The sequence below is a fragment of the Lygodium microphyllum genome, chromosome 2 (assembly GCF_053477565.2).
Source record: "Lygodium microphyllum isolate KBCC chromosome 2, Lygodium_microphyllum_v1.1.10, whole genome shotgun sequence".
Classification (NCBI taxonomy): domain Eukaryota; kingdom Viridiplantae; phylum Streptophyta; class Polypodiopsida; order Schizaeales; family Lygodiaceae; genus Lygodium; species Lygodium microphyllum.
In genome coordinates this window covers 154,165,819-154,237,907 of record NC_141136.1, presented here as the reverse complement: position 1 = coordinate 154,237,907, position 72,089 = coordinate 154,165,819, and the positions used below count along the sequence as shown (strand labels likewise).

The 72,089-nt window shown below is 41.0% G+C and overlaps 1 protein-coding gene across 1 annotated transcript; it reads left to right on the top strand.

The window, feature by feature from the left end:
• The first annotated feature begins 16,350 nt into the window (after window positions 1–16,350).
• LOC148040493 (uncharacterized) lies at window positions 16,351–67,847 on the top strand. Its single transcript, XM_087699831.1, has 6 exons — window positions 16,351–16,811; window positions 39,929–40,021; window positions 40,140–40,367; window positions 66,260–66,362; window positions 66,996–67,225; window positions 67,363–67,847. The coding sequence occupies exons 1-6, from the start codon at window positions 16,462–16,464 to the stop codon at window positions 67,586–67,588; spliced, it is 1,230 nt and encodes a 409-aa protein (XP_087555957.1). The 5' UTR covers window positions 16,351–16,461; the 3' UTR covers window positions 67,589–67,847.
• The last annotated feature ends 4,242 nt before the right edge of the window (window positions 67,848–72,089 follow it).

Genomic DNA, 72,089 nt, shown 5'->3' with positions numbered 1-72,089 from the left:
GGTTCAAGCACTTGAGATTGGTTGCATGGGTGAAGCTTTCATTCTCTTAGGTTTATGCAGTTAGGTCTACATCTAGAATGGTCACTCTTTATCCAATCACTATCAATGTGATCCAACTTTGGCATGCTTTTCAATGTGACTAGTCCACTATGGTTCGTCTCTTCACTTGACTACATGTAAAGATAAATTCAAGATCTTGGCATGCAGCCCTCACACTAGTATGTAAACATAAGAAAAATTTAGTTAAGGGGTCAATCCTTGAAACGGGCAACTAGAGATTGCTAGGCTTAGTGCAAAGCTCCCATTGTTATAGTGATTATGAGGTTGTGAGTTTGAGTAAATTGTCATAGGGCATCAACTCCATGTGGAATTGACTTTAAATGGGATGCGTTGACAAGCTCTCAAGCTACACTCTTGCTTCAAGTCCATTTCTTGACGAGGGTGTTTGAAATGTTGTCCCCATGTCGAGGACGATTTCCCTTAACAAAGTGTGAGTCATGCCCTATGGATTGCAGCACGAGAACCAAGAAATCATAGAATCGTATAGTCAAGGTGTTGACTTCTACTACTGATAAGCTCAAATTGCACTAAGTTGAAAGTACTAGATCCTTGGGATTCACTTTGCCTAGTTGTCATGAGTTTTCATTGTATCTCCTCACCAAGTCATAGTCTAGTCTATGTCCCTTTGCTCATCCTCTTACAATTTCACAATTCTCTATCCCCTAATGAATTGATACTTAAGTAAGTTCAAAAGCATCAACATATAGAGTGCTAAATCATATTTGGTGGAGGCCTTAAGGCTTTGGCAAGGCCTAAGATGTGGGGGCCGAATATAAACGTGATTTTTCAATGACCTTTGAGGCCTTTCTCTTATGCCTTGACCCTAGTGGGCCAACTCGAATGCTAATAAGTCTTGTAAGCCCCTTAGCAAAGGCCTTGGCCTCAATGGGCCAAGTCATTATTTGAAGGACTTTTAGCATTTGGCTAAGGCCTACAGACCAATGTTTCTTATGAAGGTTTTAGGCCTTAGGATTCTTAAGACTTTGATGGTCAATTATGAATTAAGGCCTTTGGGCCATTCCAATTTGAGGTCCTTGGGGTCCTAGGCATTTTGCCTTTGCCCAAACAAGTGAAATGTTCAATTTAATGCCCTTTGGCCTTAATCTATGGGCCTTGACCCAAACGAGCCAATGTCTCAACTAAAATCATTTGAGCTTAGGCTACGAGCCTTCAACTATTTCAATTAAATCAAGGCCTTAAGGCCTTGGCCCTCATGATTGGACAACCAAACGATTCTTTTTATATATATTTTTCTTTTCTCTTTCTTTTTTTAAAAGGCCTTTTGGGCCCAATGCCTAAGTGGTTGAGTGACTTGCTTTAGAAGGCTTATGACCTTCTAGTATGACATTGAGTAATAAGGCCTTTGGCCTTAGCTTAATGGGCTGAGCAAGTTACCAAAAGGCCCTTTGGGCTTGGCCTAATGGCCATCCAAGTTTTAATCAAGGCCTTATGGCCTTGGCTTAAATGACCTTCATTTAGATGTTTAAATCATAAGGCCATTAGCGTAGTTGATTGGCCTCTTAGCCTCATCCGAATGTAATTAAAGGCCTTTTGTCCTAGCATTTTAGCTTTGATTATTTTCGATTTGGTCTTTGGCCTTATGGTTGTTTGAATTAATCGAGGCCTTATCAGCCATCTGAGAAGTGCTCAAGGTCTTATCAGTTTATGGCCTTTCGACTATCCAAATTTAATTTAATGCCTTTTGGTCTTAGCCTTTGCCTTTATCCAAGTTAGCTTATTTGGCCTTTGCCCTTGCCTTCAGTCAACTTTAGGCAAGTGAATTACATTAGGCCTTATGGCCTTGGCTTTTGGCCATCTTGGTTGAGTGAATTTTATTTTAAAAAAAGCATTATGGCCTTTGCCTCATGACCTTTGGTGCACATTTTGAACACATGACATTTCACTTAGTTAATTGGCCTCTCGACCAATTCAAATGAAAGTGATGGCCTTATGCATAGCCTTTTGGACTGAATAATAAAAGAAAACATACTATTATTTCTCAAGGTTTTAAGCCTTAGTCTAAGGCTTTTATGTCTCTTGGTCCTTCAAGGTAATCAAAGCCTTCAGAGCCTAAGGCTTTTTAGCCTCTTAGTCAAGCAATGGGCTAAACATAATGTATGCTGATCCAAATACCCTTTGCCAAAAGCACAAAAGAAAAAGCAAAGAACTCCACAAACATGAGAAGTTGTAGACTACTATAAACCCCCTGTCCCTGACACAAGCAAGGTGGAGAAGTAAGAAGCAAGAAGAGAGCTTCACAAGATTGTGCATGACAAGAATGAGCTTATCCATTCAAGTTTTAGTTGGTCTTCCCTCTTTTTTCTTACAAGACTTTTCTAGTTTTATTGAGTCAGATTTTTAATGCTCATCATGCCTCACTCAAATAATACTACAATTTGCATGGGAGTGAGCCCAATTCTCTCTCAAAATAAACTACAACATAATTTCCTCTCAAAAGTGTGAGCATTGATAGGCACTCTTATGTTTGTTTTCTATTTTTTGAATTTTTTAAAATTTTCCCTAACATCTCTTGCTCACCTTGCTTTCATATTTGCTTTCATGGAAGGTGTTAATATTGTAGGACTTCATTGAGGGAGAAACATATATACCATGGTTATAGACACATAAAGTTGCCAATATATCTAACCAAACTGGTCCAAACTAGAATGATCTTGATAGATTGTGATAAACCACCAAGAAAATTCATATTACGCGGGGTGCCTTCCCCATTAGAAAGGAGAAAAAACTAGATGTAGTGAAATCACAATAATGAGAGCGCATTGATTGTATAGGCATGGCCATATAGGTCTTGTGAACCCTTTTATTGCTACCCACATGATCTCCTCTTTGGTAGTTGACAACTTCTTCATATTTACAACCATGGTGTCAAACATCTTTTGGTAGTTGACAACTTCTTCATATTTGCAACCATGGTGTCAAACATAGCTTAAGCATCAAATTTGCTACCATTTGCATGGTTAGCTTAGGAGGATAGTTCACTTTTCCCATTGAAAGGTTTCTAGATCTTAGGAAGTCTACCATCCATAAAATCATGTACCTGCCCCTAATGCTTCCCTTGCAAACATGCTTGGGTCATAATAGAGGGCTTCCTACCATTGTTGATTCAAAGTAGTAGGTGTGTTGAGGGATTGGCTAGTCAAGCCCTATTGGAACATGCGAGCTATTGTGTTTAGTAAGAACCTTCAAATTCCATCCCTAATACCTCAACTAAATGCAACGTGCCAAAAGAAAATTCTACTAACAAGAGCTACTTGATTGGGCACTTTAGTTGATTTGAACAAGCCAAGTCCTAAGTGGCAGCATGCGAGCAAAAGCAAGAACTATAATGGAAGAAGCAAGAGAGCAAGAGCAAGAGACACAAGACGTGGAAACTCCAACAATCATGATGTGTGACTGGCCTTCCCTTATTCAAAATGTCACTGAAAGAATAAAGAATGAAGTGATACTAATAATGGGTGGCCACCACTTGTAGTGTATAGGTGTGTGGGTATTGTCAATGTAATGAATACACAAGAGATTAGGGACATATGCCTTTACCCCCAACAACCTCCCATTTAAAGGCGAATGTGTCCCTAGTGGGGATAGAATAAGAAAAAAGCAACAAAGTACAAATTTACATAAAGTACAACAGGATGCGGAAAGACATCATCTCATCCAACACCCATTAGCTTCCTAAGGAAGGCAAAACACTCTGCTAAGAGACTTTTAGTGAGCAAATCTGTAGGATTTTGGTTAGTTGAGATATTGGACAAGCTCGATGGACTTGTTCTCAATGACCTCTCTAATAAAGTAGTGACACACCTCAATGTGCTTTGTCTTCACATGGAAGATTGGATTCTTGGCCAATTGAGTAGCACTCGTAGAATCTAAATGCAATGTAGAGACCACATCAGTAATAGGCCTAAATAGAAAGCCTCCTTACAAGCCTTTGTGGCTACAACATACTCTACCTTTGTAGTGGATAAAGCCGTGTATTTCTGCACCCTAAACATCCAAGAAACATCACCTCTAACAAAGGTGAAGACATAGCCAGAGGTGGACTTTCTACTATCTGCATGTCCTTCATAATCAAAGTCAGTGTACCCCACAACTCCTTTATCTTGGCCACTATAACAAGTATATATATCTATAGTGCCCTTAGGGTACCTCATGATATTCTTTATGGTATCCTAATGTTGTTTGCCAAGTATAGCCATATAGCGTGCCACAACTCCCATTGCAAATGCTATGTTCGAATGAGTAGCTATCATGGAATACATTGAACTACCCACTACAGATGCATGAGGGATATTGGCCACCTTGGCCTTTTGCTCATCAAATTGCAGATAGTTAGCCTGACTAACCTTCACATGAGAAGGTAAAGGACAGTCAATTGGGTTAATATCCTACATATGAAACCACTCAAGGATCTTCTAGATATAGTCCTTCTACAACAAGTAAAGGAGCCCCTTAGAGCAATTGCGCGTGATGCACATCCCAAGAAAATGTGAGTCATATCCCATGTCCTTTATCTCAAAGCTCTTCTTGAGATGACCCTTGAAAGCATTCAACTCATCATGAGCACTCCCAATAATCAACATATCATCCATATAGAGTACCAAAATCATAAGGCTATTATCATGAGCCTTCTTTATGTATAAACATAAATCCATATCATTGGAAGTATATCCCTGTGAATGCATGAAAACATCAAGCTTGTGGTACCATTCTATAGATGTGTGCTTAAGGCCATAAAGGCTCTTTCTTAACTTGCACACTAGGTGTTCCCTGCCTTTTTCCTCAAAACCCGTAGGCTGCTACATATAAATCTCATCATGCAAGTCTCCATGTAAGAAAGCTATCTTGATATCCATATGATAGTGATCCAAATCTAGCTGCACAACCAAAACCAATGCCAAGCATAGGATAATCATCTTGACTACAGGAGAGAAAACTTTATCGAAGTCAACACGATGCTTCTAGTTAAAACCCTTAACAACCAATTTGGCCTTATAAACTGGCTTGGGGTATCTAGGGCTACTTTTTAACTTGTATACCCACTTGCATAGCAAAGCACATTTTCCATTAGGCAAAGAAACCCAATTCAACATATGATTTTTCTACATTGAGTCATAAAGAGAGGTAAGTGAACGAATGAAGAATGAAGTGACAGTGATGGATGCCCGCCACCTACAATGTACAAGTGTGCAGGTGTATAGATACTATTAGTGTAACTAATATACAAGTGACTAGGCATAGGCACCTTTACAACCAAGAACCTCCCACTTAAAGGTGAATGTGGCCCTAGTGAGGAGGAAACAAGAAAAAACGGCAAAGTGCAAATGTATATAAGTACAACAGGATGAGGAAAGACGTCATCTCATCCAATGCCCATCAACTTCCTAAGAAAGGCAAAACACTCCACTGAGAGATTTTTAGTGAGCATATCTGTAGGATTTTACTTAGTTGAGATCTTAACAAGCTCAAAGGACTTGTCCTCGATGACCTCTCATATAAAGTGGTAACACACCTCAACGTGATGTGTTTTGCATGGAAGATCGAATTCTTGGCCAACTAAATAGCACTCATAGAATTTAAATGTAGCGTAAGGACCACATCAGTAATGCCAAGGTCTACCACTAAATGGACTAACCAGAGAGCCTCCTTACAAGCCTCAATGTATGCAACATACTTTGCCTCTTTAGTAGACAGGGTCATTCATTTTTGCACCGTGGACATCCAAGAAACAACACCTCTAGCAAAGATAAAGACATAGCTAGAGATGGACTTTCTACTGCTTGCATGTCTTGTATAATAAGAGTCAGTGTACCCCACGGCTCTTGTATCTTGGCCACCATAACATATGCATATACCTATTGTGCCCTTCAGGCATCTCATGATACCCTTGACGGCAGCCCAATGCTGTCTCCACAAGGTGTAGCCATATAGCATGCCACAACTCCCATTGGAAATGCTATGTTAGGACGAGTGGCTATCATGGCATATTTCAACCTACTATGGATGCATAAGAGATCTTGGCCATCTCAACATTCTGATCAGTAAATTGCATACAATCGACCTAATTAACCTTCATGTAAGAAGGTAAAAGACAACGAATAGGCTTAACATCTTGTAGATGAAACCACTCAAGGACCTTCTGGATGATGTACAAGTAGAGGAGCCCCTTAGAGTGATTGTGTGCAATGCGCATCCCAAGAATATGTGAGGCTTGTCCCATGTCCTTTGTCTCAAATCTCTTCTTGAGCTAACCTTTCAAGGCATCCAACTCATCATGAGCACTCCTAGCAATCAAGTATCATCTATATAGACAATCAAAATTATAAGGCCACCATCAAGAGTGTCTATCATATGAAAGCATGGATCCATATCACTGCAGGAATACCCCTATGAATGAATAAAGGTATCAAACTTGTGATATCATTCCCTAGGTGCCTGCTTAAGACCATAAAGACTCTTCCTCAATCTGCACACTAGATGTTCCCTTCCAAGGTTTGCAAAGGCCTTAAGCTGCTCCATGTAAATCCCATCATGCAAGTTTCCATGAAGAAAAGTTGTCTTGACATCCATCTAATAAAGATTTAAGCCAAGCTGAGCAACCAAAGCCAATACCAAGTATAGGGTAGTCATCTTCAAATCAAGAGATAAAACTTCATCAAATTCCACACCATGTTCTTGCTTGAAGCCTTAGCAATCAATCTGGCCTTGTATCCTAACTTGGGGTGTCCAAGGATAACTTTTAACTTGTACATCCACTTGCATAGCAAAGCATGCTGGCCACTAGGAAAAGGAACCAAATCCCATGTATGATTTTTCTATAGTGAGTCATACTCTAATTCCATAGCCCTCTCCCGAGAGTGACTATCACCTCTGCGTGCATGGCCTCATCATAAGTAAGAGGCTCACCAACATTTGTCACCATAACATGATCCACAGGCTGTGGGGCTTATACATCCTATGGAGCATCATGGTCCTGGGCCATGGAGCATCAGCCACTACAACTGTAGGCTATCTAGCTGGCTCTGTAGTAGTAGAAGGCTCCTCTTGAAATATCACCTTGTGTACCTCAACGACATGGTTAGGCTACTTATGCATTTTTCCCTTATGGAAAATAACATAATGGCTATAGATAACATTCTAAGTTTGCAAATCCCTTAGGTGATAGCCTATCTCACTTGCATCCCTATAACCGAGAAAGATGCATTTCTTAGACTTGGAATCCACCTTATTGCGCTTGTCATTGGGTATATGGCAAAATGCCTCACAACCAAAGATACACAAATGAGCATATAAGGGAGGTTTTCTAGACCATATCTTCTTTGCAACTTGATAGGTGAGAGTGGTACATAGGGATCAATTGATCAAGTGTACAACAATAGTAACAACCTCTGTCCAAAAATGTTTTGGTAAGCTTGGCTAGCTAAGTGTACTATGAACTCATTCGTGAATTGTCCTATTCATGCACTCAGCCATACCATTCTAGGATGGGGTAAACAAGACAGTCAACTGACTCTTAATACCCCTCTCGTCACAAAATTGCTCAAAGGCTTTAGAGACATACTCCTCAATAGAAGAAGTTGCAAGTATGAAATCATCTGAATCAGCCTGCACAACATTAATCTCTTCAATCCTAACACCCGACTTGATAGGGACAATACTGTGATTATCATTTTTATCATATACTTTACCCTTTGCCTTTTTCTTGCACTTGTCTTTGCACATTTTATGGCATTGCGGTCGAATATGTCGTACTTTCCCACAGTAATGACAAGTTAATGAGGACTAATGGCCACAGGACTTACTATGAGACTGTCCACGTGTTGAAAGCGAGACTATTGAGAGCCTCTCCCACAATGGGCATTACCACTCCTACCATTATTGTCTCTAATTATCAAAGCATGAGAGTTGTAGGAAGTATCGACATTCTTTTTGTTAACCTCTTTAGTCATCAAGAGAGTGCACCCTCTACATCTTGCAACTATACCCCATTATAGTAGGCATGTTGGCACACATAGTAATACAAAATGTATCCCATGATTCATGCAATGTAACTAAGAGGAGCAAGGAAAGTAGAGTGCCCTTGAATTCAATCCCCTATGATGACAAATGACTGATAATGGAATGAAACTCATTTAAGTGAACTGACATAGAAGTGCCCTCCTTCACGTGAAGGTCCATGAGTTGCTTTAGCCAAATACATCTGAGAAGTAGTGCTCTACTGGTTATAGACATTGCGAATCTTTTCCCATAAGTCCTATGTGGACTACCCATCAGAGACAACATTATAGAATAGCTGCTTAGAGAGGGACAATATGATGGTGGACTTACATAGCTTATCTAGTTCTACCCAATCATCAATAAATTCGAGCTTTATGTTTCAAATGTCTAACCTACATTTTTAGCATTAAAACTTACTAGATTCGGGCCTTCTAGTAGCTGTAGTTGGTGCTATCCATCTTGTTAATATTAAAGATAGCACTATCACTCAAGACACCAGTCATAATGAAGGAAAATAAGTGCACAAATTGTCAAAGCAGGCTATTGTAATTACTACAAAAAATAGCCCTAAAACCATTGTTAGATCAACTTGAAAATAGGGGATACTGACCAAATAATGAATTGTCCACAAACTCAATGCAAAGAACTATCAAATGGATGCGACTTCTCACATAAACAGTGCAGTAAACTGCACTTACATCATGCTGAAAATGAAGTATAATAGAAAGAAATCAATACCAAAGATAGGCAATCACTGATATAAGACAAATTGCAATTGGTAGGGAATATCTTTAACTAGCAATGAGTGAATATGTGACTAGAACCAAGAACTATTAAAGAATAAGTATGTCAAACTGAGATACATCCCATAAGCATAATCATCATGCATAGAGTGGATCTCACGAGTAATAGAAGAGACCACCAACTAAAGGCACAACAAAGTGAGCAATGTAATGGAAGCTCGATATGTAACCAACCAAGATGCATGCATCATTGGCAACATCGTGAGACAAAGATAGGTGCAAGCCCAAGAGGAATGCCAAGTCAGCCCATTAAGCATCAACCGCATACATAAAGCACGACCAGAGCATGTACATGTCACCAAGTCCCACAATCTCACTAGAAGACCCTCAAGCTCAACAACGTAACCGAATGCTTAATATAATATCCTAGTGTCAAGTAGTGGCTCCCACTAGAACAAAAGTCAGATGCTAGACAAGCATACAAAGCTCAAAACATCATGTGGAAGGCATCCATACATTCAAGATCCAAGTAGCATATATTCAAGAGCATCCAAGTCAAGATGATTGGCAAAGCATCCATAGTAGCATCCAAGGCAATGACTAATAAACAAATTTCATTGTCCAAAGCTCCAGAATAACTCAATGCAAGTCAACACAAAGCACAAATGTCCGTCATACATAGCCAATACATATAGCATCCATATCAAACATCTAATATCCAAGCGGATAGCCCGAGTATCATCCCAGGATAATAGGCATAGCCTGTCTATCTCAAGTGCATGCATGTCGTTTCAGTCCCAAATCTATATTGAATGCATAATAGGACCGAATTGCCTCATACAGGAATAGAGTAAACTACATCGAGTAGTGCTGAAAAGACCTAATACCTCATCAAGCAACTAGTAGAAAACTCAAAAATAATGACATAGAGATATAGAACTATACAACACTCATAATGCAAATCACATATAGAAATCAGAATATACATTGGAAATAAGACAGAAATAGAGATATGAATAATGGCACCCCCACTGTCACATGGAATTTCTAAGCAAGAAAATCCATCACACAGCTAGTCATGATCAATAATGATGATCCATATGTGAGAAAGATACACAATACCTCTTCAGGTCACGTTTTTCAATTGCTTACAACTACACTTTATGTGGAATACAACTTCACGAGGCATTTAAAGACTGCTTTACACATGAAATAGTAAAGACTAAGGCTTTAAACTATGCTAAGGGCAAACATAATGCGTCAGGCCAATGGCTAACACTTGACACTGACATAGCCATGAGATGAATCCTTATATGTCATATCATAGTGTCAAAATGCCTTATCCAAAATTGACATACCAAATAATAAAAACTGTGCCTTACTCATAGCCTTGCACCATGAAGTAAGCCACAAAGAGAAACGATTAGTAGAGCTTCTCTAGTAGGATACTTATAGCCCTCTATTGTAGTTGCATAATCCACTTAAGAGATAGTCAATATAAAATAAAGGCATATATGTCATAGTATGATAGAGAAACAAATTTGAGTGGGCTACCAAAACATCTCATGAGCTAGGTTGCTCAACACCATGAGACTCACAGGTAGACATCGCATGAGATTGTCCTGCACATTATGATCATGTGATGTGAAAGGTACAACTTTCATTCACTGAATTCTTTATGGAGTAAGTTCTCTTATTTTAACTTGTTGACTAATATTTTGCAAAACCTCACCAATATCAGATCTTACGGCATCAACTTCTAACAACTAGTTTTCAACATTGTTTTGAGGCCTCAAACCCTAAGACATTCTCCCTATAATGACAATCCACTGATCATACATAACCTTGACCAAAGTATTATTCATCATGGTAACAACAGTCTGCATAAAGAATGATCTACCAAGATCTACATTCAAATCTAGTAACATCTGAATCTATTTCTCAATATCTTAACTTTGTTGCATGGCATTAATGGTTACTTGCTCCAAATAGCTACTTTCTTGCATCAAGTCACCACTTTCCTATATGAGGTTAACTATCACTTGCAGTGGTAAACTTGTTGCCTGCAATAGTAAACCTACTGCATGCAACAATGAAGGTGTTGCATGCAGTGGTAGCCTTATTTTCTGTTGTGCTATAACCTTGTTTCTTGCTGTGGTAACCTTGTTTCTTGTAGCGGTGTTGCAGTCTGTTGTAGTAAGGTTGAAATTGCCTTCATCAAGATTGTAGTTTCTTGTAATATGAATGACATTTTTTTTGTACATTCAAGACAAATAAATACTACTACTAGCACTAAGATATCACCAACATAAGTACAATGAGATATTGCCAAAGTTTGAGAACTATTTATCTAATAAAATTGACAAATTACCATAATGTCCATAGAATTACGCACTACTAGTGCTTTAGCTACTGTAGTCGTGACTTGCATAAAATTGATTCCAAACTATGGTAGTGAGTCATGAAGGGAGGTGAGTCATAAGCTCTACAATATGACTTGGAGTGTCCAAGGGTACTTTTCAACTCGTACACCCACTTGCATAGCAAAGCACATTTTCCATTAGGCAAAGGAACCAAATTCCACGTATGATTTTTCTATAGTGAGTCATGAAAGTCACGAAATACTTCACGCCACCTAACTACTTGTAAGGCGTAGGTCCATAAATATCATAGTGAACAAGATTTAGAGGCTCACCCATGCACATAATACCAAATTTCTTATGCAAACTACAAGTCTACCTGCCATAAAGACAATGATGACAATAGTCAAGACACCTATAGTCAAGGGGTAGAAGATATTACAAATGAGTAAGCAATTTCATTTCCTTTAATGACATATGCCCAAGACAATGATGCCATAACAATACATGCGGTACTACAGCTACTATCAAAACATGGTTGGTAGAGCCAAATACAAGTAAGGGATAAAGAGTACTAGACTTGGCAACTCGTGCTAAAACAAGATTTCCATGGGTAAGCTTCCATGAGGAATCACTAGAAGATACAACATAACCTACATCATCCAATTGTCCAATAGAAAGTGTGCTTTTAGTCAAAGCTGGAACACAATGTATTGTGAGTAGTGATCAGGAATAAATCTCTCACACAACCTAAGACACAAAAGAAAAAGGAGCACTGGTATAGGTTATGGCTTGGTGATAACCTTTCAAACTTAAGAATAAACTAAAATACCCTGAATACCTGCCTCTATGTGATTCAAGACATAGAATTTGATTTGTACTATCCTAATTCCATCACAAAACAACCCAACTATCATGGAAACTCTACCTTGTAACCCTTTATTCTTACCATATTCCATTATGCCACAACCTCAATTAAAAAAACTGTCAACTATGCAACCTTTATGTGAATAGTAAAAAAGAAAGACAAGGATGATTATTTCCTCGACAAGTTACCACTAATAACATTGTACAAATTTCTTTATGTAAGTCTGATAATAATTCGCAACATAATAATCAATCCAACAAATTATTATAGAGTAGATTGAAAGATGCTTTTATGACACACAATCTTGCTATCATTTGTAGCTCGTCAACCAGCCACTTATGTCAAATATACCTCCACTATGATTATCTTGCTTGTTGTAGCTTTCCTATTACATTGAAACCTCGAACTTTCAAAGGTCACCAGGCTTCTCTTCTGCCAATGCTAAACTTCTCACAAACTTGTAGCTAGTCCAGGAATTATAGCTTTGGCCACGAACACAACTGCAACTGCAACTCATGAAGACTACTAAATCTCCCTTCAATTATGTCACATCTTGTAGGTCAAAACAATGAAAGCGACACCCCCCCCCCCCCCCCCCCCCCCCCCCCCCAAAATCTCATGTTCGCCACCCTTTCTATTTATTGACCACCCACTATTCGTCATTTTTTTCCCTGTCTATTCAATGCAAATTGCATTTTTAAAGCTTTTCTCTTAAAGCTATATTTAGCTTCAACTTTTTTGCTTTTCCTTCTTTGCTTACGTGAAAATCATGAATAATCTAAAATCACCTCTTCCTCTTGAATATGTTCACATGCCCAAATTTGAAATAAGGGTTGATCTTGTACGAAATTGGGACGAAACTCAATATTCTTGTGCTTATCAAAGCTAAAAAAACATGCATATACACGCTACTATGATTCTCCACCTACTCAATTCTTGAAACCAAATGTCTTACGTCCAGCTTGCAAGCTCGTGTGTGCTTGCTCCACTTCATCGCGAAATCATTTCCAACTTATTTGAGGTAGATCCAGTTTTTGAAAAAAATGCACGACGACAATATACATCATGCAAAAACTGCAACTGGATATCTCCAATACCAACAATATCCAATGCCAAGTCATTATCCAATTTAATAGATCCTATCCTGTTGCGATAGGAGTGGATCCACTCTCGATGAAAGGTGACATGAAATGAAGCCCCTGAATCAATTATCCAACATTGAGCATAGGTAGATGAGGCATTAATCAATTGTGAAACATCAAGAGAAAAAACTACAAGTATATAGTCATCATCAAAATCACTTTGCACGACATTAATCTGTTCAATCTTAACATTGGACTTGCTAGGAACAATGTTGCGATTAACATTCTTTTCTTGCACTTTATCCTTTCCCTTTTCTTTGCACTTGTCATCACAATTTTTATGGCATTATGGTCAAATATGACCTTGCTTTCTACAATAGTGATAAGTCAAGGTGGACTTATAGCTATAGGACTTACTACAAGATAGTCCACATGATTGAGAATAAGACTTCTAAGAGTCTCTCCATGGCAGTCATTACCACTTCTACCATTATTGCTTGTAATTGTCAAAGCAAGAGAGGTGCGAGAAGCATCTATAATCTTTTTGTTAATCTCTTCATTCAAGAGCAATCCCTTCCTTCATACAAGGGTTTATGAGTTGCTTCAACCAATAAATCTGAGAGGCAGGGCTCTACTTATCATAATCATTACAAATCTTATCCCATAACTACTAGGTGGTTTGCTCGTTAGAGACAACATTATAAAAGACCCGCTTAAAGGGTGACAAAATGATTGTAGATTTACATAACTCATCCAATTTAGTCCAATCCTCTGTATCAAAGCATTCAAGCTTTACCTCCTTGTGTTTCAATGGCTAGTTTGCAATTTTTGCACTAGAACCTACTAGATTTGCACCTTCCAATAGCTGTAGTTAGTGCCATCCAACTTCTCGATATTGAAGTTAGTACTATCATCTGATCCACCAACCATAATGTAAGAAATGAAAGCACAATCCAAGACAAAAAATTTGCTAGAAAGGATAGCAAAACAGTCCAAAAGCATAGCCAATATAGTATCTAATAAAGGAAAAACTACAAAGACTAGGGCTATCCACTAACTACCAAAGAATGATGGTCAAGTTAAGGTATGTGCCCTCATAAATGACGCATAAACTTGTAATTACAGCAAGTTGAAAACAATGATAGTAGTAAAACCCAAAGTCAAGTGTAAGCAACCAATGGATAGAATCCAATGTACAATTGCCATGCATATCCTACAAAAGAAGTGGGATGTGTACAAATGACTAGTAGTCTCATTGAGCGTACAACTGGTATCAAGAACTGACAAACTCAATGTGTTAGAGAGAGATACATCCAATAGGCATAACTATCATGTATATAGTAGGTCTCAAAGATAGCGAAAGAGAGTTGTCAGGTATACAATTGATTGAGCAAGTGTAAAGAAGCTCAATACATAGCCAAAGCAAGATGAATACATCATTGACAACAATTGAATAGAGATAGGTGCCGGCTCAAAGCATAAATTAAATCAACCCACTAGGCAACAATTGCATCCAAAGAGCATTTGGAGAGCATAGACATAACTCAATTGAGTCCCACAATCTCAATGAAGTAAGCTCAACTATATAAACCCAAAGCTCTGCTCAAATGCAAAGTATCCAAGTGACAATGATGGGTGCCAATTGCAACCAAAATATAGGAATGCAACCAAAATTGTAAAATATGCATTCAAGGTGCCCTAATCTATTGCCGTATACCAAATTACATCCTAGTAGGTTGACAAGTAGATTCCCACTTTACTCCATACAAGTATTGAAAACACTTCATTAAGATCTCAAAGATTAGAGAAGGCCATTCTCATCATCTCAAGGTTATTTAAAAGTATTGTTTTAGATATTGGAATTACTACCTCAATGACAATTAAGACAAGTAAAACTTGGATCTAGAAGTTGATGGACCTGTTTGAGCAAAATAGGCATGAACCCCTAAAAGTAATGTTTTAGATATTGGAATTACTACCTCAATGACAATTAAGTCAAGTAAAACTTGGATCTAGAAGTTGATGGACATGTTTGAGCAAAATAGACATGAACCCTTAAGATATTGGTAACATAGTCAAGAAGAGTTGTAGTTGCACTAGCTAGCTTGAATAATCCTTTATCCTCCAAACAAGAGAGTTAGAGTATTGCAAAAGCATTAATTTTTTGCATATAATGATGGCCTTGGACAAGTTGCCAACAAGAGTGAAAACCTACTCATTGAAGTCATTCAAGCTTACAAGTTGTAGCAACAAGACTTGAGTACCATGCCAAAAAATAAAAGCTTCATGAGCAAGCTTTTCTTTAGACTAATCATCAAACCCAAGCTCTTATGCATTTCAATCGTAGGTGTAATGCTCCATTCTAAGATATGTCACCTATAGCATTTATATATCTCTTTATTTGACTCAAGTGATTTTTTCTTGTAGCAGTCCTTACATCATGAGAGCAATACCCAAATTTGCTCAACACATAATATATTAGAGAGGATGTAAAGAGGCCAAATTCCAACCATGTGAGAGTGAATTTTATGGCATCGAGAAGGTACATGCTTCAAAAAAAAAAAACAATTGGTTGGTCGAGACACCTTGGATTGTGACATCTACAAGGGGTGTTGTTATTGACATTGTTTCACCAATATACCATTGGCCGTTTCAACTATGAATGCATATGCTCGAGCCTCCAACATGTGGTTATAATAGAGCAATCTTGCCAAAACTTTTTCCCCATGCTCTTAACATGAAGCAAAGCCCTCTAATTCCAAAAGGGATGGGAAAAAAATATGATATTAAAGACGATTGGTTGGTTGAGAAGCCTTGGATTGTGTCATCTACAAGGGGTGTCATTATTGATCTTGTTTCACCAATATGCCATTGGCCTAGTTTCACCTATCAATGCATATGCTTGAGCCTCCAACATGTGGTTGTAGAAGCAGAGCAATCCTGCCAAAACTTTGTCCCCATGTTCTTAACACGAAACAAAAGGCTTCTAAATCCAAAAGGGATGGGAAAAAATATGATATTAAAGGCGATTAAGAAAGCCACATAGCAATCTTGCCAAAACTTTTTCCCCATGCTCTTAACATGAAGCAAAGCCTTCTAAATCCAAAAGGGATGGGAAAAAATATGATATTATAGGTGATCAAGAAAGGCACCACAATACCGACTACTTGATGTCAATGTATTCGCTTGGGCTAGTGGGCTCATTAGGTTAGGGTTAGCTAACCACACCCACCTAGTCACTTGATGCCGCTAGCTTAGCTTAATTGCCCCTTTACTTACAAAGGGAACAAGATCTCCATTTCTTTTACTTGGATTTATTGGGCGAGTGAGTCATGGTTCACAAGACCTCCAAATCTCTCTCTTCGAACAATAAGCACAAGGTTTCCGATGAGGAGCTGAAAGATCTTCGCCGATGCTTCTGGAGTTTTTCCAAGCACCGGCGCTACCTCAGCCTGGTCCTCCTGATCATCGCGGGCCTTCTCTTCATCGCGATCCCCTCTCATTCTCCTTTGATTTCCGGTTCCCTATGGAGGACGACGGGGGCTTCGCATCCGAGCAGGAAGTACCTGTATTGGGGTTACAGGATCGACTGCCCTGGAAAGCATTGCGAGACCTGTGCAGGATTGGGCCATCAGGAATCCAGTTTGCGTTGTGCCCTGGAAGAAGCCATGGTTCTGCGCCGGTATTTTATTTATTTATTTGGTGTGGAGTGCTTGTTTCCCTCAAATAGGTTACAGTTGGATTATACTTGCATATAACGATGCTTTATCGGCTGCATTTCCCCAATAAAGCAAATATAACATGTTGGTGATATTCTGATTGATTAAGAACGTCGAGAACTAGGTAGCATGCTATTTTTTTTAGATTAGCCTCTATTGGGCTATAATTCAGGCCTCACAAACCATTGGAAACTTATTGGGCTATAATTCAGACCTCACAAACCATAGGAATCTTGTGTGATTTTAAGTCTGTCTAGAAAGCTTTGTTTATGGTGAGCTTATACCACTGAAGGCATGTACAAGCAAGGATTGGAAGTGAATTAAATGCTAAACGTAAAGATGTATGGAGGTGATAAACAAACACTGCGGAGAACTTTAAGAGCCTCACTACAATTATAAGGTCAGCTCTTGCACAAGATACAAAGTGTAGTGGCAATGAGGGTGCTCGAAGTTGATGCTTAACTGAAATTTGCATTATTTGATTTGTGCATGTACCTAGAGGCAGTCTTTGCATAAGATGCAAAGTGTAGTGGCAATGACAGTGCTCAAAGATGATACTTAGTTGAAATTTGCATGTATTTGATTTGTGCATAAACCTAGAGGCGAGTATTTGTATGAAGGCATAAACTAGATGGACCTAAGATAGAGCTCTTGCTAACTCATTGAGAGTCCTTATAAATCACAAGTAGGAGATCCCCTCTCAAATTTTGTGTATACTTGAACTTCAAAGGAGCAACCGTTGAAATTTGAAATGAAAAAAGGGTTGTTAGGCCACCAAAATCACGGCTAGCATCAATAAACACTCAATTGCTATCCATTATGCCTAATTTTTGTTAAGAGTATGACATCTCTTGAGTGAGCGGGCGGGTAGGGCAGACACAAGTGCGGGCAGCCACACATAGGGCGAATAGTAGGTAACTGGGTAGGTTCGGGCAGGTCAAAGTGGTAGGTAGTAGCCTCGTTGGCCTACCCCAAGCTGACTACATCTTTTTTGACCCCATTTCTAGCCTATTTGTAGGTGCCTAGTTTTGGTCAATTTGTCAATTTTGTGTGTACATAGATTTCAAGGTCTTAAGCTTTCACTTGCACACAACCTTTTGTACTCAGTTTTACCTTGTTTATTTAGCATTCCTAACATTCTACTGTTTTTGTCTTTCTTGCTCTCTCTATTTTTCTTTCCTCTCACATCTTTGATTAGGTGTGCCTATGCTTTTGCATTGCAAGAGTCTAACATGGTATCCGAACAAGTTTGGGGCTGATCAAGTGTGGATAGACTTGTGTTGAGCTAAAACTACATTACAAATTGATTAGCTCTTTAAAACAACCCAAAACATGTAAATTATCAAAAGTTTCATTAAACTGTGTGTGGTCTTAGAGGGTTTTTGTGTCCCATAAGCAAAACCCTAATTTGGGAGGATCCTTCTGCATCTATAAGTAGACAAGCTGCCCACCATTCAGCCTATCCTTGTCTTGCAAGTTTCAACCATTAGCCCTCATTCACTAGCTCTTACCATTAGCCCTCATTCACTAGCTCTTTAGCCTCCAATGATTGCTACTATGTGGTCTATAGTTGTTGCCTAGCCTTCCACTGCTACCAATGATCAGCTATTGCTATCATCTTCAAGCAGTTATATTGCTACGTTCTCGTTTTTAGCTTGTTGCTCTTCCATTTCTAGCATTGGCGTGATCAGCATTTCATCTATAGGAGGTCATTTTTGTGTTTTTGACACTTTTTTTCATCATGCTTTCCTTTAATTGGTGGTTGTTGTACTTAAGCTCCGTCTATGGTGGACGACACACATCGACACCTCCCTCAACCCACTCCCACGAGAGTCACCGGTGGTTTGACAACTCTGCCCTTGAGCATTCTGTATATTCTCTCATTTATTTATAGCATTGATTTATTCACTTCAGAGTTCTCTTTCTTCTTTGTTTGTGTCAGTGTTTTGCATTTAGGGTTTGAGTTTATTGTGTTATTGTCTGAGTTATTGAGCCGTATATTCCATGTTTTCTTTGTGCAAAACTTGGCCTATCTATTGAGCTAAAATAAGCATTACATGTTGAATTAGCCTCCTAAATAGCCCAAAAAATGCTTAATTAATGAAAACCCTAAAATGGTGTGTAGCTCGAGAGAGTTTTAAAACAGTGCGTAGCACAAGGTTTTGAAACTATAAATAGGTAGGTTGTCCTCCATTCAGTCCATTCTTGTTTTTGTAGGGTTTAGGTGATCTAGCTTCGTTGCCCACATCTCATTCGCAGAGGACATCTCAATCGAGATTGCTCGACATTGTCTACATCCATATGGTATCTATTTCCGGTCTCTATGTTGCAATCTATACTATTTTTGTTGCTTTTACTGCATCTGTTATATCATCTATAGTTGGTGACTTGCTAAGTTGTTGCATTTGTGATTTGCGATTGCTGTATAGATTGCCATGTTGTCATACCTGCCTGCCACATCATCATACCTACCACGTCATCATTAGCTTGTTGCGTTTGCAATTTTCTCTATCCTTTGATTGGGTAGGAGATCCTGACACCTTATGTCCTCATGGCAGCTACCTCTTTACCTGGGGCACAACACCTATCTCTTGGGCTAGTTGTAAGCAAGAGATAGTGGCGGCTTCCAGAGCCGAGGTTGAGTATTGGGTTCTTTTTGATGGTACCATGTAGGCTATCTACTTGAGGAGCTTAGTAGTGGCACTTCAGTTTCCATGCGATTCCCCCACCCTTGTCTATTGTGACAACCAAAGTTACACATAGCAACCAGAAACATCAGAAATGTTTAGAAATGGAAATTGTAACTTTCTTTCAAGAGGGGTTAAAATAAGAAACACGGTTTTTTTATATAGGGTTTTTTAAATAGTTTTAACTAGAGAAAGAGGTTTTAAGCCTTTATAAAACTCTCTTAAACAAATAAAAGTCCAATCGAGCTTGAGTGATAATACATGAGAGTCAATTGAGAATAATATATGTGAAGAAGAGTGTGGAGGCATTGCTAGGATTTGCACTGAGGAAACAGAGTGTACAACCACGGCAGAAGCACAACAAGGCAAACACAGACACAGAAGGCAAAACTGAAACCCTAAACACAAAACTCAAAACTCAAACACAAACAGAAGAAGGGATAGAAAGAACATAACTCTAAAGTAAATGAATGTTATAAATGAATGTAAGAGTATATAGTGCACCCAAGAGGAGAGCGATGTGTTAGAGAGTGACATCCATTGGAGATGGATCCCAAGTGCTGTGACCACCAGTTGGAGTGACAGAGTGAAAGAAACACCAAATATTGATCACGAGAGAGTGAGGAGACTGCAAAGGATGTTCCCTGATGATGTGAGCAAAGCAGCAAAACATAGCAGTAGAATGCTGCAATTAAATGCCATAGTAGAACGCTACAGTAAAACACGGTAGTAAAATGCGGCAGTAGAACGCCTAGTAGAATACGGCAATAAAATGCAGCAGTAGAATGCCGCACTAGAATTCTATAGTATAACGAGGTGATTGCAACAATCGCAAAGGTTGGATTGCCATGTGGTGGGAGACTATTGGCTAAGATCTGCACACAAGGGTGAGGAACGGGTATGGAAGAGATGGGACTGAATGGGGGCAGCCTGTCTATTTATAGGTGAGAATGGACCCTTCCAAATGAGGGTTTCATTGAACTCTCTTGAACCGCTTCCCATTTTAGGGTTTTCATTCAATTAAGCTTGTTTTGGGGCTGTTTAAGTGGCTAATCAGCATGTAATGCATTTCTTAGCTCAACAATATGTTACATATCCATGGTCCATTATTGACTTATGTCAAAGTTAGTCTTTGGATGAAGCTATACTATGTTTCAAACCTCAAACATTTTGATTCATACATATCACTCAAGGAAAATTGAAATAAATATGTAAACAACCCATGTATAGTATGGACTAAGTCAAGTTGCAACATCATAATTCTCATTCCAAAACACATTGACAAAATGTCAAAATCTAGAATGTGAGACTAAAGTCATATAATAATCTACTCTTAAGACAAGATTAGATACTAGATTGACAGAGTCCAATAACTAAACAAATTCCCGAAAAAGTAAGTTTCTCATTCAAAATCTTGAGCTCTTAGGAGTCATTACTCATCATCATCATCATTGTCATCATTATATTTAACATTGCTCTATAGTTTTTGTCAAAAGAACCATGTTTTTGTACTTCTCCCCTCCCCTCCCAAAAAAAAGAAAAAAAAAACGTTTTTTTACTGTAAAAAACGTTTCTTACTTTAAGAAACGTTTCGTAAGTTTCAAATTCGAAGAAATGTGTTTCTTTCCTGCTATACTAGAGTGCCATTGCCCTTTGGGCAATCCGATCATTACACCACGGATGCGGCGTGTGGGAGTTCACTTCCACTTCATTAGAGAGTAAGTTGAGCTAGATACCATTCATCTAGAGTTTGTGCCTTCATCAAACAATTTTGCAAACATATTGACCAAGATTAATAGGCTGATGCTGTATTTGATACCTAGAATCGCCTTGGGTACACCCTCTTCTACTTCTTTGGATTGACAGGGAGGGTGATTTCCTCTAGCTTTCCCTTTTAGTTTGAGAGGGGACGGCTTTCTTCTCTTGGCGGTGACAGGATGTTGTTTACAGTTTTTTTTTCGACATTATGTATATTGTACTTTGTATCTTTATCTGCATCATTAGGATGCCATGATCGTAAAAGGACGCTTGGGCAAGTGAACAATTCCCTTGCAAGGGCACTGTTCAAGTGGTACTGTTGTGTAGCAATTTACATGACCTTGATCACACTTGCATTGCATCTTTCATAACTCCAATGCATTGACATTTTGTTTTGTAAATATGCATCTGTGTGCATTTATCCCTTTTTGGTCTTTTGGAGTGGTGGAGTTTGAATCCACGATATTTATGGCATTGCACATGATAATCTCCAAGGTAGTCTCTCTTGCTTGCTGCCGACTTTTTTGCCCCTCTACATACTTACCATATTTGCTTCGCACACCCAGTAGTGGTAGGGATAGCTTGCTTAGTTTTTGAAAGTGTTAAGGTCTAACTAGTAGTCTCTTGTGCATTACTTAATTGACCACCACCTATACTTTTTAAAACAAGCACTAAAAAAAAAAGTTTATTGTGGTTCCATCTGCCTTTGTAGGACTTGGTAGGCCATTGGGCAGTGATGCCTTGGCCTCTTTGGGGCGACTACTTAGACTTCCTTGATAAGATAACCATCTCTTCTGTAGTCTTGGTAGGCCATTGGGCAGCCACTGTGTACCCTTTGTACGATGCCTTGATTGTTTTGGGGTGGGATACCTTGGGATAAAATCAACAACAAAATAAAAAACACACAAAAATTTGGGTGGATCTTCATTTCTAGCTCAGTTTTTGGACTTGAGAGGGGATGTTGAGCTAAAATAAGCATTTCATACTATCTTACATTATCCATAGTTGTTGACTTGTTGAATTGCTGGGATTGTAATCTTTGGCTGTTGTACAGACTGCTAGGTCTCATACCTGCGTCTTTATTGTCGTCAGCTTGCTAGGTTGTCATACGTGTGTTTTTATTGTCGTCAGCCAGTGACATCATACTTGCGTTTTTTTTTTGCCATCAGTCTGCCACGTTATCATTAGCCTGTTGTGTTTGCAATTTTCTCTCTTCTTTGCCTATTTGACATTGATCCAACATCACCCTTCCTGCGTTTATTGCTATTGGGTATCTTTGAGGCTATGTAGCTAGGTTTTGGGATTCGGCAGGAGTATGATATACTCTCCCGCTCATGATCATTACCTCGGTCCTTGAGACATGAGAGTTCGGGGACAATTTTCATTCCCTACACTGTTTGTTTGCTACATGAGCATTATATATTCAGTATTTATTCATTTATTCAAATCTTCATTGTGTTCATTGTCTCTGAGTTACCCTAACCCTAATTGTGTTCTGTTGAGTTTATGCTTTGCCATACACCTTCCTTTATGTTTCTATATTAGGCTATTTCTTCACAATATCTTCACAACATGAAGAGGAGGATCACAAAGGTTGCCTTTTCAACATATTGTAAGGAGGAGGCTTGTGCATCAATACAAGGCTAGAGTAAGCAGAGATGTGTGGGAAAGGAGACTTGTTTGTTGTTTATTTGTGTTGGAATTGCTGTCGAAGTGTGAAAAAGACCAGGTTTTGAGGCTTTTGAAGCAGATTTGAGTTTTTATCGCTTCTGATGATAATGTTTTTCCATAAACGGGTAAAGGAAGTCCCAACCAGCTGCCTTTCTGGGGCAAGAGAAGGGCTGTCCAACATGTATGAAGTTATTCCAAGGCAGAATAGGATGTCTTTTGAACTTGCCATGGAGTTTCAAGGCCTTATGGACCGCAAGGTTCCAATCCTACCAGCTCTCCCCTAGGATTAGAAATTTCATTGAGAAAACTGCAATGTTTGGTGAGTGATGATGGAGGCTATCTCGAAGTCCTATGATTTGGTGGAGCTTGTGACCGAAACCATTGACTGATCAATATAGTCAAGGAGGTTTCAATCCTTTCTTAAGCTGAGAAATTGCAGTTGGAAAAGGCTCAAAGATAGTGGTGTGAAGAAATGCTCTAAACGCAAAAAGCACAAAACCAATCGTATGACAAAGCACAGACTGATAAACTCAAAACACAGGTAGGGTTAGGGTTAGGGTAATGCAGAGACAATGAACACAATGAATAATAAAGTGAATGAATAATGAATATATAGTGCTTATGCAACAAACACACTATAGAGTGAATATTGAACCTCGAACTCTCGTATCTTTAGGATCAAGGCAGAGGTTATGAGCTGTAGAGTGTATCGTACTCTGAACGGTTCCTGAATTGCAACAAAGGCAGCCTTTGAGTGTCAAACACTAGCAAACGCGGCCAAGGAAGGTTGGATTTGATGCAGATGGCAGTGCATGAGAGAGAAAGAATAAAACCGCAGGTACTTGAGGAGAGAAAATCTGCACGATAGTTGTTAGGTGCAAATGCAAGAGAGGTGAGAGAATGTTAGGGCGGCAGGGGGTGAATCAGAAAGCTATGACTTTGTTTCTTATTTTGGATGATATTCCGTGAAGGAATGATATCCTCTACCTTGCTGAAAAGAGATGAAAATGGACGAAGAGGTCTATCCACGGCTTAGCAACTCTCTTGCATTCGGCTTACGTAAGCCTCTCTCTCTTTTCATGGACTAGGAGCTAGTCTCAGATAGGGATGTTTATTTTTCGAATGCAAATCTTATTATTTTGTTTCTAGTAAATGTTATAGTATCTACTTTTCTTGTAAAGTTTCAATTTTAATGAGTTGATGTCATTTTATTAACTTGAATAGGATTATTCATTTGGTGCAAGTGAGAGAAATTGGTTAGCCTATTCTCTTATACACACCAAGATCCAAAACAAACTTAGCACTAGGCAACTAGAATAACTTATCTATTGCCATTCTAACTTGAATATGCTTAGGGACATGCATCAGATCTTGGTGGCACAACAAGTAATTTTAAACTTGAGTCCATACTACATACTTATTCTAAAATTTAAATTCATGAATACAAATTCTAAAGTCATCTTATTATTTATAATCTCAATTTTAATTTTTCAAGTGAATGTAGATGAGTTCAAGTTAACAAGAGCTACTCTTAAAAGTGTGAATAGAGCAATAGAGAGCTCTACATGGGCTGGAGGAGATTGATTGTCAGGTGTCATGTACTCGTAAGGAAAGGTGGGTCACTCCTTGAGGCATTGTAGTTGGTAGCAACACATAGGTATCAACCAAAACCTATGTGAGATGTGGTTCTGGAAGCTCTTCTGCTTCGATTGCTCGTGTTTCAGAGGATGCTCCTATTCGAGAGCCTGAGTATGATGAGCATGGCAATCTCCTTAGTGATGGGGATTTTGTTCCACACATGTCAGACTTATCTAGTGATGACAATGAGTCTCATTTGAGTGACGGGTCTGAGGATTTATTTGAGCAGTATCCTTGACAGTCTCTATATCTAGATACTTTTCTAGTCTAGACATTTATATCTCTTGCTTTTTTGTACAGTCTTGCATATGATACTTGTTACTTGTGACTTGCCTAAGACTCTTTTTTGAGAGAGAGGGAGGAGATGCTGCTGGTCTGATTTGCAGCCATTGGAGGACCTTCTGAGGCAGCCAAGGGTAGGAGGAGACCAATCAACAGCAGGTGACAGCATCTACAGGTTGTTGAGACAGGGCAACAATAGCAAATGATTGATTTTCTGCAGTTCTTTGCATCTACAAGCTGTTGAGACAGGGCTGTAGTAGTAAATGATATTTTCTTCAGTTCTTCGCAAACAAGAAAGTCTGAATTTTCTCTCTCCTCAGCCTTCTCTCTCATCTCCCAACCTTTCTAGAGCCTCGCTCCAAAGATTGCAGCATTGAGATTACTAGAGGTTGAGAGATTTCAGATTTCTTTATCGTAACCCTAATTTGCAGCCAGAAATTAGGGTTTAGCAGCAGCCTCGGGAAACGTGCCAAAAATTGGAAGCTCCAAGACTTGGATTCAACAAGGCTAAAGCTGTTTTTAGCCTACTCAAGTGGAGGGACCAGCAAATAATTGAATTTGGGGCATTTTCCATCTCCATCAAAGTGGGTGAAGGCCAATTGATTACCCGAATCAAGGGGCAAATCAGATTAAAGACTTGCTGGTCATTTTGGATAGCAAGGGGAGTTGGAATACTGAAAGGGATTGGGAGAATCCTATTGTACATCAACTTCTTTTTCAATTAAGTTAAGTAAATACTGAAAGGCGCACAAGTTTTGGGGCCAACAGGGTGTCTAATGTCCAAGATTATATGGTAAAGTGTGCATTTCAGTTTTTTGAATTTGTTAATTGCTGTTAATAGTGCTTAATCAGGTTATTTACCACCCTAGCCGAGTAGGAAGGCTAGTTACAATGGTCCAAAAAGAAACAAGTTTCACCAGTAGACTACTGAGTGTGTAAGTATTCAACCCAATTTGAATCGTTGTAAGAAGCCAGTAATTTCAAGTCTCCCCCGTGGGGAAAAATAATGCATATGTTTGAGTACCTTGCAAATAGCAAAAGATTCTCTTAATAGCTTACCAATGTACTGTCCGTGGGTTGTGCATTAACGTGCTTACTTGAGATATTGCAAATTGTATGTCAGGGCGTGTGTTACAAAGATAAATATGACAGCCAATAACTTGGCTGTAGATTTCAACATTAGGCATCTCATTGCCATCATGAATGGACAGCTTCAACCATGGCTCCATTGTAGTGCTCTTAGGCTTATAATCTTGCATATTGAACCTATGCAAAAGCTTGTCCACATACAGTGATTGTGATATGATGATACCATGTTGATTCTGAGTGAATTGAATCCCCAAATAATAATGTAAGCTGCCCATATTTGACATAGCAAAAACTTGTTTCAAATCGATCTTAAAGTTTGTAAATTTATTTTCTCTAGGTTTGGTGAGTAGCGTGTAATCTATATAGAGAATGACAACCAACAACTCCTCCCCTTTCATTCTTAATGTAGAGAGTGGGAGCAGTTGGACTATTTTTGAATCCAATGCTCTGGCCAAATAAGCATAAATTTTTGAGTACCATGCATGAGGAGTCTGTTTTAAACCATAGAGCGACTTATGCAACTTGCAAACTAAGTGCTCCTTTCCTTTCACCACAAACCGTGGAGGCTGTGAAACTCATGAAGGTCACCATTTAGAAATGTTAAGTCTTTATGTCCAATTGATGCACTTTCCAACTATAATGTGTAGCCATAGCAATAACACTCCTCATTATACTCGTGTGGGATGTAGGAGCAAATGTCTCCTCATAATGTATGCCTTTCTTTTGAGCATAGCGTTTTGCGATCAAATGTGCCTTATACCTATCAATGGTGCTACGAGCTTTGCGCTCAAGGTTAAAAAACCATTTGATGTCAGTGTGCAAATGTGCAAATTTAACTTGTAGGGTCTAGAGTATTGCTTAATGTGCAGTGGGGAGGTTACATCTCCACTGTAATGATGGACAACTCAGTTATGTAGTAGATCTTGGATGTACTTTGTTTGCATCCATGGTATTGTATGTTGACAATGTTTCTGCCATTGGGATCACTATTTAGTGTATTAGTCATTGTCATTGGTATGCATATGGTAATGGTTTGCATCTAGGCTTTGAAACTATATATTTGTAAGGTTACTAACATGTGTGGAATACATGTAATTTACATTTGGATGTGATGTACATTTGCAAGGCACATATGGAATACATGGATGGTATGCAATGTACATTTGCAAGTGATGCAAAAGAAATACATTTGCATGAGTTACATGTGGTTTGTAGTTGATGTATATATGCTTTATATGACTATCATGTGGTGCATCATCGCTATGAGGTGGTGTTTATGTTCAGTTTATGTATTACAATGCATTAGTGTTAGGTTTTGGCGTATGGATGCATTAATTATGGTTTTGAGAACGGTTATGATTCATGTATGTGGATTATAATTGGTTTAAATGCTTGGAATTTTACATGTAGAGGGCATGAGCATGGGTAAGCAATATGTGCATACGTTGTTTGATTATGATGCCAATCTGTATTTCCAATAGCAACTACGGATGCTTTGATACATTGCAGTGCAATCGAGGACGATTTCAAAGATTTCAAGGGGGCAGTTTGTCACGAGGACGTGAAATTTTATTACTTTGCTTAGCATTTGATTAAAAGTTAATAAAATGTGTAAAAGTGAAATTGCACATGTGAGGTGCAAGTTAATTATTTCATAGTGTAGGACCCAAGACCTCAAATATTAGTTGACGCCAAAGGCAATATGATGCATGTCTTGACAAAGAAGGTCAATACAAGAAATGTTGCATTGCCTTAACTGTAGCATCAATCCCTTTATGCCCTACCTTAGGATGAGTATGACTCTTAGTGATCAGCTTAGGCCTTGACTGCTTTGTGACATGCAGTTGTCCATTTATTATTAGAAAACCATCTCTAAGCACAAGGTGCTCATGTATTAGTAGAAAACCATCTCTAAGCACAAGGTGCTCATGTCTCTTGCCATTGCAAAGATGATCATATACATTTGCAATGTTGGAATCAACAACATAGTGATCTTTCATGGGATCCAGCTTAGTGTGATATACTCTAGTTACCATGGAAATCTGAGGCTTATGTGACAAAGCATCAACCACCACATTCTTTATGTGCATCATATTGAACAATTAATGACTTTCTTAGGTCAAGCAACACAAGCATCGTGGAGAAATACCCTAACAGAAAAACTCAGACACAATCATGCAACAAAGCATAAATTTATAATAGAACATAGTTAGGGTTAGGGTAACTTAGAGAGAATGAATACATTGAATAAGAAAATGAATGGATCTCAATAGAAAACAATGCTCATGTAGCAAACACACTATGCAGTGAAGGAATATTGATATCTGAACTCTCGTGTCTAGAGGACTGAGCTAGAGAGTATGAGCTGGGGAGAGTGTCGTACTTTCACGGATCGTGAAACACAGCAAAGTAGCCTTCCCAAGTGTCTGGTAGTAGCAAATCTAGCCGAGGGCAGTTGGATGAGTGAGATAGATAGGTAGAGGAGAGAGAATGCGCAAATGCAGCTATGGATAGTATTTGGCAGCAGGGGCGACAGTTGCAGAAGGGTAAACGTAGCCTTCAGGTAGTCCAATAGTAGCAAGCGGCAGCTATATATTAAAAACGCAGCTTGGGGATGTTTGACAATAGTAGAGAGATGTTGGAGCAATAAATGTAGCCTCCAAATTGGCGTCAGGCAGTAAACGCAAAGTCTAAGCACTGGTGGACAGCTGGCAAGAGCATGAAGAGTAGAAATGATGGCACTTGCTAGGATCGAGACAGAGAACTATGCAGACTGAGTGTAGAAAGAAGAGTATGACACAATCAATATTTGGTATAATGATGGGTGTACCACTTTAGGTTTAGATAATATATAAAATACAAGAGTATAAGGGTGCATTCACACTTGAACACTGTAAAAGGCGTGGTGAGTAAGGCAACATGCCTGAAGGTAGAAAAAAGAATTAGCTAAGTCTATGTATGTACAAAGCTGAAATACACATATACTATCCAACCCCCATCATCTGGCGGCAATGAGCAAATTGCTCTGCTAGAAGACCCTTTGTGAGGTCTTCAGGGTTATCATCTGTATATACCTTGACAAGCTCGATGCTCTTGCTGTCAAGTACATCCGTGATAAAATGATACTTGACCTGTATGTGATTGGACTTTGCGTGAAAGACATGATTCCGTGCTAGCATGATAGCACTCTGACTGTCACAATGGAGGATAGGAACATCTGTAATACCAAGTTTTCTCACTAGATGTGGCAGGCATAAAGCTTGTTTGCATGCCTCAATGGCAGCCATATACTTTGCTTTGTCAAAAGATGATGTATTAGTGAGACACTAGGGTTTGCGGGGAGGAACACGGAGTGAACTCGGCAAACATGGAGAAGAGAAGGGAAGAGAGAAGAAACTCTGATGAATGGAATGATGAAGATCTGAATCATGAAGTGAATGTGATACAAGGGAACAAGGGTGTCATAGGACAAGGAAGATGATGAAGACAACTACGAACCACGAGCCACAATGTCCTCCTAAAGGGGTGTGAGGGTAGTGGAGAGGCTAGAGAGAAGAGGTGACAGACTGAATGAATCAGCTGTAAAGAATGAGTGAGAGAGTGGCCTGTAAATAGGGATAGTTAGTCTAGGATGGTGCCCCTTTTTGGGGCTGCAAACCCTAAACTCAAAATGCAAAAATGCAAAAATGCAAACTGCGGGTGAAGGGTTTATCAACAAACCCCTCTTAGGCCCAAAAAGGGGAATAAGAGAAGAGTGAGGTGGAGACTCGATGCTACATGCATGAAGAATGCTCATGCAGTAGGTGCCACTTGGATAGTGTCCCTCGTGGGGAAATTGTTCACTTGCCCAAGTGCCCTAGTACAAAGATGATGAAAACATACAATGCATAGGAGGAATGTCGGACTTTATGTGGTGTTGAGAACCATAAGGATATGCCTGTACTTGATCTCGGGAGGTGGCTCCATGCTGACCAAGTGACCAAGGCAAGAAGAGAAGAGGAGGAAGAAGATGTAGAGGATCCCTAAGATCCAAGATTTCCACTAGAAAGGGAACTTGCAATAAAGAACAGTAGACAAGTGAATTGGAGAACCCGAAACTCAACCTCGAGAGAGAAGCCACTAGCTCCGTGCATCCATGCTGGAAGGAATATGAAGGCCTCGTCACCAAGTCGCGGCTGAACCTCTGAGGTCCCGATCTAGGTGGTACATGAAGATCCTGTGAAGGGGATGCAATGGCAGTGGAGAAGGAGAAGAGGAAGATGCGGGAGAGAAGAGCACACACAATGTAGGTGTTGTCCAATTGAACTGACAGCCTTATTGCACTATCATATTATATATGAATAAAGAATGAGCGGTCATAGTATACACGGGTAGGCCCAGAGGCCTTTTACCCCAACAACCTCCCACTAAAAGGCCAATGTGGCTAGGGAGTGAAAACAAAGAAAAGAAAAGAAAAAAGACAAGGTGAGGAATCATAACATCTCACCCAACGCCCAATCGGAAAGCGAGCTGTGCAAGAAGTGTCGGGAACCTCTGCAGAAGAAGAGTCAAGCATCCCCGAGTCCATGACATCCAGGATCCCGCAGCTCCATACAACGGAGCAATCCAAGAATGCTTCTCATGAAGCAAGCACAACTCTTCAGTGCACGGCTGTAAAGTATCAGAGTCGCGCATAGCATGAGTGTGGCGCATATAAGACAGCGGAGAGCAGTCAAACTCTCCAGAGTCAATCACTGAAAGAGGGCCAACATCCCGGACACTCGTCCAATGGGGTCTCAAGACTACATGTGGCCTCAGCGAAGCGGAAGACTGTCATATGGCTGGTTGTCTAGCCTGCAAAACTACAAGAAAACGGCTCTCATGAGCCTGCAAGGGGTCTAGCAACTGACCACCAACATCCTGACCTTGACTGCTATGCATAGCTATGTGTAACCGGCCTGTTCACTGGAAAGGGCGGTAGTGTACAACCAAAATACATAAATGCTTTCACCCAATTTACAGTCGTCCACTTTACCTGAACTTAAAGACACAGAATCAAGAAGAAAAACAGGAAGCTAGAATGCTTCTGTTGCCACACAGACACCCTGTTGGCCCCTAAGGCGCCCCTTGCGGTATTTCTTTATTTTTAGAAAGAGAGAAATTACAACGGGCTGTCTTTCACCTATTCTGGGTGAAATTTGGCAGCATAACAGTACAATTACTGACCCAAAACAAGCCGACCAGGAGGGGAAACTCTGCCCAAGTCTGAAACTTCTGGTTGGAGTGCAGAATTGACCATTTCAGTCTGCTATAATTACTGGTTCAGACCTGTTCTGAGACCTGTTTTCAACTCGTACTGTCCCATGTACTGTTCAGCCCACTGTAATCACTGATTCAGACCTGTTCTGAAACCTGTTTTCAGCTCATATTGTTCCCTGTTCTGTTCTGCATCATCTGAGCCAAGTGCCCCTTGATTCTGACATCAATTGGGCTCTGAAATACCCTCTGAACAGTCCAGAATCAGTACTGATTTAGTGCTGTTTCAGACACTTGCTTGGTGAGGTAACCACCCTCACCTGTTCTTGCTTGTGGGCAGCAAACAACTGCTCTTGTTCCTGGAGAAAGGAGGCTCTTGCCTCATGCAAAAACAGCATATTCCACACAGCTGTACCTGATTCAGAAGAAAGGCCCTTGATTCTGCAGCATAACCATACTGTCAGGGAGAGAAAGAAAGAGTAGGAAGCAAACTTAGCCCTCTGTGCATCATAGACAAGGTAGTCCAGCTCTCAAGAGCTCTCCATCTGCAGCAATCCATCTCCCTTTCACAAAAATGAGCCCCCCATGCATTGAAACTCGTTTTTGTGCTGCCCTCTCTCTCTCTTTTGGGAATTTATGCCCAAATTGTGACACATGGCATACATGTAACAATTTTCCTGTTTAAACCTTTCGGTCTAAAATTCTCCATCCTCGGTTCAAAATTTGACCTCGGCACAGACCAGAGGATTAATCCTCGTACAAAAACGAAAATAATGACGCGAAGAGATTCTGGGGTCCAAAATAGTAACTCCCTAAATTTTAGGAGTTGCTTCCATTGCATCCCCACTAGTCTTCTGACCATCTTTGCAGACTATGGCTACATCCAAATCTGTAATGTAGCTCAACTGAAAGTGAATTTCCACTGATGACCCCACATGGACTAATCTCTTGAAGATTTGTCCATCTTCACTTTGAACTAGTCTCTTCTAGGCTAGTTCTTGAACACACTTGTCCATATACACTTTCACAAGTCTCTTCGAGGCTTGTCAATCTACAGTGCCATCAGTCTCTTCCAGACTTATACTGGACCTTAACTGTCCAGTCTTGACTCACTAGACATTCCTGTCTGTTTCACATACTGACCATGCAACTCAAGCGTTTAGATTTCAAGAGGGATTCTTCCAAAAAGAAAAACCAAATAAAATATGTAATAAAGAAATAAACAAAAAGGTAATAGTTGTCATAGTCTTGTGACACTATGTCATTTGGGCCAATAAGTGCCTCATTTTCAGCATAAACAGCTTGTTGTAATGGCATTGTAGCTGTTGTAAAATCAGCCATAAAGCATACTGAACGCTCATCAAGAGGGCTAAGAGGTGTCTGCGTCTCATAGAAGGCAGCATGATGGCTGCGTATGACCTGCTGGGCATCCAAATCCCATGATCTGTAGGCCTTAAAGTCACCATCTCCATAACCAAGGAGGATACATCTACGTGACATAGGCTGCATACGTATAGATGCTTGGCAGCCAAACATCCTCAAGTAATCATAGGAGGGTTGCATGCCACTCCATGCCTCATGGGGTGTAATACCATCCAAGGTCAAGCACGGCGTCCTGTTAACCAAATAGACTGCTGTCATAAGGGCCTCAGCCCAAAAGCCATAAGACAACCCAGCTGTGGTAAGCATAGAAGCAACCTTTGCCTGTAAGGTCAGGCACATGCTATGAGCAATCCCATAATACCCTGGGCACAAGAAATCAATGCCATACTGCTGATAAGAGGTCTGAAAGCTGGGAGAGAGAGCACGACTCTCATAATCCATTTGCAAGCACCTAGGCCTGCTACCAGTAGAATCCATAAACTTGTTAAGCATAACTGCAGCATCCTCAATCTGCACCAAGGGAAAAGCCCAAACAAGATGGGTAGCATGATCAACTAAGGTCACAAAGTAGGACGCTCCACCAAGTGACTGGGAAGGCATAGGTCCATATACTGCACAATCGACAAGATCTAGAGGAGCATGCCTCATACGATCGCCATAAGCCAAGGGGGCTCTGCAAGGACCAAGAGTACAATCAAGGCAAGCATTAAGATCTGTAAGTGACATAGGAGGCATCAATGAGTCTGAACGAGACAAGATCTTCATCTCTCTGTGGTGCTTATGGCCTAGGCGATAATGCCATAACAATGCATGTGGTATCCGGATAATTGCAACCATAGAATTTCCCACATGAGAGACATGCACTGGTAATGAGAACCAACTCGAGAACCTCCGGCTAAAACCAAGCAACCGTGACAGATCTTCCATGACCTATCCTGAAGAGAAACAGAGTAACCTGCATCATGCAATTGACTGACAGAAATCAGGCTCTTACTGAGCATGGGAACATGTAGAACATCCCTGAGCATAAGAGAAGTCCCATTAGGCAAAGCTAGGTGTATGTTCCCTGTACCAACAATAGCATAAGTCTGCTCAAGGCCCATATCAATACATCCATCAACCTCCCTGTAAGAAGAGAACCATGCTCTATGAGGGGTAACATGACAAGATGCCATAGAGTCGAAAAGCCAATCAAAGGCATGGGCTTGATCATTGAGCAAGTAAGCTGCAGGAAAACTAGATGACATGAGGACATGCTCAACTGCATAATCATGGGTAACTGCATGTACCTCACCACTAGAAAGAGTGGTAATACCTGCTCCATCGCTGACTCTCTGCTCATGTCGAGTCCGTCTCTGTCTTTGCTGCTCTCTAATCCGTCTAAAGCATTTTCTTTGAACATGCCCAAGCTTCCCACAATGGAAGTAAACAACATCTGAAGTAGAAGAACCTGTAGAAGATGACAAGGAATCCAAGTCATCATGAATAGGGCTATCCATAGCATCCACGGAGCTCAAGCAGTCGAGGGCTATCCCAATATAGGGAACTTGCTCATAAAGGCAATTATCTGCTAGTACATCAGTAGTAGAAGCATGCTGCAAATGCTCATGAAGTCTCATTGGATGGAAGGACATAAAGGCATCAATCAAGGATGCAAAAGCTCCCACATGAAGAAGAGTCGTAGCCAACTGTATGACATAACCAACCACGGTACAGTAAAGTATAAGACATCTGTCATAAGAGCATATGATATTCAGCCATGAAATCAGCCCATAACCATATGCATACGCATAGCTCTGCAGTACATCATGCCACCAAGGAACATCCAAGTCAAGTAAAGACCGACAAGTGGCAAAGCATCCTACAAGAGTCAAGCTCCAGGTGAAGCCCAAACATCTATGCAACAACATCCAAATAAGTGGCTTTGTAAGGTATACAATAGTAGACCATGTGCATAGACGGGTAAGCATACATAGCATCTGCTCTCTACCATGGATGGGCAACAGGAGCCCAACTAGCATAGAAGCTAGACAACAAAGGAGCAAGAAAGCCATAACTGTAAATCCCAAGCACTATCCAAGTCCACTGATCAGTAAGTATCCCGCATATCAAATGCAAACGAGCAATCACAACTCAATAGGCAACTGCCAAAACAAGGGAGTAGTTCACTGCTCAATATCTGTAAGTGCATCTGAGTAATAGCCAAGATCCATAATCGGAGCATCAAATCCCATATAGCATCCAAGGTCGTAACGGAAAAAGCCAAGTCGTAACGGAAAAAGCCAAGTCAATGTCAAACTGCTCAAGAGAATACTCAAATGAATGTTGAGATGAGCTCAAACAACTGCCATCCACAGCCAAAGCATAAAGCATTCACCAAGACATCATAACCTGTATTGGATAGCCTAGGCATAAACCATGTCATAGATGAAATGCCAGCTGCAAAGAAGTGACAGTCAAACCCAAATCGAGCTCTAATCTCAGCTCAAAAGCATTCCGGAGCATAAACAAGACATGTGGCATAGTTCGAATACATCATGACATCATACCGAGTAGCCAGGAGCACCTCGTAACCAATAGGCATAACCCAACTGTAGCATAAATAGCTTCAGCCATGAAATTTCCAACAGCATATAACCTCTGTAAACTGAGCAAATCAGTGCTTAATCCAAGCTCAAATCCATAGGCAAACCATAGGCATACATTCCCATATGTATAGGCACGAACCGGGCATAATCGGACATCAAATGCCAAGACCTGTAAGCATAAAATTGAAGTAACAGGTGGCTGCCCTGTTTTGGACAGATCTGGGATTGCTCAAAACAGTCAATCGCTGGGCTAAATCAGCTCCAAATGCGTCTCACATAAGAGACATAACATCCACAAGTGATCCGGTATCAATAGACATTAGTAGAAGCATCACATAAGCCATAGGCATACAAATACATGCTGTCTCAGACTTGAAATCTGTTGCAGAATATTCTGTCATCAGAATTTGGCAAATCTGACATCACCATCGCATCCGGAGTGTGCCAAAATCCCAACTTAGACTCTTACCTTACCTGAATCGGGTTCCGAATGCTGGAGATATGACAAAAAGAGTGATTTTTGGGCCAGATTTTGAAATAGGCGCAAAAAAAACGTGAGCTGGCTGGGGGGGTCTGCTGTTCCACGTGTCAACAATGGGGCCCAAAGGGGGCACAAATGGGGGCCAAAGAAGGCCTACACCAAGCCCCAGTAAGCCTTGATAGGTTGGAAGCAAGATCCAGGTGAAGGAAGCTCCAAGAGATGTGAGCTATGGCTGCCCATAACCTGTGAAATCCCTGTTGAGCTGAAAATTGAGTGAGAATGAAGATCTCATACCTCGTATGGAAGGCTGGGATGAGCTCTTGAGGACTCGCTCTGATACTAGTTGAAGGGGATGCAATGGCAATGGAGAAGGAGAAAAGGAAGATGCGGGAGAGAAGAGCACACACAATGTAGGTGCTGTCCAACTGAGCTGACAGCCTTATTGCACTATCATATTATATATGAATAAAGAATGGGCGGTCACAGTATACACGGGTAGGCCCAGAGGCCTTTTACCCCAACATCCTTGGTATCATTAGAAGAGATGATTGGTCGAAGATAGCCACCCCAAGAAAGTAGAGGATGGGTGAAGAACTTCATGTGGAGTGGGTTTTCCCTTTGAGGTGGGAGGTGGAGGGGCCCCCGTTGAAGTTGAAGAAGTAGATGTTCCCTCGGAGGGCAAAGAAATAACATCCCCCTCTGAATCCCCCTCTGAAGTAGATAGAGAATTTAAAAACTCATGGATCACGGACTCCGAAATGTCGGATGACAAAGGAAGTGCTGCCTGTCGTGCCGAAGAGCTCCTAGAGGTAGCCTCTCGACCCTGATTAGGCGAGGGTGAAAGGTGGTGCTCAGACTGAGCAATGAGTGGGCAACAGTTGCTACTTCTCAATGGAGCGGACTGGGAAGTCAGAAGAGGAAGGAGTCGAGCGACCGCCGTCTCTCGAAGGAGCACGGACTGCAGAACCGCGGGCCGTGGTAGCCATTGTACCCGAAAATAGATGGGAGAAGATTGCCGCTGGCATTGCGACAATCTCCAGGAGATCGTAGCACCAATCGATTCTCTGTGTGCTTGAAAGGACATAGTGCGCATCGGATGCGCCTTATTGCCTTTAGCATAGAATTCTGATAACTTATGCAGAACGTTCTCTGTGGCTCAAAAACTAGAGGTGACACAAGGAGTGCCTGGTGGAAGATGCATATACTTCGGGGGGGTGGGGAGAAAAGGTCGAAGTCGACAGTCTTTGGTGGGATGACTGTTTGTGCCGCAGTAGGAGCACCTAGTAGAAGGGCAATCTGTCGGTAAAGAAGCCATGGGTACTAGAGTGCCTTGCTGAAGAATGAAGAGGTGAAAGAGGTCAGCCACGAGTCCACCTCAAGGGGTGTGAGGGCAGTGTGAAGCACGAACCGCAATGTCCGCCACAAGGGGTGAGAAGGCAGTGGAAGGGCTGGAAGTGAGCTACCAGTGGGAGGAGGATGCTACCAACAGTAAGAGGTTGCAACTAGTAGAAGAATGCAGGTTAGAAGAGAGGAAGACTAAAAACGCAGGTGAGGAGAGAGAAAGACTCCATCATCCATTTTGATAGTTGTAGATTTGTATGGTTGTGGTTGGTTGTATGCTAGTGTAGTGACCATCCTCTTGGATTAATGTACACTGCTAGTACATGGAATAACAATTGTATGCTTAGTCACTTGGAAACATGTATGAATGAAGCATACATTGGGAGTACATGGCATATTGATAGTGTGCTTGGTTACTTGGAAACATGTATGATCAACTATACATTGGCAAGACATGGAGTAATGGTAGTATCCTTGGTCACTTGGAAACATGTTTTGGTCATATGCCACATTGGATCTTACATTGCGTGCAATGGGGGTTGCTTGTGATGTTTCATGAGGGAGGTATGTCACTAGAATGAGAAATGAACTTAATAATTTAATTAAACTTCACCAAGTTTTTAAACTATAGCGAACTTTAATTTTGGTACCTCTAGCTCTTGGCATAGTAACTATTGCAATGACAATGAAAGATTTGACACTAGGCATGCAGTGGACAAGTGTACAAGCTATGTGGTACAAGGATAAGACAAAAGGAGCAATGTGCAATGTGAAACTTTCCTTCAATTGAAAGTTTACACTTGAAGTGAGTTACATTGAAAGTTTCACATAGTGAGTAGTTGTTAAATGCTAGATAGCCCCCTTGTAATATAAACAAGTAGCCCCATCATGAATGCAACACATTGCATGAGAGGGAGATCAACTAGAAAGGCATGTATTGGCAATTTCAACCCTTCTTCTCCCTTCCTGGTAGTCCATACCTTCATTCTTGGCTGTTGGAATTGATAACTAGTTTACTGCAATTCTACATAGTAATTTTGATGCTACAACTTATAGAGATATCATAGCTTTTAGGGGAGCTTCTTAATGCAAAGTTTTCTAGATTAGGGAAGCTAAGATGTCTAGGGACACCTAAAATATCTAGGAGACTAGCTTCGTTAATCCCCCATTCACTCCTTTCCAAAGACTCATACCAACCAAGGACTTTGTGGAGTAGACCACACTATGGTACTAGTTTCTTCTATGACACTTCCTTGCAAGAGCTTAGCTCAAGCCATTCCTCCACTTGAAGCAGTCTTATTATTTGAACAAGAGCTGAACCAATAATCATGAAAACGAAGAATCCAAGAACGATGGTGTTATGTCCTTGGACATTGGGATGGATGCTAGTAGCATTGGTCACGGTGATTGCGAAGTGACTTAGTGCGAATGCACTGAGGACACTTCGGGGTTAGGGCAGTTGGGTCCTATTTGTAGGGCTTAAGGCCCTATTGAGCACATTCCTTGTGTCATCACCACCCTTAGACTCTTGGCCTGTTGACCAGTGCATCCGAACACCGGGATGGTGATATGGGACTCCAACCCTTGGGATGTGGTCGCGACCCAGAGTGCTGCTAGCTCCTAGGCTTGGGGGTGAGCCCCTTTGGCTCTACAGCTGAGAGGTGAGTCTGATGTCCAGTCCCTTTTATGATGAGTTTGGCTTGTGTCGTGTCTCGTGTGCAGGTTGGATCCTAGGGGGACGTTTCAGATGTTCCTAATAGGATATTGATTGCCCCTTTGATGGTTGTCTATTGAACAAACCCCCTCCCTTTCAAAATGTTCTTCTATAACTTCACATCCTTTCAATTTGCAAGGCGAGTGTAGGTTGCCATGGCTGGATAGGCTTCCTTTGAATTGCGATGGCCTTTTTGGGTTCTCTCTCATGCTTGTGTCTCTATGGATTCTATAAGCTTGCTTGTGATGACTTTGATGAATAGTTTGCTGTGGTTCTAACACACACACACACACACACACACACACACACACACACACACACACACGTACACGCGCGCGCACACACAGAGCTATGAACAATGCAAGTACATGAACGCCGTGTTTGGAGTTGGAGTGGCAACCTTTCTTGAATCTTCTTCTCTCTGCTTGGGGAATCAATCAGGCAGCTCCATGACTCCATTATCATTAGGTATTGTTGGTGTTTTTGATGTAAAATTTATCCAAACAGGTTATTATAGCACACTAGGCTGAGATCCTCTCTTCTATGAGATCTTGAGCCTTGTTCACTTTCTAGAAAACTTTGTCATGAAAAAAGTATCGTTTTTACAATTTCGTCATGAGAAATCCCTTTGGTTGCAAGAGGAACAATGTGGGATTGCATGGGAAGTATGTGGAATAGTTGTCAAGGCAAATGCTTTGCAAGATTAGGTTCAAATGTTGGGTATCATTTTAGGGTTTGGCAAGCTGAAGACTTTGCACTTGAGACCTTCCTTTCCTATAAAAAGAGCTCTCTTAAACTCATTTTCTATTAAGTTTTGCTTATTGCAGCCTATTGTACATCAGCTGAAGATAGCCATGAAGTTGCTCTAGGCGTCTCCACTATCATCCTCCACTACATCATAAAATCTCTTAATTTTCCTCATCTTTTTAAAAGATAGGAAACTTGTAAATTCACTGCAACACTCTCTTTGAAGTTAGTCTTCCACTTCAAGCATGTATTTAAGATATTTATGGTTCACTATTCTTTGATTTTGCAACTATGTCCCATATTCTTCTTTGTATATAGATCAGACTTACGTCCTTGTCTTCCACCATTCTTGTGCTATGTTGGTGCAACATAGAATAGGCAAAGTGAATACTTGCAGTGTGTGGTGAACTTCAAGTCTATTTTGTCTAGCGACAATTGTCATTGCTTGTTTGTGTTTTTTATGCAGGACATTTGTGATGCCATCGGAAATGTGTCTTAACCAGCAGCATAATGATAAAAGCTTACTTCATAAGTCATCAAAGTCTGGAAAGCTTCAAGGGTATGAGCCCTTTGGTTGAAATATCACAATTGGCTACCAAGACAAAGTTAGTTAGAAGTGCAGTTTAGTCTCTTTAAATCAATCAATGATATGCATTTCAGTGTTTGCTATTGAACAGTTGGGGTGCAAATAGCTGCTACATGGATTCACTCTATGACCTGAAAATGATATCAGACACAGTCCGGGTAATTTTAGATACATCATGGGAATGGAAGCAAGCAGTTTCAGATGCTCAAATATCAGAGGCGACTGTAAATGTGAAAGGTATCAGCCGCAATGAACTTCTAAGTGATCCTTTGTACAATCAAGCTACTATCATCAACCGTACAGCGAGCCCTCTTGCTTGGTAAAGTCTCTTTGATTGCAGAGAGTTTGTGCTTATTAATCACAAATATGTTTAATCAATTCGGGCAATTTGTTCATCTTATGTTCCTTGAATGCAATAATGTTTTTATGTTCTTTGATGCTGTTAGCAAGGACAATTAGATGTCCTCTATAGCGAGCCAACTGGTGTTGCTATCATGTGTGAAAGTTGAGAAGCTGAACGTCTGAGTATTCGAGGAGTTTTCCCAGTTCTGTCATAAACTATAACCAAATGCAGATGTGTTTAGTTGTTTGATATCCCCAAGTCTCATGCACATTAGTTTACCTTGGTGAAAGTGCTTTGCATGTGAGAAAATAGACTGGCCCTACAAGCTAATTCTGCCATGTAGACAGTTGTTCTATATTTGCATGTTTAAAGACAATTCCATAAAAGATAAAATTGCACAATCTCTCATCTGCTGATCTCCATATTGGTACATATCCACTTTGGGAATAGTGAAAATTGACTGATGGCGGAGTTTCTAATCTTCAACCCTATATCTTGCTTCATATTCTAGGTACATTGCATGAGGGATTCATGATGATAAGATAAGTGATTAGTGTAAAGTACCATTAAAGGCCACATCTCTAGTGTCACCAATTGACACTTATGGCCAAATAAATGACTTAGGCCAATAATTGGCACTAGATACGATGTAGTATCTGTGCGACATAACTAGTTGCAATTTTTGCCTTTGAGATCCGTTGATTCCCTTGGGTCTCGGGCTCATTTATTTGCACTAGCCTTAGTTGCACCCCACATATGCAACATTTACTTAAACATGTGATTAAAAATTAATCCACATGTTAAGTGAGGCTTGCAAAAATACATGTACTTATGATGTACCTTTCATACTTGACAATTGTGATTAGGAGTAAGCAAAGGCTATAACAAGCCCATTGGCTTCTAACAGTCATATTTCGCCTTTTGACAAACAATATATGTCTTGACAAAGTGATCAACATCACGTTTCAAAGCTGCTTAATAAAAGAAATGCTCAATTGCCTTAACTGTACCATTAATGTCCCAATGCCTTGCATACGGTGGAGCATGGCTCTCAAGCAAAATCTTAGTCCTTGCATCATCAAAAAAGCATCTCGAATAGTGTAATGCTCATGATGCTTGACCGTTGGGCAACTCATCGTGCATGTTGGCAAGTTATCATCCTTTGCATACCGTGTTGTCATCTCATTTGACAATTAGTTAGATGAGATGAGTTGAGACTAAAACAACGTGATGAACCTAGTTTAGTGGCAGCTTTGCAATTTGGATGAGTGGTACAAGAATATTTGTATAGTAACAATCTTTGGCTAGGTAGTATACATTGCTAAAACTTGTGATTTTTGACAATGCATTAGTCACAACATTCTTTTTACCTTTCACATGTATTGAAGTTTAGCCAATATATATGCTTCTTAAATAACTTTGTCTAGGTGAGGAAATATCTTAAAGTTTGGAGATTTGTATACATAGTGAAATCATCCCCAAGCAAATACTAGTTCTAGGTAGAAAGGGTGTGAATTACAACCAACAAAGTTTTTGCAACACTTTGCTTTCACAAGCTATCATGTGTCCTTGCTGCATCAAATTGTTACAAGAAAGTCAATGACTTGAGCTTAACTTGCATACCTTTGAAGGACTCAAACTTCACTTCATTGTAGATCCATCTTAATCATCAGCCTCTTCCTTGGGTGTCAAATTGTCATGAACGGTGGTTGCAAATAGGGTGGTTTTGTATGCGTAATATGATATGTTCAGTATGCGAATATGTACAGTATGAAATGTACACAACAATTTTGAGAATAAAATACATTGTTTCGTACATTCATTAAAAAAAATACATATAGAATTTCATATAAAATCAGCCTACACATATAAAATGTGTAACTTAAAGATAGATCACGAAGGGGCCTAGGCATTGTGGAGAAGAATGAGGAGAAAGGAGAAGAGGGAGAGGAAGAGGGATTTGAGAAAACAAGAGCGTGTAATATGTATGAATGAAACTTGAAAGTGAGATAGAGGGAGAGAGATAAAAATGGAGAGGGAAAGGGAGAGGAGAGGAAGAGAAGGTGGGAAAGGGATGAGGAGAGGGAGAGGGATAGGGATAGGAGGAACAGAAGGCGAGGGAGAGGGAGAGGAAGAGGGTAAGGGAAAGGGAGAGGGAGAGTAGGGTGATTGAAGAAGATAGTGGCTTGAAAGTCGAGCTCAAGAGAGGGAGATTGGTGAAGATGGAGACTGATTTGTGTGGTGAGATGGGGGGAGGGGGACTGCCCTTTTATAAGGATTGAGGTGAGGGAGAAGGGGAAGATGAAGGAGTATGAAAGAGGGCGGAGTGTGAAAGAAGAGAAGTTTGAAGGTGTAACATGCCCAAAAAAGGGGAAAATTTCAAAAAAATGCACCAATGGACATTTTAAATGGTTGTTTTTTGGGTGCAATTCGAACGCATGCAAATCGTACGAAATGTATCGTACGGTACAATACAGTACAAAATGTATTGTATGTGCGTGGAATGCATTCCTAGCTGCAAACAAGGAGGAAGAGGAGGTACTCCTCTTGCATTTGATAGTTTGCCACACCTAGAGCTTTGACCATTAGGACCTCTCTGATGCTTTCAGCATGCATCAATTATTGAGGGAATCAGTGTGTTATAATGCTTTGAATGCTAACTGGTTTTTCCAATTGAACATTTATACCAAGGTAATTTGTTGCAGGTGCTCTTCAAAATGCTAGCCTGGGTATTAAAGGCTTGAGGTCACAACTGTAAGGTTTCACATTCAAATTTCTTTAACTTCCTTGGGCATGACATTTACTTTTTTGGAGGGATTCACTTGTGGCTCTCATATTCTTTGGATTCAATGTGGGTCTAGCCCCTTGTGAAGAACTCATCCATAGTCCCATAAAACTTTAAGGATTTGTTACAGTCTTTGTATCCATCCTCCGTAGCATGGGTCTTAAAACTAATCCCAGAGGGCCAAAGATTATGGTGTAAAGAAATGCTCGACTACAAATGCAAACACAATTGTACGACAAATACATAGATTGATAAATAAACACAGTTAGGGCTAGGGTAACACAAAGACAATGGACACAAAAGATGAATATAAATCTGAATAATGAATGAATACAAGGCCCAATGTAGCAAACACACTTTGCTAGGTGAAATACTAACCCTCGAACTCTTGTGTTTTTAGGATGGGGGTAGAGTATGAATAAAAGAGTGTGTCGTACTAAGACGGATCCTGAAATGTAGCAGGCAGCCTCTGAAGATGTCTGGCAGCATTAAATGCAGCTCTATAATGGCAGGATCAGTGATGAAAGATGGGCAAAGGGGGTTGGAAAAGCAAAACGCAGCAAAGGTTGATGATGTGGTAGGTGGTGATGATGCAGGTCAGTCAAACGCAGGAATTCTGATGACGTGGCAGATTCCAGAATGGGTGGCAGCTGAAACAACAAAACACAGCTTGTAGACTGCAAAATGTAGGCTGGCTGTTGGGTGGCAGGTTGGCGAGAGCTGTGCAGGTCCAAACGCAGGCTGTAGAAGGCAGACTGGTAGTAAACACAGCAATCTTCAGATGATGCCACTAAGTTGTAAATAGTTGCCAATAGCAGCAAGGGGCTAGACCGCAAGCACTTGATGATAGGGGGCATCAGGCAGCAACTCAATTTGAGATATCCTTTGCAAACGGGGTGTGAATAGCAGGGGGAAGGTTGAGTGGTGGGCAGTTTGTCTATTTATAAATGGATGGGTCCTCCCAAATTAGGATTTGGCTTAGGGGACACAATCTCTTTAGGAACACATTTCTTTGAATGAACATTTGGTAATTTAATTAATTAAACTTGTTTTGGGGCTGTTTAATGTGAGTAATCAGCATTTACGTAATGCATTTTGAGCTCAACACCCCTTCTTAGGCTGAAGGGCCAAAACCGAAACTAAAAAGGGACTGTACTAGCCCAAGCTTATATATTTTCTTTTTCTCAAAGCATCCCACTTCAAAGCAACCTTGGACAAAAGGATGCCTACCAAGAGTACAAAGGCTATGGTTATTGACCCAAGGGAGCCCAAGTGATTACCTAGACCAAGGCATTGGACAAAGGGTGCTTGTCAGTTGCGCAATGGCCTACTAGGACCCGCAAGGGCGGATGAAACCGTAGTGGATTTTTTTGTTGAGGGTTTTTAACCTTTGATTTGATTTAGCATTAAGTGTACGTTTTCAATCAGTGTTCGCCCCATTGAGTCATCTGTGCCTCTAGGGGAAAATAAGAGGGATGGCCAAACACAATACATCACAAAATAGACAAGCTATCTTGATCCCATTGGGTGTTGGGGATGAAGAATCTATGTAGAGTATGTGGAGATAGATGGACTACTCTAGGAGACTACCATGTGAGCTTCTGCGATTATGGTTGGATTGAGAGCTTTTAGGTATTCGCCAGGCTCATTCCAAGGCACACATTTTTGTAGTCCATTAGTAGGTTTTCCAAATGACGCTGCCCAGCGCTCCCTTGGAACATCATGGGGTTTGTTACTTAGATCTCACTGAGTCTATATCATAACGGAAAAGTTTCGACTGAACCCACTAGGATCAACCTGAATTTTTGGGTTCCTAAAATCAGACGGGCCTCCTAACAGCCAGCTAGTGTTAGTAATTTCGATTTCCCACTTCTACAGGATTACTCAAACTGAAGCGGACTTGCCATTGCACTTGGTTCAAAGAGAATGGGAGACAGAGGGGAGTGCGATACGTCAACTCTCCTGCCCATAAGGCAAAATCCCATTTTGGCTCCCTAAAACAATGCAAGTTGGTTTTACCTAACGACTAGTCGGTCAATTTATCGTCTTCCTATTTCTATCGCCGATTTAGAAAAGATCCCAGCTAATTGGGACCACCCTACCGTTGAACGGATCCGTCAGGGATTACGCCCACCCATTTTTCTTTGATGACGGAATCATCTTTAGTTTTTAATTACCTACAATACATTTATTGGAACATATATAACCAACTTCCTTAATTAGTCCGTTAAATCACAGATTCCTTAATGTAATTTATCTCACGGATATGTATATAATTCAAGAATAAAACAAATTTCCTTATTATATTGGAAGTTTATTACAATTTTCATCTTTTCGACCTTACAGAAGATATATAGAATTCCACGAGGGTATTCTGTCCAGCAAGATTCCATCCTTGTAACTAGTATTCAGGGTTCCAGGATCCTATCCTGGGTTACGAAGAGGCTCGTTAGATTCTAGGAGTAATGCGGAATTTACGGCTGGAGCCTCCCCTGGCACCCACATTTCCTATTGTTTGAGGCTATCCCTATGGATAAACCTTTCGCTACAGAGTCGGTATAAGCCTCTCGAAGCGATAACCATGACCCCCTTGGAGTAGGGTCTCGCTGCTAGCTTAGGGATAGCCTAGCGCGATCTTTGCTTTTATCTTGTTTTTCAATGTTTTTAATCAGAGATTTAGATTCTAGCAAACATAAACAATCCTTTCAAACAATGACAATCACACCATCGTGCATCTCATTGATTCCATAGCCAAGATAGACCTTATCCTAAGGTAATCTTACATTCTAATGAGGATTCTCCTCCCCATAAAGAAGTGTTGAGTACATCCCTTCCAACATGTTAAGCAAGACATGAATTTTCCGTTTCGGGCCAACTTACCCAACATAAGTAAATTTCATTTAGAAAAAATATTGCGATAATAATTTAACGAGATGATTTACAAGACCCTTAAATAGATATTCACTTTTCATAACAAGCGTTAATCAACCTTAATCTTGTTGTGTTGACAATATATCAAGTTATTTTATTAATCTAGAGTGCATATATAGTCTTTTACTCATTTCGCGCAATATTTTTTTTGTAACTATTTCCATCATGATCTTACAAATTATAATCTTGATTAATTTAACTACAAATCATAGATAGCAGTTAACCATTTATACGTGTATTAATATGCTCTCTAGATGAAATTGTCAATTTGTGTAAGTGAAAAATATGGAAGCTAATATTTTTTTTGTACTTAATTTTTATATGAATAACTTGGTTTGATGCGATGACTTTGGGAATTTCGTCTTTGCTTGCACTTGCTTTCGCCACACCTGATGTTCCATTGATAGTGGTAACTCTAGCAACCTCGGGCACTTCCGTATCTTTGGCAATACGCGTTCTTTGATTGGTTGCGGTGGTTCTCATGGTCTTCCCACCTCGTCGCTTTGGAGCCATCGTTCACAAGTGGATTCGAGAGATAAAGGAGGAATGAATTTGAGATGGGAGAGCGTAAGAGAAGATGGCTTAGTTGAAGACCGAGACTGAGGGGGGTTTGAGCTAACTCTCTTCCTCACAGCCTCTTGGGGTAACTCCTCTCTCTCTGTCTCTCTGTCTCTGTCTCTCTCTCTCTCTCTATGTGTGTCTCGCAGCCTCTTGGAGCAGTATCGTTCTACTTCCCTTTCTCTACCTCCCTTTTGCAGTCTCTGGAGGTTTCCTTGCGCTTCTCTAAACTGCTCCCTATGTCTCTTATTTATAGCTAAATTAGAGAAGAAGGGTTATGGCTAAGAAGAAGAGCTCTGTATGGAGGGGATTCTGGAAAAATAAGCAATTTGAAACTTCTAAGATGCAATTTGATGGTCAAATCACAAATCTGATGGTTCTGTTGGCTTCGAAAGGGGGGTAAAACTCCAAGATGCCTGGTCAGAAATCTTCTAGATCACTCCTTTTTCTCCCTGTTCGGAGTGCTGTTTGTTGCTTGTAAACTACGATTGCGATGCTCGCAATTTCGCAATTCTTCTTTTTGTATTAAATCTCCAAAATTGACCGAAAAAACCACTTGTTTTTTTAACATGACACCGTGTTCTAGAAATTTTCAAAGCATTTAAGGATATTTATTAAAAAAAATCCACAATATAAAAAATATGCTAGTTTTGTCTAAAAATCTAGTAATTTTGGACCATCCATACTATACACATTGACACTAATGACTAATATGGCTCATAACTCTCGTTCACGTTGTAACTTTCGTGATGCACCGGTGGCTAATAGTCCTTGTCAATCTAGAAAAATATCGGGTTACAATCCTCGTTTACAAAAAATAAATATTAAAAATTGTTAGTTAATTAATTATTAACGTTAGCTAGTTTTTACTTTAGTTAGTAACCTTACTAACTTACTAATTGACTAACTTTCGAACTAACCAACTGACTTTTAATTGCGTGGAAGTATTACACGAGTCAACCATCTTAGATTGAAAAATAATAAATGCAGATAGATACATGTTTACAAGAGCAGAATGCCAATGCATGGGGGTATGCAAAGAGGCAATGTAAATCATCCTGCTCATGCTAAATGCTATGCAACGGTGCCTCTTGGACAGTGTTTTCTTAAGGAGAATTGTTCACTTGCCCAAGCGCCCTTTTGCAATCATAGTCATCTAGAGGATGTGGATAAAGAAACAATATACAAGTAAATAAATGTGTGTGAAGTGATAAATGAACTAAAAACTTGTCATCCGCAAGAGAAGAAAGTCACCCTACCTCAAAGTAGAAGAGAAAGCTAGGAGGAGTTACCCTCTCCTTGTTTAATTTGAAGTAGTAGGGAAGTGTGCATCCATGCTGATCCTGGATAGCAAGTACTAGAGAATCAGACGATTTAACGCCTTGGTTAAAGTAGTGAATACCAATGTGCCATATCCATCGATTGATAATAGGATTACTAGCTAGTGCAGTAGTACTCTGGTTGTCGTAGTAGAGAATACTCGATGAAGCCCATGGAAAGTGAAGTGCCGTCGACAAGCCCTTTAGGTAGACAAACTTTGTGGTACCATCAAAGAGGGCCTTATACTCTACCTTGGTCTACAGAAGCAATCACCGTCTCCTGCTTACGACTTGGCCAAGATATGGGAGTTGTGCCTAAAGAGAAGAAATAGCTGCCGTGAGAACACTGGTTGTCAGGATCTCTATCCCAATTTGAATTAGTGTATCCTTGAACAAGCAAACCATAAGAATAAGTATAATGAATATATCTCAACACACACATGCAAGCAATCCAATGTGACATTTTAGGTGCATTGAAATAGTGAATGAGTAGAGAAATAGAGTATGCAAGGTCTAACCTAGTGTGAGTTAACTAGAGTAATTTTGCTATAACTGACCTATAAGTATGCTCATCAAAGGGTTTAACCTAGGGAATCCTTATAAAGCTTAGCAGTGGGATCAAGAGGTGTGGCCATAGGCTGTGTCTAATTAGCACCATATTGCTCAACCAATTGAAGGGCGTGCTTTTGTTGTGAGACAAAAATACTATCCCTAGATCAAACTACCTCCATCCCCTGGAAATAGGATAACTAACCAAGTTTAGTTATCCCAAATGTGGAACAAAGCTAGGCCTTTATATTTGCTATGGTAGTAAAATCTGAGCCTGTAGTAAATAGGTCATCAATGTATAAAAGAAGATGGGTGATCTGCTACCATGAGTTTTAAGAAACTCATCAATCGAATGAAATAAGAAATGGAGTGCTTGCTTGAGCCCATAAAGAGCTTTTCGCAAATGAAAGACCTTGTCTTTATGGTCCGCAGAAGAAAATCGGGGGAGGGGGTTCCTTCAGATAGACTTCCTTCTCTAAGTAACCATTCAGGAAGGGACTTTTGATATCCATATGATAGGATGGCCAATTGTGGTGACTGGCTAGTGCAACCAATGGATGGAGGGATGTCAACCATGCAGTGGGTGTGCAAAGGTCTCCTTATAGTCTATGCAATGTTTTGGTCAAAAACCTTGCACAACAAGGCGAGCCTTGTAATTGTCCAATGTTCCATCGGCCTTTAATTTAGTCCTAAAGATTTACATGGCCCTGATGACTTTCTTATGGCTCGGATGATCCACCATGGTCCAAGTCTCATTTTGGTTAATACTCTCAAACTTCTTTTCTGTGGCCGCTTGCCATTGGGGATGCTTTAGAGCCTCTTGCCAACTCTTCGGCTCAAAACGTACTATATAATCTGTTGTAAAGGCAAATGCAAATGAGATACTTGGTGTTAGGCAGATCTTCTACGGCCCTTCGAAGTGGAATCTTGTGGAAGGATCCTTGAATCCTACATGGTTTGTTGGTACTAGTGAGATAATGGTATTGAAGATTTTGCTGAAAGCTGAGGAGTTGATAGTAGACCTGACTTAGATGGCACCAATTCTAATATGGTAGGTAAAGGAATCCACTCAGAGGCTGGTGTAGTGGATTGCACAATATTACTCTCATAACAAATGACATCTCTCCAGACAATCTCCTTATTTGTTTGAGAATCAAATAAATGATAAGCTTTCACCTTAGAGGAATATTTAACAGAAATTAGGAGATTAGCTTAGAGAGTGACCTTTTTTATCTTATTGTCAAGAGTATACATATAAGTACAATGTAGAGCTCAGAGGGTGCGGAGATCGAGACATGCAGTGCTTGCTAGCAACACACACACAGAGTTTGTGTGTGTGTGTGTGTGTGTGTGTGTGTGAGGACGACTTGTGAGTACAATTGAGTGTGTATCTCTTTAGGTTTTTAGATAGATATATATATGAAAGTACAATGTGCTAAGGGTGTGTTTACATCCATGCACATATAAAAGGCATGAGGGCCCTTTATTCCCAACAACCTCCCACCTAAAGGCAATGTGCCTTAAGAGGAGAAAAGAATTAGCTAAGTCTAGGTATGTACAAAGCTGAAATACATATATCTATCCAACTCCCATCATTTGTCGGCAATGAGCAAACTGCTCTGTTGGAAGACTCTTCGTGAGAAGGTTTGCAGGATTATCATCTGTATGCACTTTGACAAGCTCAATGCTCTTGCTGTCAAGTACATCTCTAATGAAGTGATACTTCACTTATATGTGCTTCGTCTTTGCATGAAAGAGGGGATTCCATGCTAGCATGATAGCACTCTGACTATCACATTGGAGAACAGGTAACTATGTAATGCCAAGCTCTTCCACCAGACGTGAAAGCCATAAAGCCTCCTTGCATGCCTCAGTGGCAGCCACATACTCTGCCTCTGTAGTAGACAATGCAACACACTTTTGTAGCTTGGAGATCCAAGAGACTGCTTCTCCTATGAAGGTAAACACATACCCAGAAGTGGACCTTTTGCAATCCGCATGACTAGCATAGTGTGCATCCGTAAAGCCAACCACATATGCCTTTTGCTTTCCAAAGCAGATGCACAACTCTTTTGTGCATTTGAGGTATTTCATAATACCTTTCACTGCTTCCCAATGCTTTTTACAAGGGTTTACCATGTGTTTGCTAACCACTCCCACTGCAAAGGCAATGTTAGGACGTGTAGTAACCATAGCATACATCAAACTTCCAATAGCTGAAGCATATAGTATCTTGTCCATTTCAGCCTTCTCATCATCAAATGTAGGGTTGTCCTCTGCACTGAGTTTCACATATGGAGGGAATGAAACCGCAATTATTTTTCCCCCCTCCATATTGAAACGTTGCAAAACCTTGGAGATATACTCCTGCTAAGATAGATAGAGTAATCCTTTCGACCTATCTCTGAGTATTTGCATGCCAAGAATGTGATTTGCATCACCAAGATCCTTAATGTCAAAGCTGCCATGAAGATTTTGCTTCAGTGAGTCCAAGGCATGAGGATCCCTGCCAGCAATCAACATGTCATCAATATACAGAACCAAGATAATCAAGCTGCCATCTGCTGCCTTCTTGGTGTACAAGCAGTGATGCATTTGACTTCTATGGAAACCTTGAGAGTGCATAAATGTATCAAACTTATGATACCATTCTCTTGGTGCTTGTTTCAGCCCATACAAACTCCTTTTGAGTTTACATATCATATTGTCTTTACCTTTTTCCACAAACCCTTTAGGCTACTGCATATGTATGTCTTCATGTAGATCTCCATGTAAGAATGCAGTCTTTACATCCATCTGTATGAGCTCCATATCTTTAGCTGCAACAGCTGCAACCAAGCCCAAAATGGTTCTCAATGTAGTCATCTTGACTACAGGAGAGAAGATCTCATGAAAGTCGATTCCATGTTCCTGCTTGTATCCCTTCGCAACCAATCTTACTTTGTACTTTGGTGAGGAACCAGAAGTAACCTTCATCTTGTAAACCCATTTGCATGGAAGCGTTTCTGTCCTTTAGGCAACTACACCAAGTCCCAAGTGCCATTTTTTCAAGAGATTCCATTTCTGACGACATGGCTTTATACCATTTCTTGCTGTCCTTATTGTCCATTGCTTCCTTAAAGCAAGACGGTTCACCAGTCTGTCAACATGACATAATCAATCACATTGTTTGCACTGGGAATGAATCTATCAGGTTGTCTAGTAGCCCTAGATGATCTCCTAAATGATCATTGTTTGCTGGTGGTTGAGCATTTTCAGCTTGCTGTCTTGGTTGTTCCTGCACATGTAGTGGCTCATTATCATGGGCAATAGTTGGCTGATCATTTCCAGCATTATTTTCTGCATTTACAAGTTCATTTACAGCAGGTATTTGTTACTGTATAGTGGGCACATTTTGTTGTCCAAAAGGTATTTTTTTCCCGGAATATAACCCTACAGACCTCAGTCTTTTCGGGCTGTTTGTGCGTGCGAGCTTCCCAGAAGATAACATCATTGCTGCGTACTACTTTCCTTTTCTCGAGATTCCATAATCTATACCCCATTTCACCCTCGTCACCATATCCTGGGAAAATGCATTTACAGGACTTTGGCTCAAGTTTGTTGCGTTTTTCTATATGAATGTGTACAAAAGCCTCGCAGCCAAACACTTTCAGGTGAGCATATGAAGGTGGCTTGACCGACCATGCTTCTTAGGGAAGCACCTCTCCCCCCCCCCCCCCCGCCCCCCCGCCCCCCCCCCCCCCCAAAAAAAAAAAGTCTTGTTTGGTGACCGATTAATAAAGTGTACTGCTGTCATAACAGCCTCTACCCAAAAACCATGGGGTAATGCAGCATGACACATCATTGTACGGACCTTATCCTGTATGGTTTGATTCATATGCTTTGCAACTCCATTTTGGGGTGGATTACGAGGGACAATGAGCTCCCTCTTGATCCCTTTGCTATCACAAAATGCCTAAAAGGCCTTGGACACATATTCCCCACCATTGTTAGAGCGAAGACACTTAAGTGTCTTATCAGTCTGATTTTCAACCAATGCCAAAACTTTTTGAAACCTATCAAGCACTTCATCCTTGCTACGAATAGGATAAACCCATACCTTCTATGTAGCATCATCGACAAAGGTGACAAAATATTTCTTTCCCCCTAAAGATAACCCTAGCATTTGACATACATCGGAATGTACTAACTCTAAAGGAGAAGATTTCAGCGAAAGAGACTTCTTATGAGGCGTCTGTGCATGTTTACCATAAACACAATAGATCGGAATGTACTAACTCTAGAGGAGAAGATTTCAATGAAAGAGACTTCTTATGAGATGCTTGCGCATGTTTACCATAAACACAATGATAACAATGCTCAAAATCAGCATAACAAAGAGAAGGCAAGTAACCCAAACAAGAGAGCACTTTCATTTCAGTTTGACTCATGTGTCCCAACCGGCCATGCCACAAAGAAACACTTGGTTGCTTGGTCACGGCAACAACATGATCACTCACACTAGATACATGGAGAGGATACAAGGTATCACTTTTACAACCTCTGGCAATAACTCTAGATTCCTTACAGATCTTCTATTTTCCATCACTAAAGGTGGTATGAAATCCATTGTCAGCTAGCTGCCCTGTGCTAATCAAGCTCTTCTTGAGTTGAGGTACATGCCGTACATGCTGAAGTGTGAAGATAGAACCATGGTGAAACTGCAACGCAACTGCACACTGCCAATACCTGCAATGTCACATGCATAGTTGTCCCCAAGGTGGACAACACCATGTCGATCCCTTGTATAGGCAGAGAACCACTCATGATGAGGGGTGACGTGAAAGAAAGCACTTGAATCGAGAACCCAAGTATGCATGTCATCATCTGTATCTGCAAGTAAGCATGTGCACCAAAGTGTGAAGAGACAAAGAGTACGTCATTCCCACTGTCACTGTCATGAGTGACTACATTCACCTCTTCAATTTTGACACTACTCTTTTTAGGTTGACTCTCTTTCTTCTCTTCCTTGCCATCATGTGTCTTCTTGCCCTTTCCTTTTTCTTTCTTCCATTTGTAGCAGTCACGTTTAAAGTGACCCTTCTTGCCACAATGATGGCATTCAACATCTTTGCCACGTGATTTACTATGTCCCTTGCTATCAGATTTGCCTTTCTGCTGTGATCTGCCCCTAGTATGCAAAGCACTGGAAGACTTATTGGATGCATTGTTCTGCCGATTCATTTCTTCCATGAGTAGAGCACTCTCTACATCAACATACAAAAGAATCGCATTAGAATTACTCATAGCAGTCTTGAATGTATCCCAACTCTCTGGCAGAGTGCAAAGCAAGAACGTAGCCTTAAATTCTTCATCAATTAAGAACTTCAAGGCAATTAGCTGGCTGAAAATGGAGTTAAACTCACTTGAGTGAGTAGACATTGTTGTACCCTCTTTCATACGCAAATCCATAAGCTTTTTCAGCCAATACACTTTGCTTACAGCATATGCAGAATCCAAACCTTCAATGTTAAACAACAAGGCATAAAAAATCGATAGCTCGATGGTTGAGCGTGCAAGCTCATTTAACTCATCCCAATCTTCATGTTCCATGTCTACGGGCTTTGCCCCTTTGGTCTTAATCAGCTTTGCCTGCTTCTTCTGCAATAGGATATTGTAGCACTGTTTTTGCTAGACAACAAAGTTATGTGCTCCTTCAAGCTTCTTAATGTGCATGAGATTATTGTTGTCACTGCTGCCAGCCATGATTTTCAGCTCAAATGTGACCAAAATTTTAGCAAATGCAGGCCCAAACTGTCACACAAGTGACAAGGTACAAACAAGTTCCAACCAGCAATAAATGACCACGTAGAAGCAGAAATTTCAGATCTCTAAGTAAATTTTCAGAAGCACCAAACCATGTGCTACAACATTAGACAATTGATTACAGCTGTTCCAAGGCAAGTATATCACATTACATGAGAAGTCTCAAATTTTAGCTGCAATTTCTGTTGTACATGTACCCATGGGCATAAAATTTGACACACACGGTCAAAAACCCCAAAATTTTTGTGCTCAAAGTATCAACCATACATTTGCACTGTCTCGGTCATGCATAGAACAAGCCAATTTTGCCAAAATAGAGCAATTTCAGCAAAACCCCCAAATTTTTCCAGGTGCTAGGTATTCAAATCGCATTAATACATGTTTCTGAAAGCCTAAAATGGGCAAGATTAGCAAAATATCACAAAGTTTTGCAAAAGTGGGGCCCTAAATGTGCACCAATGTCAGCCAATGTGACTCAACTGAACAGAATTTCACCAATACAGTAAAAGCCCCAAATTTTATGGGTCCAATATTGAGAAATTTCACTCAAAGGAGCAAAATTTCAATAAATTTGGTGAAATTCCCAATTCAAACGCGCACAATGTCTACAATTTTTGACGTAGATGCCTCAATTTTACATGAATATCACTCAATCCTAGAAAAGCCCCAAATTTTTGGGCCAAGATTGCACAGATTTGACCTTTTGTGCTTATGCGCACGAATGCCTGGCAAGGGAAGAAAGAAAAAAATTCAAGAATTTGCAAAAAAAAAAGACGAGAAGAAAAAAAAAACGTCACGTCTGACGTTGACTCGTCAGGCGAGGTTTGGTCTCACAGGCATGATGTCGCCCGCTGTGAAGTTTGTGTCGCTCGTTGGTCCTATCGTGTGGCGTGAAGTCACTGGCTGGTCCCGCGACTAACCTGTCTAGCTTGTCGCTTGCTCGCTAGGCCATTGCCTACTCGTCCAGCCTGTTGCACACTTGTCAGCCCGATGAAGGCAGTTGCCTGTTCGCCTAACCTGTCAACTGCTCATTAGCCCGTCAACCGTCAAGCAGTTGCTTGCTCGCCTAGCTCGTCAACTGCTCACTGACCTGTAGTCGATGTATATCCCGTCGCTTGACTGTCTGGTCAAGGCTAACCTATTGACTATTGCCTACCTCGGGTAGTGTGCAGCCTTTTGCCTGCTCTGATACTAGTTTGTAGAGCTCAGAGGGCGTGGAGATCGAGACACGTAGTGCTTGCTAGCAGCACACACACAGAGAGAGAGAGAGAGAGAGAGAGAGAGAGAGAGAGAGCACAACTTGTGGGTACAATTGAGTGTGTACCTCTTTAGGTTTTTAGATAGATATATATATGAAAGTACAATGTGCTAAGGGTGTGTTCGGGCCCTTTATTCCCAACATACAACACCCAATTACTCGGAAGGAGAATAATAGGTAAAGTGCCAAAAAATGCCTTGAAAGGGATCATCTGAGAGATCACTGCAGTTAGGCACCGGTTGAGGATGCATATTGAAGTGTTAACAACCTTGATCCAAAGGTGCTCGAGGAGTGGTGTTACGAACAATATAGAGCATGCCATGTTCATCATAGTCCAATTTCTACACTCTATGAGTACATTTTAAGAGGGGGAGTTTGTAGAGGTAAGTTGGTGAAATTGTTAAAGATCATAGCCTGTTTTGGAGGGCAGTCAGACCAGCAGCAGCAGTCGGACTGCTGCAGTCGGACCAGCAGCAGTCGGACTGCCATGTGGCAGTCCGACTGCCTGCAGCGGATTTATTCCAGGCTGTGCCCTATTTCTGGCGCCCCATTCCAGGCAGTTTTTCGGCTATATATTGCCGACGTTTTCAGCAGTCTGGTTACTCTACTCTGTCGCAGATTACAGACCGGTGCCGTGCAGATTTCTGTCTCTGTTCACAGATTTCAGACAGCAGACAGTGCAGACTGCAGCAGACTTCGAGGTGGACAGCAGGTCGCATCGTGGAGGTGGAGACACGCAGTCCAGCGCACTGCGCCCGTGTATATCTTTGTATTCAGCATTCTTTATACAGCAGATCTTCATTGTACACTGTCTCTTTCTCTCCCTTTTTCTCTCTGCGTTCTCTCTCTCTCAGTCCTACGCTTCCGCACCGCTGCACGCTGACATGGTATCAGAGCAGTGTTTGAGGGCTGACTGAGCGCAGAATCATCCTGAAAAGGAGTTTCCATCGCGACACAAATTTGCGTTTTTTGCGTTTAAGGGCAGACAGGAGGGCTGCGCCTTGGAACAAGGCTGAAACGAGTGTGGGCGCACAGGAAAGGAGTACAGGTGGTGGATTTGCTGCTGTTTACTGCTGTTTGACGCGGAGGAAGTTTGAGTTTTCAACCTAAAAGTGCAGGTTTTGCTTTTTCATCGCCTCCGGCGGGTGAAGAAGCTTCGGGACGCGGAAGAGCCTTAGCAGGCTGAGTTTACTCAGTCAGAGGGGGCTGCTTTTGCGTTTGAGAAGGCATTGCAGGTGAAGATGTCTACAGAGATGGACTTGGAGTTCCAGGCGATTATGGACCGGAAGGTGCCTGTGTTACCGGCTCTTCCTACAGATCAGAAGCTCGACGGCGACAACTACCGCATTTGAATCGTTATGATGTTGGCCATTCTTGAGTCCTATGATGTGGCGGAGTTGGTACAGGAAGATATTGACCGGCCTTCGGTAAGAGATGAGTCCAAACTCTCTTCCGATGCTCGTGCGGAGTTGGCCAGGGCCTAGTCTCATTGGGACAAACTGAATGCCAGGATTCGATCCTTTCTCTTTCTATCATGCACTACAGCCGTGATCGCTCACATCGAGCACTTGACGATGGCTCGTGAGATATGGCTGGAGCTTGATCAAATGTACAATCGGATGACCCTGATGAAGAGGGTTTCTTTGGAGGTACAGATGCGGACCTTGTCCGTCAATAAGTCTTCTTCGCTAAGGGAACACATTAACAAGCTAAGGCAGCTACAGATGCAGGTTCAGAATGCGGGGAAGCCAATTTCCTCCGAAGACATGGCGATTACACTCTTGTCCCAGTTGCCGCCACGATTCGGTACATTTTACTCTGCCCTTATTGCTTCGGGGCGAGAGTCTACTCTTCGGTGGGAAGAGTTGGTTCCTATGGTCTTGGACCAAGAGGAACAGTTAAAGGGACAGAATGCTTCCAAGATGGAGGCGTTGACAGGTCAAGCCTCTCAGAAGAAGGGGAAGGACCAAAAGAAGAAGAAGGGGGATAACAAGTCCAAGAAGGACAAGGAGAAGGACAAGGACAAAGACTCCACATGCCATATTTGTGGAAAGACTGGCCATTGGAAGAAGGATTGCCCTGACAAAGACTCGAAGGACACCAAGAAGAAGGAAACCAAGGATTCTGGAGCGGTGGCTGCACCCTCATCAGCTGCATTTCTACATTTAGTTGTCATTGAGGACGCTTCACCGAATGCTTCTGATGCTGCGATGGCGGCTCCCCAATCTCGAGAGTGGATTATTGATAGTGGTGCCTCACGGCACATGACTCCTTCATCAGACGGTGTTGCCCAGCTGCGACCTTCGCGTGGGCAGGTTCTCATTGGAGACAGCTCTTCAGTTTCTATTGCAGGTCGGGGTAAGATGCAGCTTATTCCGGATGGACGAGGTGGCACCCATACCTCAGAAGTTTTGCATGTACCAGGATTGGGGTACCATCTCCTTTCAGTTCATAAGATTTGCTCCCTTGGTCTTTTGGTGGAATTTGACAGTTCTACTGTGCGAGTCCTTGATCGTGAATCGAGGAAGGTTCTATCATCTGGATATGAGGAGAACGGCATTTACAAACTGAAGTCTTCCACTGCTCTCTCTTCTCTTCTTCTTACCTCACAGTCACAGTCTGAGTTATGGCATGCTCGGTTTGGTCACCTGAACTATGACTATCTTCGGAAGGCGTCACGTGGACAGCTTATTCGAGGGTTGCCGGATATAGTGGTGAGCCAACAGCCATGTGTCTCCTGCATACGGGGGAAGCAGCATCGGGATGCCATTCCCCACATAGCTTTGCGGCGGTCTACTTCACCGATGGAGCTAGTATCTACGGATCTATGTGGCCCTATGAGGAATGAGTCCCTGCGTGGGAGCTCGTACTTCATGCTGATCGTGGATGACTACAGCAGGATGACATGGGCCTACTTTTTGGCACAAAAGTCAGAAGCTTTCTCGCACTTCAAGGATTGACTTCTCTTTGAGGAGAACCGATCAGGCCGGAAGTTGAAGACCTTGCGATCCGACAAGGGAGGTGAATTTGTGTCTAATGAATTTGCTCGGTTTGGTGCAGATAGAGGAATTCACCAGGAGTTTGCCAATACCAATACTCAAGAAAATGGTATTCTAGAACGGAAGAACCGCAGTGTGATCGATATAGCGCGCACCATGATGGAGCACCGACAGACCCCTCAGGTTCTGTGGGCCGAGGCTGTGGCTACTGCAGTCCACATCCTTAATCGATCCCCTACTTCGGCCGTGGAAGGGATGACTCCATTTGAGGTTTATTTTGGGACGAAGCCAGATGTTTCTTACTTTCGGGTCTTTGGGTGTGATACCTATGTTCACATTCCCAAGGCTCACCGTGACAAATTTGAAGCGGCTTCCCGAAAACAGGTATTTGTTGGCTATAGCTCCCAGTCCCAAGGCTACCGACTGTATGATCCCGTCAAGCGGGATGTATATACTAGCCGTGATGTGCGGTTTGTGGAGGTTCCGGCTTCTTCAACGGGTGAGGAGCATCCCGTTCTTGGAGATCCAGGGGAGAGTTTGGCTCCTTCTACAGTTCCACTGGAGCCTGTGCCGTTTGATTATGATTCTGTTTCTGACACAGAGTCTACTGTTCCACCGGATCCTTTTGAGGAGTTACCACCGGTGGACATTCCAGAGTCTTCTACTGATGGAGAACGACGAGGGGAGGTTCGGCCTCCTCCTCGCTGGGCCCGTGACACACTCCGTGATTCAGGGATCGAGGGGGTTCCTGAGGAGTGGGGACCGCAGGATGGTCCGCGGCGGTCACGGAGGCACCAGGCGCATTCTTCGGAGCTTGTTTACTCCAATTATTGTTTGATGTCTCGAGTTATGCAGGATCGAGAGCCCACCTCCGTGAAGGAGGCTTTACAGTCCGCCCCATAGAAGAAAGCTATGGAAGCTGAGTTGGAGGCTATTGAGAGGAATGGCACTTGGTCACTTGTGCCACGCCCCCCGAAGAAGAAGGTGATTGGAGTCAAGTGGGTCTTCAAGACCAAATATCTCAGTGATGGTACTTTGGATAAGCACAAGGCTCGCCTTGTTGCTAAGGGTTTTGCCCAGCGCCCAGGGATTGACTGTCATGACACCTTTGCCCCTACAGCTCGTATGGCAACCATTAGAGCTGTTCTTGCTTTGGCTGGCCATAGGAGATGGCTTGTTTATCAGCTGGATGTGAAGTCGGCCTTCCTGAATGGTGATTTGAAGGAGGAGATCTACGTTGAGCAGCCTCCTGGCTTTGGTTCTTCAGATGGGAAAGTCTACAGGTTGAAGAAGGCCCTGTATGGTCTCAAGCAGGCCCCGCGAGCTTGGAACGAGAAGATTGATTCGTTCCTCCAGACTCAGTTGGGATATCGGCGGTCCAAGGCCGATCCGCAGCTGTATGTTCACACTTCCGAGGATGGTTGTGTGCTGTTTGTATTATATGTTGATGATTTGATTGTCACAGGTGATGATGCATAGCAGGTCCAGGAGACAAAGTCAGCTTTACATCGGACGTTCGAGATGACGGATTTGGGGCTACTCCATTTCTTTTTAGGACATGAGATTTATCAGTCTCAGAGGGGGATTTTTCTCTCCCAACAGAGATATGTACAGGAGCTCTTGGTGTCTTTTGAGATGGAAGATTGTCAGGCCCTCTCTACTCCTATGGATCCGAACTGGAAGGCCACTTCCCACTCAGCTTCTCCTTTGGCGGATGCTTCCCGCTATCGATAGTTGATAGGGTCCTTGATTTGGCTTCTCAACACGAGGGTTGATCTATGTTTTGCTGTTGGGCTCTTGGCAGGGTTCATGAGTGAACCTAAGACGGTGCATTGGCAGGCTGCTCAGAGGATACTTCGGTATCTAAGGGGGACGTCTGATTTGGGGATTCATTACCCCGCAGGGACAGATGGGTCAGATCTTGTACTTGCAGGTTGGAGCGACTCGGATTGGGCCGGTGACGTGGACCACAGGCGGTCTACAACAGGTTACTGCTTTACTTTGGGTGCAGGTGTTATTTCATGGAGTAGCAAGAAGCAGCCCACGGTAGCCCTTTCGTCTACTGAGGCGGAGTATCGGGCCGCATCTTCCACCACATGCGAGGTTGTGTGGCTTCGGAGATTGTTGGAGGAGCTTGGGTGCCCCCAGACTCGTCCTACATTGCTGCGATGTGACAATGAGAGTTGCATTGCCTTGGCAAGGAACCCTGTTTTTCATGCCTGGACGAAGCACATTGAGATCCAGTACCATTTCATCCGAGAAAAGCTTCTGGATGAGACCATCACTGTGGAGTATTGCAAGACGGAGGATAATCTTGTGGATTTGTTTACGAAGGCGCTTCCTCAGACTCTACTTCGGCAACATTCCCGATCCCTCAGGCTTCTGCCCTGTCCAGGCTCTGAGAGGTGGTGTCAGAGATCATAGCCTGTTTTGGAGGGCAGTCGGACCAGCAGCAGCAGTCGGACTGCTGCAGTCGGACCAGCAGCAGTCGGATTGCCACGTGGCAGTCCGACTGCTGCTGGTCCGACTGCAGCAGTCCGAAGGCGCTTCCTCAGGCTCTACTTCGGCAACATTCCCGATCCCTCAGGCTTCTGCCCTGTCCAGGCTCTGAGAGGTGGTGTCAGAGATCATAGCCTGTTTTGGAGGGCAGTCGGACCAGCAGCAGCAGTCGGACTGCTGCAGTCGGACCAGCAGCAGTCGGACTGCCACGTGGCAGTCCGACTGCCTGCAGCGGATTTATTCCAGGCTGCGCCCTATTTCTGGCGCCCCATTCCAGGCAGTTTTTCGGCTATATATTGCCGACGTTTTCAGCAGTCTGGTTACTCTACTCTGTCGCAGATTACAGACCGGTGCCGTGCAGATTTCTGTCTCTGTTCGCAGATTTCAGACAGCAGACAGTGCAGACTGCAGCAGACTTCGAGGTGGACAGCAGGTCGCATCGTCGAGGTGGAGACACGCAGTCCAGCGCACTGCGCCCGTGTATATCTTTGTATTCAGCATTCTTTATACAGCAGATCTTCATTGTACACTGTCTCTTTCTCTCCCTTTTTCTCTCTGCGTTCTCTCTCTCTCTCAGTCCTACGCTTCCGCACCGCTGCACTCTGACAGAAATATGCTGTGCTTTTGTAGAAATTCGGTAAACTCCTCATACTACCTATACAATCACTCCTCATACTACCTACAGAATGATCTGTTTGATTATGCACCAAAAGCACCCATGAAGAGGAGGTGAATGTGTCAAATTTATGGTTAGTATAGAGAAAAGTATCCAGTATCAAAAAGAAGTACATCGCACCATTAAGGGCAGTTAGTGGATGTTGGGCCCACGAAGATCAACGTCCACAAAGATCAATATGAATCAATCTTAAAGGTGTCTTAGCTCCATGTGTGCTTTGCTTTGTGAATGGAGTGCAGTGCTACTTCCCAAGCTAGCATGTTGGATAGACATCCGTGGATAGTTTAAGGCATGGAAGACCCTCAACCATCTAATGGCATAACAACTCGTAGAGCAAGTCATACCTAAGGTATTCAAAGCGATAATGCTAAAGATGCTCATTGTTCATAGACTCATGTGTGGTGGCTAAAACTTGAAAATAGTGGATTTTTGAGTCCTTGGCTAATGTCTTGGAATTGAGTCATCATGTAGAGGCCACTAAGCTATGTCTTGTCGCGAGCAATCGCTAAACTAGTATGAGAGGCTATGACCTTGATTGTGGTTCTGATAAAGAAAATTGCTCGGTCCAATCGGCAAAGATGCTGAACAGATAGAAGGTTCATCCCAATTTGGCGGAGGTAATGAACATTTTTTAGCAAAGGGAGATCTTGATCCTTGTCAGTATCAAACTTGATGTGACTTAGACCATGGATCTTGATCAAGGAGTTGTTCCCACACTGGACATTTCCGAGTATAGGGGCTTGGGAGAGAAAAATGTCCTATATGGGGATCATGTGATGGGTGGTCCTCTATCCATGATGGAAACAGGAGATGTGCTTGGTCAAGTAGAGTGGGCTGGGAGGTTGCCTCATCAGAAGGTAACTTGCAAATGTGGACTAAGCTCCTAACCTTTGATGCCTCAGGTGGGCCTTATGTCTAGCAGATCAGTCAGAATGTCCTCTGGAGTTGAGAATGATACTGGTTGTGATGGTTGACCAGTGACAATGTGGGTCTAGCCTTGCCATTGTCCCTAATTTTGGTTGCTACCCACCTACCCCCTTGTTGGGGGTTTATTGAAGGGCGGGGGCATAGCTGCATGGAATGGGAAACATGAAACACGAACGGGAATAGGGAATGTGATTGGAACAAGAAGGTCCCATTTCAAGAACGGAGGAAACGAGAAATTAAAAATAGAGAATATTTGGGATTATTTAAATAAATCTACATCAAACAACTTCACAAGTTTTTAAAGACACTCCAAAAGCACAATTTAAACATCATATTGCATGAATAGTGTAAGATATATCAAGACCAATTGATGCTGCAAATAAGACCTGAGTACATAGAGCACACAATCAAAAAAGTCAAAACTCTAATGATTAAACTTTAAGGACTCAAGAGCTGTAATTTATAAATGTTTGAAGGTTGAGTAATATATCAAAGCATCATGAAAGAGCCAAGGCCAAGTGGCAAGGCCAACATTACATATAAAAATAAAGTCGAGAATCAAGACTCAAGACTCAAGAGTCATAATTGAGAACCCAAATTAAATACAAACTAATGTATTGAGGAGTGAGTACTCAATAAACTATAAAAAAGATACATCTGTTTCTCTTGTGACTCATTAGCTTGGTTTTGATTTTGATTTTGAGTTTGAGTTCGATTTTGAATTTTCTTGTCTTTTCCTTGTTACCCCTTTTGGGAAGAAACAACAAGATCCCGCTCTATGAAGGATGCACTATGAAACTAGTCGAATAGCCAAGCGTAATGCAAAAGTTGACAAATTCATAGAATATAGGCATGGTGGATTGTGAGATCATTACTGCGCAAAATTGAAGAATTTTTTAGATAGCTTGTTCAGGAGCAAAGTGACCTGGTCATCAAGGGACTTAGGAGCCCGCTGCCCTTGTAGTGGAGAATTCAACGGGAAGAAGTCGATACTCAACTAGCTTGACCTACGGTTATCCTGGTCAGTGATTTTAAGGTTTTGAAGCTCATGATCAAGGTTTCTAGGATGAATCATATTTTGAGACGCATAGTGGTTAGTCGAGGGTTCTCACCTCTCTGATGCTAGGTCAAAGTGTTGTAGTTGTAAGTGAAATTTAGAAAGTAGACCTTGCATCGGTGTGACTATAGCAGAGTCATTTCTTGCCTTCCATGAGTGGACAACTAGGCACGGATTTGATTTGGGTTCCAGCATGTAAACAAGGTCCTACAAGCTCTGGGAATCAAGTACGTGTTTCACCAGATTCGACCAAGTGGTGTAATTAGACTCGTTAAAACGAGTCTTGTTAGTAAAAGTATGCTTGGCTAATGAGGATGGAGAACCATGAGGCGTCTCGAAAGAAGAATAGTGGGGATAGTAGGGATAGGGTGGGTAGGTAGGAATAGGTTGAGAGGAATCCATAGGTGCTCGTGGAGAAGGTATGGGAACTCTCAAACCTTGTGCAATTGTCAACAGGCAAATTGTGGTATCAACTGGACCACACATGGGTAAAGTATCCCACGCTATGAATATCCGAAAGGTTTGTAAGGTGGAGATTGAGGTTCCTCAAAGTTGCATGAGCACTACATGGGAATGAAGGTATAGAGGTCTTAAAGATTGTGCTTGTGTTTAAAGAACCCCTGGGTGGTTTATGAAGAAACATGCATTTTCTAAAAGGGGACTATGAATGGTCTGAATGGTAATGATAATGCAGCAGAAGAAGCAGGTGGGTTTTGAAAATGAGATGTAACTGATGTGGATATCAATGCATTAAAATTGATTTTGTTGATTTAGTGATAGAAATTGAAATGATTATGGAGATGTGGAATGCATTGGAGAGGAAACACCAAACTCATTTTGAGTGTGAGAAGCATAATTCAAAGAAGAAAAAGGAGAAGAAGAGTTACATGACTTTTGTTATAATCTCCTCTACCTATGTTAACATACAAGAATTGATCTTTAAAAGGACCTTTTCCGTGATCAATGTATGGCACTCTAATTTCCTTATGATCTTTACCAATAGTTGCAAAGGATTAGAAGTAAAAGAGACATAAGTAGAAACTTGTGTACATTGTAGTGGATTGGAAGGGTCTGAAAGAAAGGGACATATTTTGGATCTCTTTCTCCAACAAGGGGGTCCATCGCTAATGGAGGTTTTGATGGCCCCGCAACATCATAGATTTATGCGTAATATCTGAGGAAAAAGAATCATATATACCTTCATTGAGTGGTACTAGGTTTCTTCAATGAGTACTTATCTTTGAGACAATGTAAAGAAATGCTCAACTATAGAATACACACACAATCGTATGACAAATGTATAGATTGAGAAAGAAAGTCACTTGGGGTTAGGGTAACACAGAGATAATGACCATAGAAGATGAATAAAAATCTGAATAATGAATGAATACAATGCTCAGTGCAGCAAAATGCTATGCTAGGTGAAATACCAGGGTACCCTTGAACTTCGGTATCTCTAGGATTGGGGCAGAGAGTGAGTAGAAGAGTATGGTGTACTTTGACGGATGAAATGTAGCAGGCAGTCTTTGAAGATGTCTCCCAGCAGCAAACGTAGCTGTGTGATGGCTGGACCAGTGAAAAACAAGTCGTAGGAGACTGGAACAGCAAAATGCACCAAAGGTTGATGACATGGTAGTTGGCGATGATGCAGATCAGTCAAATGCAGGAATTCCGACGACACGGCAGACTGGGCAGCAGCTGAAACAGCAAAACACAGCCTCTAGAGTGCAAAATGCAGGCTGGCTGCTACGTGGCAGCCTCTAAACAAGCAATCCTGATGAGATTGGAGCAGGCTGTAAACAGTTGCCAACAGCAGCAAGGGACTGGACAGCAGGCGCTTGATGATAAGAAGTAGGCAGCAGCTCGCATTGAGATACCCTCTACAATCAGGGTGTGGACAGCAGAGAGAAGGTAGTTGCAAGCTACAAAAACGAGACTAAGGTTGAGTGGTGGGCAGCCTGTCTATATAGATTGATGGGTCTTCCCAAATTAGAGTTTGGCATTGGGACACATACCCTCTCTACGAAGGCATTTCTTTTAATGAAAATTTGGTAATTTAATTAGTTAAGCTTGTTTTGGGGCTGTTTAATGTGGCTAATCAGCATGTAATGCATCTTTAGCTCAATATGTGGGCTGTGCCATGGTGGGCCCCAAGTCTCCTAGAAAAATCTAAAGCAACTAGCATTAATGGAAATGTCAATTATTTTCTTAACTACAATATAAACAATAATCGGCTAATAACAAAATCACCCACATTTGGATCACACAAAAGGTGTTTGAGCCTTTATGTGCACCGACTTTTTTCTCATCCTAAGCCTTATCATTATAGCTTATAAAGTTTCTGTATCAGCATGCTTTAATTTAGGGGTCTGTCATGGTGATTTTGTTTTGAGACATAGGAGCATGTTTACTGATGTCACTCTAAGGAGCCCTCAAATATGAGTGTCCACTAATATATGTTGGGGTTTCAACTTGTCCCCCAATTTCTTGTGCGTTTGAAAACAGGTTCACAGAATGCAAAAACAGAAACAACCATACAGCGTTGCTCTTGCCATACTCCTTTCTTCCAAGGATGGCAGCTGAACCACTTCAGCTGGCTGCGAGGAAGGTATTCTCCATGTGTTTCAACATCAGTCATTGATTTCCACATGTCTAAGTACCAATGTATGGGCCTTGACCAAGCCTGCTTGCATCAAGCTCGCTCTTGAGTGTTTGCTTAAGCATGAATACAGAAAGTTTTGTTTTTTGAAATTCTGCATTGTCTGTAACTTTGTACCTATGAAATGGTCAGTTTTTGCGAGTCATTTGAAGTATTCTGTATCCCAAAATGATCTGAATATCACCTGCTGCTTTTTCCTCTTATGGTTTGCATTTGGAGTTTTGGTTATCAATTGACCTGCTGCAGTCAAGTCGAATTATCTAGTTGCAGCTTGTGCATCTAGAAGTTACTTAGGTGTTAAACAACCGTATGACATCTATTTCATGGTTGCAGTACATGAAGGAATTGGTACTTAGGTACTGGTAGCTCATTTCCCCTTTGGTATATATTTTCTTTGTGGTTAAAAATGTGGCTAATTATATTACTAAGAAGCATTTTACAAAGAAGTACCCCTTTGCAAAACACGTGCCTTCCATGTGTTTTAAAAACCAATCAGTATGGTATTGCAGAATAGTAGGAATATCTTTAACTGAGCAGACTGTCAATTTTGGAAACATACTGGCTCTTTATACTTCGTGACAGATCATCATGCTGTTAGGTGACTATGATGCTATACATGTAAGAAGAGGAGATAAATTGAAGATCAGGAAGGATCGGTTTGGTGTCAATCGGACTTTGCTTCCACATCTTGACAGGGATACGCGGCCTTACGCGATAATGCACCGTGTTTCAAAGTGGATTCCTGAAGGGCGTACCTTGTTTATTGCATCCAATGAAAGACAACCTGGTTTTTTTGACCCTCTTTCATCCAAGTGAGTTGCAGAACTTAGCCATATTTTGGTTGTCTTTTGTTCTCTCTCCCAGTAAAATCACTAGTTCTTCATATCAAGATTGGTTCTGATGTGTCAATATGTCCTGTGGATGGTTTGGTCTGTTGGTCACGTATCAGGTACAAAGTGGTCTTTAGCTCTCACTTCCAAGACATCATAAGTCCAGTTGTACAAAACAACTATCAGCTGTTCATTGTGGAACGTCTTATACTTCTTGGAGCCAAGACCTATGTGAAAACTTTTAGGGAAGATTCATCTGACTTGAGTTTGACGGATGATACAAAGAAAAAGTTGAGAGCTTGGGAGATTCCTATCTATACATTTAACACATCTAGTCCACTGTAGTGTACTCCTTAATGCTGAAAATGTGGAGTTTTAACATTCAAATACTGGAAGTTGTTCAAGGAAATGAAGGCAATGGCTGAGAGCATCTGTTATGAGAGTTGATGTATGACAGTTGTAATCTCTCATTTTCCTGACCTCCCTCCTTTTTTGCCCTCGTGTGTTCTTAATGCTGAGGATATGGAGGTGGTGCTGCATTTGAAGCTGTTCAAGGTAATGAAGACCATTGCTAGTAGCATCTGATGTGTGATGCTTTTATTTCTCCCTCTCCAGCGCCCTCCTCCCTTTTTGCTTCCTTCTAGACTCTTAATATGATAATTATAATAGAACGAACTCCATGCTCCTTTTCCCCCAAAAAAAGAAAAGAAAAGAGAGAAGAGAATGATTATCCCTATTGCCCTCGCATTGTTAGATGTTAAGGTTCATATGACACCTTTGCAAATGACCGTAATAAAAGAGAAATTGATGCTCCACATATTTTTGATATATAGCATTATAGACTAGTAACTAGCATTCTTCCAAAAAGAAAGGAATCCAAAAGCTTCATGATGGAGGGGGAAAGGCTATTTTTGAGGCATCGTATACAATTCGATCTTGAATCTTTATTGACAATACTAAGGTTCTCTTAGTTCGTTTATAGATCAATCAATCAAAGAACCACGAATTTGTTGGACGAAAATAAATTAGTTTAGGGATAAGGGTTATATCTAAGACTATATGCATTTTGCAAACATTTCATTTGTTTATTAAATTACAACTTTTAGAGTATAGTTGATGAATTAAGCTACACTTATATTCTAGGTAAATTGAACACTCATCACTAAGCTATCTCAAAACTTGATACTTAAATCCAAAAGCAATCTCTATGCCACAAGGCCTAACGAATTCATTTCATTGAACTAACCTAAAAAGTTGTTTAATAAAGCACAGGTGTTTTCAAATTCTCTTACCGCTTTGTTGTTAAGGGGCATGTATGTGTGGATATAAGTCCTTTTAAAACATTTTCTTCTATTAATATTAGTGGGGTAATGTTATTTACCATATAGATAATATATATAGTTTGGGGAAAGTATTTTCTTTAGTATAGCTACACAAAAAATGCTCTCCAAGTTTACATCTACATTTCCAAATGTAAATGTACAAAAGTGAAATTTGTGAATGCAACAAAACATCATAGGCATTAATATGGTATGTATAATGTTATTGTGAGTTGCATAACTAAATTATCAATTATTCTATGTATTTGATGATGGGATCCTTTATTGGAATCCTAATTTGGAGTAGTTGAATAAAAGTAGAAGAGGAGGATATTTCAAAGAGCGAACTCATTACAAGATGTGGACACTATGAATTCCTCTCTCTCTCTCTCTCTCTCTCTCACAATTGCTACCCTATCGCTTAAAATATTAAGGCTAGGTACACAACAAATGAGAGGCGCCAACCCTTGGCTAGAGTGTGGGTATGCACTTTTTGAAGTTGGTTGTGGATAATGACACAATATACATACCAAGAAGATGCATTCTATAAAAAAATAAAAAATAATAAACATATAATTTTGTTGGTAGGTTGCAAATGAAAAATGTGTACATTTGTTTGTTTACAAGGTGGGCATGAAAGGCTCTCTACCAAAGGTTGGTGGTGTCAAGTGATGCATCTTTAATGATTGAAGACTCCAAGGACCAAGAGAAAGTATTTTGAAGTATATGTTTATGGCATTGGACTTGCATGCCTACTTATTGAATGCATACATCCAGCTATCATGAAGATGAAGTCAGTTGCACATCACAATTGAGAGAGACGTGTCAAGTGTCATTAGAGGACATCACTTTTTGCTTTTTATGTATGTTCTCTTTTGCGACAAGCTAAGCGCATCCTCAACAAAAGCTGACCATGGAATGTGTTACTTTGGCTCCATGGTCTTTTCCTTTCACTCTTGAACTCGACAACACCACCTCTTGCAAATGCTATATTGAGCTTCTCATTGATGACATTTTGCCTCTTGATACACATGCATGTACAATGTCTTCACTTGGCTAGCCCCCTCAAATATAATTTGAAGTTGGATCATAGTGTGATTGAGTAGGATAGCTTATGTGATTTTCATCACAATTTATGGGCCTACACATGGCACCTTTATTTAGAGATGGGAAAAAAAGCATAATGCTTACTAGAGATTTACTGTGTGTTGTGCTACACAAAGGCAAGGCAAGATCAAGGAGTTGCAATTTATGTGTGGTTGTAGAATGATACATGAAGATTAACTCAATTGTGGATAGATTTGAACATGGGTTTTAAGTAGTCTACTACGATTCTCAGAGATCTCTCACTATTTTATATATAAAGATTGCTATTGGCTATCTAGAATTAAGGGATTTTGTCGATTGTTTGGATATATCATTGTTCTAAATTTAAAGATTGCTCTTGGTTGTCTAGAATCAAAGGATTTTGTTGATTGTTTTAATGTGTCTTGTAGTACTTTTGTTATAGGATGCAAGATTGATGTTTGAATTTGAAAGAAGGGCGGCATAGCCATACATACTAAATCCCTTGATGTCTTTGGTGAACTCGACGTGAAACACCAAAGGAACAATTCTACAATATGGGCGATAATATAGGTCGAACTGATAATGTGAGACAATTGCTTCAAAATTTTAGTTAGTATGTATTTGCAACAACAAAAACAACAACAACAATCTTACACTAAGGATAAGTCAGTTTTGTGAAAAAAGTGTTGCAATTTGTTGAAAGGGAGGTAAAGTTGTTTGATGGATGGAATGCATTGAATTATTGGAAGGTGTATGCAGAGAGGAATTGGATTTCTTCGGGATACTCGTAAATTGGAGCAGTTAATATTTTGTACACCCCGGAGTTCATGAATTGAAACTGCACACAAAAGGGTGTGCATGGGTTGATTTCAAGAATGCACATGCATGGCTAGTTACTAGAATAACTATTAATTAGAGATGGTAATAGTAGCTCTTCAAATAACATTGTTATGATAGGTGCAAGTGCCCGTTTCTCCCCTATTTCTAACACATATCCATGTCCACCACCTATGCATGAATGCTAATTGAAACCCACTCACTAAGAACTTGCACCTCTCTTGAAATTGTGCTTCAAAAGCTAATATTGCCATCTCTAAACTACCTCCTCGGTCCCCTTTTCTTTTCTTCTCCTAATCAAAGAAAAACACATGCCTTGCATAATTAAATAGAGAGAAAGAGAACAAGAAAATGCCTCACCAACATAATATATACACACAAAGAGACATAACTTGATTGACAAGTCTTTAGTCATGTTTATGGATTCATAGTCCAAGGGAATAAATATCATGAAAATTTAGGAAAATTAATGCCAAACTACCTACCTACACGATTATCAAAATATTCTTGATTCAACCTTCGCATGCACCATTTTCTCAACCAAAAGCATATCTTGTGACAACCATTACATGCATCATTTATTTGGAAGGCATGCAAATGCTTTATTTTAGTAGAATACATGAGCAATAGGATTGTTAACACCCTAGTCCCCCTCAAGAGGACAATCTGCCTCCCTAATCAGCTTCTCCATCCTTGACAAGAAAATTTGCATGCCCATCGGCTTCTCCATCCTTGACAATGTGCCTATGTCATTGAGAAACACTAAAAAGCAAGCGTCCTCTCTTTTAGCCCCCTGCAAAACTATAAATTGAGGGCTTGGGGATGACTAGGAAGAGGGACAGGAGCAATCTTGACGAGGACGAGACGTTGATCGAGAAAGAGGAGACTCTATTCCGCGAGATGAAGAGACATCATTCCATTCAACCCAAGTAAGGGGATACATTGAAGGTCTCTCATTCTCTTCTACTCTAATCCGAGAAGAGAAGACACTAAAGAACTTTATCTTATTCTATCAATCCGGTTAGAAGTCATACCTCTACTCTCGTCCCTATTCTGTCTACTAGAGAGAGAGAAGTATTGCTCTCCACGAGGCAAGAAGAACGATCCGCGAGGCCTACATCATTGAATCTTGCAATAACCATAAAGATTAGGATGGGAATTTTGGTGCCTTCCTAAGCTCCTTATTCAAATAGATGGCTTATAGTACCCAAGGAAAATGGAACATTGATGTTTATGTAGGATATGCATCTAGTTAACAAAGTGACCATAAAAAATATAAGGGTAGGTCCAACTATGGATGAATTTGCATAGGCTTTTGCTGGGACATTATTTACTGTTTGGGTGACTTATATGTTCCAATTAGGCTATACAGCAAAAAACTTACTACTAAGAAAAGACCATTAGGGTTAGTGCAGATGTGCACTTTTCCACAAGCCTTTTCTAAATGATGTATTAATAAAAGGATGCATAGAAGAAGATAAAGATGAAGCATTTTATGAAAAGGGATGTAGGAGATTTATTGTAGAACACATAGCTGACTATGAAAAGATCTTGAATAGATTCGAAGATGTGAATCTCACTCTTTTAGGATAGAAGTTACTCTTTGGGGTAAATGAGATCTT

Bases quoted from the DNA above. Each gene is read 5' to 3' on its own strand.
- LOC148040493 (XM_087699831.1), top strand. From the start codon at position 16,462: ATGGTTCACAAGACCTCCAAATCTCTCTCTTCGAACAATAAGCACAAG. The intron at 40,022-40,139 runs GTATGAGCCCTT...GCTATTGAACAG, and splicing joins AAGTCTGGAAAGCTTCAAGG to TTGGGGTGCAAATAGCTGCT. The intron at 66,363-66,995 runs GTATTCTCCATG...ACTTCGTGACAG, and splicing joins TTCAGCTGGCTGCGAGGAAG to ATCATCATGCTGTTAGGTGA.